The 72089-nt window shown below is 42.6% G+C and overlaps 1 protein-coding gene across 2 annotated transcripts; it reads left to right on the top strand.

Annotated features, from left to right (window-relative positions):
• The first annotated feature begins 23768 nt into the window (after positions 1-23768).
• LOC122863534 lies at positions 23769-51841 on the top strand. Of its 2 annotated transcripts, XM_044170113.1 has the most exons (3): positions 23769-25221; positions 32557-34586; positions 51108-51841. In XM_044170113.1, exons 2-3 carry the CDS (start codon positions 34571-34573, stop codon positions 51809-51811), a joined length of 720 nt encoding a protein of 239 aa, XP_044026048.1. In that variant the 5' UTR covers positions 23769-25221; positions 32557-34570; the 3' UTR covers positions 51812-51841. The 2 variants fall into 2 exon arrangements, with proteins under 2 accessions (XP_044026048.1, XP_044026047.1); XM_044170112.1 differs by lacking the exon at positions 23769-25221 and having other exon boundaries at positions 31842-34586.
• The last annotated feature ends 20248 nt before the right edge of the window (positions 51842-72089 follow it).

Consider the following 72089-nt stretch of genomic DNA (forward strand, 5'->3'; position numbering starts at 1 on the left):
TCATGTTAAAACTAGTTGGTGAGCACATCTAGCCTTAGCTTAAGTGTCCAGATAATTTTTCACTATGTTTAGAAATTACTGCAGATTTTATGTTTTAAGAGAAATTACACATTTCTGTGGCATAATAATTTTATATAAAAAGGTAAAACAAATGTCAAAAAGTCAGATTCTGGTCTTAACACAGTTTTTACCAAACATGTTTGCTAATTGCTGTGTTTTGTCTTTGTAGGGAAAGTAAGGTGTTGCCAAAGTCATATTTACTGTAGGTAATAAAAAAAATGCATAAGAGACACTGTAGGACCACATTGTCCCAACCATATCCCTCCCATGTTCTGGGGCTACTTATCTCTGTTACGGACAGACTAGGCCGGAGACACCAAGATGAGATAGGTAGTTTTTATTGCACACGGCGTAAACAGGCAAAGAGGAGATGGTACTGATACGGTTCTTGGCTAGCTCAGTGGGAGATCTGGGGGAGTAGTGACACACATTGGAGACCGGAGACACACGGGACAGGACTTGGGAACTCAGGAGAAGGAAGACACGCGCAGATGCGAGGTAGGAGTCCGCAATGTCGTGATGGCTGGATACAAAGATCTGTCCTACTACAAACGAGACCGGACACTGACTGAAGTGAGGGATGATGTTTTATAGGGGAGTGGAGTGATGATTAAGTGCAGGTGTGTAATGAGTGACAGGTGACTGGGATTAGTGCTCAGATGAGGGAGTGCGATCTGTGAGGTTATTGACAGGTGAGTGTGACTACTGGCTGGTGAGAGCATGACAGGCTGTGACAGTCTCCCTTTGAATATTGTATTATATTCATAAAATCTGTTTCACTGTTAATGTTGGACCTAGATAGAATAAAGATAATGTTACCATGAGAGCCAGTCGTACTAAAAAATAATGGTAATCAGAGACATAAAGAAACAAGCTGGTGACCCCTCTGGATCCTGAGTCATCGTTTGAGAAATGCTGCTCTATGGATGTCTTAATTAGCCACTTGCCTTTAGAAAATATTAAGACGGGTCTCCACATGGCTGCTGCTGTTGCCTCCATATCCATCCTTAATTTAGTAAAAGATTGCAGTAAAGTAAAGTACGAAGACAATGAAGTCATTTTAACGGCCACCTTGATTTAGCATGTTCACCTTTGAAGAAGTGCAATTTAAGCAAGCTTACATATCTGCCTTCTCAATTAAGTTGAAATAGAGCTCATATTTTCCAATGAGTGCCACATAATAAATCTGACCATGTCAGGCATGTAATGGCTTTGAAAAAGAAAGTGAAGACTTGGACTGGAAAGTGGATAAGGCATTGACTTTTATATCACTCTCCCATAATTTGGGAACGAGCACACCCATAATATTGTGAATAATGTGAGATGTGATTTTCCTCGCTATTAGACATTTCACATTACTCGGCCTGTTAAAGCCAATGTTTTGTGGAGGAGTAAATGTACTGTACTCCACCATGTGTCATCCATCTCCTCCAGGCTTTGTATGCCAGCTGTCCACAAATCTCCTCACATCACACTCCATCATTTGTCATTTCTCCCCAGTAAAAGGAAGGTGAATGGCACATATGCAGCCTGCAGTGTTAGCTGAGAGCGCGCTATATGAAGTGTCACTGCTCACAACAGGTCAACCACCGGAAGCATCTCATTTCCCAGAGGTGAGTTTCTGAGATATGTGCGTGGTTCCCTGCCATGGTGGGCCATTTCATATAGGCCAGACAGCATAACCTCACGGTGGATGACTGGGCGTTTTGACAAAGCCTGCAGGGGGATAAGATCTTCCCCCTCCACACTTTCCTCTCCCCGAGGCGAGTGCACATCTGTTGCAGGTCACATGACTGATCAAAGACACAGCGGGGCGGTCCGGAGCCACCGGTGTCTCCTGACTGCAGGCTGGGTGATAGGAAGCAGAGTCAACAGGTGGGCACCAGACAAAGCAGGGATAAAAGGAACTTTGTCTGAAAAACAAGATGGAGGCACGCAAAGTGGCTCGAGGGAAAACAGAGAAAGAAATTGACTTTTCTTTTTACAGAGGAAAGCACTCAAAATGACAAGCATGCATCTTAGTAAATGATACAGTAAACAGCTGTACAAGAGGCACATGGCTAGAGTAAGCCCATCCAAACAAAGCCATTAGTTGTCTCCAGAACTTCTACACACAGGCAGAAACAAAAGCCAGGTATTTTACATTGAGAAATTCTATTGTATGGTAAATTGGATAAGCAGGATAACAAGTTTAAATCACCATATGTCTGTGGGATATCAGGAGGAGGAGGAGGGGAGGCGTTGTATCAGCTTAACGGAAGAAACCCACCAAAGAGTATGTGTGAATAATTTTGCAGCGATACAAGGGTGAAATGATTTGATCTAATTGATCATATGCGCGCTGAGTCCCTGATGTGACGCACACACTAAAATATTGAGACAAATGAAGAAATGGTTCACCAATTTTTCCAATTTTCTTCATTATGGAGGTGCTGGCTGAGATGACGAAAGATCACACAGGGCACAGACAAATCAGAATGACTTCCAGTGTAAATCTTTTCTTTGGTGTTTTGGTGTGAGCTCAAAAAGTTATATTAGCTGTAAAATCAGGTAAATTTTTCATTTATTTTACTTGACATTTATGTTAATAGAGATTAACATTGAGATTCTCCTTACTCATAATACTGAGGTTATAGCTACTTTTGAGGACCCTGAGGTCATGTCTTCTTTTTTTTTTTCCTTTGGAATTTGGGGGCTGTTGCAACCTCGGGGGAGTTACAAGATACATTTATTTGTCATTCTACAACACAGGGGTGCACAATGAAGTTGTTGCCCCCTTCACACTACACACACAGAACATATATACAAATATTTAAAATTAAGATACAATAAAAATAAAAACAATATATACAGTTACTTATATACATATATACAAAGGTAGTGGTATGGTAATGTGCAAAACACACATAACAGAAAGTTCCATGTCATTTATTTATGGTAGAGTGCAAAGGATGAGGTGGAGTAGAGGAATCTCACAGCTTGAGGAAAGAAGCTGCTCTGTAGTTTGGTGGTACAACAGCGGATACATTTGTATCGCTTGCCAGACGGCAGCAGGGTGAACAGGCTGTGGCTGGGGTGGGTATTGTCTTTTAATATCCTTTGGGCTTTGCGTAGGCACCTCACCTCTCTGATATCACTGATGCTCGTTAAATGGGGTACCCATTGATGTTCTGGGCAGTTTTAATCACCAGCTGCAGAGCCGTCCGGTCCTGGGCTGTGCATAACCCACACCAGTTTGTAATGTTTCCTGTCAGGATGCCTTTCTATTGCTCCTCTGTAAAAGTTAACAAGATCTTGGCATGGGAATTTTGCCTTCTTAAGTTTCCTTAAGAAATACAGTTGTTTCTCTCAATACAATTTCACCCTTCACCTCGGCAGGATTTAAGTATCTGGGGGTGAATGTGTCTCCCAAACTTAAAGAATTGTTTCATATAAACTATACACCACTACTCAAAAAAATCAAGGAAGAATTGGAACATTGGAATCTATTTCCTATCTCATTTGTTGGATGAATTCATGTAATTAAAATGAATATATTGCCACGGTGTAGTTACCTATTTCAGTCACTGCCCTGTTATTTAGACAAAGCATTTTTTAAATCCATTGATAAGCTCCTTTTTTTGGAAGAACTCCTCACTCAGAATAGTTTTAAACTTTCACTAATTCCAAAGAGAAAGGTGGACTGGGACTCCCAGACCTTCAGTTGTACTCCTTGACCGCCCAAAAAGTAGTTGGGTACAAAAACACAGAACTGCTCACTGGACAGATATTGAAGAAGTTTGCTTTCCTACCTGTCTGACCTCTCTACTATTTATTAATAACATAAAGGCACTTCACTCAGTATCAAGAAACCTATGTAATTCACAACACTTTTCTGGCTTAGCAAGACGTAAAGAAGCTTTGTGGGTCTTCTATCTCTATAGCCCCTTTCACACTGGACAAAAAAACCCACTAACACTGACTAACATCTGGCTTTTGTCTTCAGTAAAAATGGGTACAATCTTCATTCAAGCCCGGGTCAAACAACTGTGCAGTAGTCACGGGTATTTATCGGCTCCAGCTCCGATTGGCAGTGATGGAAACATGACAACCGAGTGGACACGCTAATTTTCACACTAAGACTCTTTCATCTGTTTCTATCTGCAGATATCTATAAACATCTGGTCTCATCCATATGTTTATGTAGTATTAGCGTGCTAGGCTAACACCCTGTCAGATATGTGACTTTATATCCACACTGTGACGTCTTTCAGAGCAACAAACACACCTGTCACCTGCCCAGCACGGTCCTGTTAAACCAGAAACAAAGCAGCTAACTTATAACTTATTTTTAAACAATATATGGGCTACACACAGTAACTACCGTAACATTGTCACTGGCCTCCATGCTGCTTTCTACTGTTTACTAATCGTTTTCTGCCGTGTTTGTGACATCAAACATGACACATCAGAAAAAAAGACTGCTCACTGCAGAGCCAGTGGGTGGAGCTTGACCTAGTCCAGCTCCACCTCTAGGTCCGACCACACCCCAAGACCATCGGAGGCCAGTTTGAAGACAGGGAATGCAATGCTGTGGTGGTTTTCTTTGCCCCTGGCACCTCGGGGCTGATCAGCCTCTCAGTGAACATGGAGGGACCGTGACCGAACACAGCTTCCGAGACCGACAGGGAATACAGTACTGAGGTGATTTACAGAGTTTCCTGTTGGACAGGTAGCTTTTCTTGTTGCTAAAGTAGTTAAGTAGCTAACTGCTGCTAACTTTAGTGTGTTAGCTTGGTTAGCCTTGCTTACTCAGCTAAGGGCACTACAGTTATAAGCAGTTAAACTCCGTAAATCACCATGGCACTGTATTCCCTGTTGGTCTCTGAGGCTGTGTTTGGTTGCTCGCTAATGACAGCTACTTAGCAGCAGTTAGCGGTTAGTTACTTAAGCGACAAGTAAAGCTATTGGTCCAGTTGTAGGACATCGGAGAGAAAACTATAAAATATTTTCTCCATAAAATATGATCCAGTTTCACCGAAATCAATGAATAAAGTTATAAAGTAGTGCTTTTGTACAGTGATCAGTGATGTCCAAGCTATATCTTTTTTTCTTAGGGTGGCGAAGGCATGACCTGCCCTGCTCTGCCTCTGATTGGCTTACCCTGATATTCTTACCCTAACCTTAACCAATCTCATGGAGCTTCACTAGGTTCAGAGAGGTGGAGCTGGACTAGGTCCAGAGAGGTGGACTACGTCAAGCTCCACCTGTTTGGCTCTGCAGTGAGCACCACTTGGAAAAAAACAGAAAGGCAAACTCATCTACTGGCAATGGGAAAGGAGTCAATCGCCCCAGGTCACTCCCTGAACACGGTACAGGGACGATTGTGGTTGTCTTGAAGCAGGTGGGAACAATCTCCTGTGACAGTAATATGTTAAAATGTCAGTAATGACTAATGACTAGCTGATTGGCACATGTTCTTATTACATGGCCAGGGATGCTATCAGGTCCACTCATATTCACTCTCAGCAGGGTTCTTCTCACATCCGCTATGGATACTGACAGTGGGTGGTCTTCTGGAGGCTGACTTGATAGCTGACTCTTTGTTAAGGAGATCAAAGTGAGCATAAAATGTGTTAAGCTCATCTGGCGACGTGGCCTCACACCTGATGGGAACGCTCCTGCTTTTGTAGCCTGTGATGGTCTGGATTGCTTGCCACATATCCTTGGTGTTGTTGGTGTTGAGGTCTCTCTCCAGTCTCTGCTGATTTCTCCGCTTTGCCTCCTTGATGCTAGCTTTCAGTCTTACTCTAGTGGTGTTATATGCTTCCTTATCACCTGACTGAAAGGCAACTTTCTGGCTCTGGATAGGGATCACTTTGAGAAGAACAACTCCTACATTAAAATGTTGTTTGTTGATTTCAGCACCGCATTCAACACTATCTCCCCTATGAAACAGATTGGCAAATTTTGCAATTGGATATTGGACTTTCTCACAAATAGACCCAGACAGTTCAGATTGGCGGTCACATGTCTTTCACTCTATGTCATGGTACAGCTGTAACACTCCTAGAATCTGTCACACCTGCTACTCACCTGTTCTCCATGTAATATATATGTAAGCCCTTCTCACCAGTTTTTTTTTTTTTGTCAGATCGTCAGTTTACACTAGTGGTACAACAGCTTGGCCTCTGAGCTTGTATTGTATACTCACCACGAGCTCACCTCAGCTGCATTTCAGCCAGCTGTCCTCGCTCCGCCTGCCTGATCACACCAGCTACATTCCAGCCAGCCGTCCTTGCCCAGTCTACCTGTGCTCACGGACTGTCTCCCTCAGCCTGGGAATCATCCCATTCACGGAGCTTCCCATCAACAAAAAAAAAAAAAACAACCATTAATGGAGAATAGCATTATAATGTTTGAAACATTTTACATTGCCTCAATTAAAACATATTGTAGTGAACATGCTTACATAAAGTGGAAAAACTGAGGTGTAAATGTGTTAAAACAGGGAGTTTGCTGTCATATCATAAACTGTATATTTATTTTTTATACAGTACATTTACAATAATCTAATATTCCAAATACATGATGGAATTTAGGTCATGCTATGTGGGCATTACATGTCGGATATTATACACATAAATTGACATGACAAATGGTTAGAAATACTAAACACATGTTCAGATTTGGGTCAATAATGATTTTTTTCTGTCTATTTATCCTTCTGTCTGTGTGAATTTACATGAGCCAAGATGGAGGACAACAACACAATGTGGGATATAATTTTTATTTCTGTATTCGAAGTATTAAACAGATCAACAGCACATGATTAGGGTCAATAAAAAAAGGTGTTTTTTAAACAAGCATTTCCTCATGTCAATAGCTTGAAGCGAAAGTCTGCTTTATGGTGTTTACACATTCACACACAGTGTGAAGCGCTTTGAGTAGTCGGAAGACTAGAAAAGGGCTATACAAGTACAGTCCTTTTACCATTTACATACAGTAGAATAATGTATCAGAGATCAGGCCTAAAAGTGTTTCATGATATCTTTCCTCCGCTCAGCATTGGAAATGAAGATCTGGCTCCAGTTGTTCCGAGGGGAAAAATGTTATCCTTTCATGTGATTAATGGCTTATATCAGAGTAATCAATACTAGTAAATCAAATGTGTATTACTGCAGGGTGTCAGATTGTTCATCGCTGTGGTAGTGTATGTATCTGACTGGACCTGGACACACTGCCACTCCTAATATATCCATTTTTATTTAGAGCGGAGCTAAAACTTCTGGTGGGCAGGAGGGGGTAGAGAGCAGCTATGAGACTGCTTAGAGTAAAACACTGAAGCTGATAGGTCCTGTGTGCTGGACTCACTGTGTTAGAAAGCAAATCACTGGCTCACCGTTGTTTAGAAAAATAAATAATAACATTGCAGGACAGATTGGTTAGCACAATTTTGTTCCAAATCATTATTTTGCTGGAAGTTGTGAAAATCTTTAAAATCTGCAAATTGGTTTTCTTTGCGCCAGGGGAATGAATACAGCTCCAGCTAACTGATGCAATTGGTGGAACTGAGAGGGACAATATCCACAAATAGACTAATGAACATCTCTGCTCCCTGAAATTGGGCTTCAATCGAGCTACAGAACATGCAAAACTGCTTAGTTCTGGGTAAATCTGTGGCATTTACTTCAAAGGTGTTCCTTTAGCAAGGCCAGCCCAAGCCTTTCTGGGGCCCTGAGCAACATGCCTCCATGCACAAACTAAGTAAGTCACCTGGACCTGATTATTATTACTGTACATTGTTCCTAATAATATACACAATTCTGCATTAACGCTAGTGTCATTGGGAATGTGGTGTACTAAATAGGACCCATGACATTAAGCCAAGCCAATTTCCACCCTAGAAAGAAAAAAGCTACCACTAACTGCAGGGCCAGGTTAACCCAGTAGGGGACCGTAGATATGGGGAAAAAGGGGGGTGCTGCATTACACCCCCCTTTCTCTGTGTACTGTGTCGGTATTAGCTAGTGATCAGTAGTTTTTGATAGCTTTACTAAGGACAATTATATTTATTATATTAGATGCACCATATAAACACAATATATACTGAAACAATAAAGGCTATACTAGATTTTAAATTTAGGCCTTCCACAAGGTTTAGATTAGTTACATAAATGAATAACTACATAAACACATGACAGATTTTACTTGTCAAAGTCAATATACTTGTCAAGGGATGTACACGTAAAAAAAATAACATGCCGAACAAACTTGTGTGTTCAGGCAATATCAGGGGCAGCTGTCACTCTGAAGGACCCCCTGCCACATTCCACCTCGGCAGAGTGCATCAAGGTCAGACAGACTCTAGTAAGTTTTGTTGTTCTAGAATATTTTAAATATTTATTTGAAATATTTGGATAATTTTATTCTCCTGAAGTCATCTAGCATCAGCAGAAAAAATCAAAATGGCCACTACATGAACTTGTTTTGTGAAGGAAATGCCTAATGTGTCAACACTGTCAGATGTCAATTCCATCAGATTTTGTGTCTTGATTGTGACACAATCATGTCATTTTTAATTATAGTAAATATAAAAATAGTGCTTCGTTTTTCTAATGTATAAATACAAATTAAGTAACATGACAGCATACAGTGAACTGCTTTTGTGGATTGATAGTCATCAATGTGCATACACATTAGGGTGCATACACATTGTTCTGAGATGAGATAAAACACATATCTACATAATACAGTTCATTTGTATTCTGATCATATGTTTTCTGATATTTGTTTAATCATTTGTTAGGATGTTTAAAGGTACTATGTGGAGTATTTTACAAGTATTAATTAATTCCCGCAAAAATCCAAAGGATGTGACATTTATGCATGCTTCCAAGTGCCTTCAGCTCCCCTTACAGCGCCAACACCAGAGTGCAACACTAGCTGCAATGTTAGCTTAGAAATGGGGTGCGCTACCATCAATGACCGGCACCCACCCATGACAAAGGAGGCAATGGGCAATGGGCACCAGAACCGGAGACGGGCAAGTGGGAAACATACCCGGGCTCAGCAGCCTCCCAATGAACACAGCCGGACAGGGATCAGACACAGAGGCCAGTATGACAACAGGGAATACAGTACAGAGGTGGTTTTCTTGTCAGGTTTGGCTTCTGCCACCCTGGGTCTGACCCTGCCATAACCCTCACTGAGGCTTTCGGAGATGGCCGTTGACTGATGCCCGGCCTCCCTCGGTGTTCACTGTTTTGGCCGATGCCCTGGATGCTCACTAGCGCCTACGAAGTGCAAGCAACAGGATGCAGACTGCAGTTCAGTCAACGGCCATTGGTGTCATAAATAACAAGTATTTTCAAAAAATTCCACATAGTACCTTTTAAATATGTATATTAAAGGTTCAGTATGTAACATTTTGGAGGAGCTATTGGCAGAAATGGAATATAATACTTACAAGTATATTTCCATTAGTGTATATTTGCCTGAAAATAAGAATAGTTGTGTTTTCATGACCTTAGAATAAGCTGTTTTTATCTACAGAGGGAGCGGGTCCCCTTCCACAGAGGTCGCCATGTTGCACCGCCATGTTTCTACAGAAGCCCAGAACAGACAAACCGTCACTGGCTCTAGATAGGGTGTTTTTCACAGCCATCGTAGTTTCTCCTACATGCTTGGAATGGGAGGATGATCCGAGTGGTATTCAAATGTTTGCAAACTGCAATTACAATGCTACATGCCACTAAATTCTACATAGTGGACCTTTCCTGCTGAAGCTGAGATGCGACTCTATCGAAATATATATGTAATATATATATATATATATATGTATATATATATATATATATATATATATATATATATATATATATATATATATATATATATATATATATATAATATATATATATATATATATATATATATATATATGTAATATATATATATATATGTAATATATATATATATATTATATATATATGTGTATATATGTGTATATGTGCATATATATATGTGTGTATATGTGTAGATATATATGTGTGTATATGTGTGTGTATATATATATATATATATATATATATATATATATATATATACACATATATACACATATATATATACACATATATATACGTATATATATGTATATATATGTGTGTGTATTCATTCACCCTCCGCGGGTGGTCTCATCCTTTTGAGCTCGGGTCCTCTACCAGAGGCCTGGGAGCTTGAAGGTTCAGCGCAGTATCTTTGCTGTTCCTAGTACTGCACTGACTAGTACTGCACTTTTTAAGTGTATATGACAATAAACTTGAACCTTGAACCCTGGCCTGACTTTTCTTCTAGTGCTACAAGCAGGTTTTGAGTGAAATTTATCAACAACTAGTGGATGGATTGCCATACCATTTGGTACACACATCATCAGGATGAATTGCAATCACTTTGGTGGTTCCCTGACTTTCCTTTTAGCGTAATCATTAGGTCACAGTTTGTCAAATACTTTGGTTTATGACTAAATGCCTGAAAAACAAAGACATTCCCATCAGCATTAGCTGTACTTTGTGCTTAATGCTAATTTGCCAATGTTAGCATGCTAACACAACAGTAAATTGTTATAATCTGGGATTTTTGCAGAATAATCCAATGTGTTCTGTCTTGCGATAGGTTTGCAGCAGTATATGTATGACATTAGCGCTTAAGTAATGCAGCTGGTGTGTATTATATTTTATGTTAGAGTTATGATTCTAAACAGAAGGTATGGAAATTTAGAAGCAAAATGCACCAACAAGGTGCTAAGGAATAAAGTGGATTCCTCAAACTATCAATATCATTTCTGCATTGCCATAGTGTTTTCTAGTTGAAAAACATCATTTGGAATGCCCATTTTCATTAATGAAAGTTTAGATTCAACCTCTTCATATCTCATTTTATTAATATTAATTTAGTATTAGTCATCAGATATACACAACCCCATTCTACACCCATACATAGCTGCTATACAGCAGATATTTAGACAAGCTGAAACTAGTAACTAGAGCATTTTGAGCTATAATGACTAATAATCTAATCTAAACTAATAATGAATAATCTATAATTGATGTTTCAGTTGAAATAAATCCACACTTCTGCTGAAAACTTGATGTAAAAGATGCTTTGCTGGCTACTGCCATTTACATTTTTCAAGAGAGAAGTAGTGTGTACAAGATCCACGAGGAACACAGTAGGTCAGCTGATTTGTTCCCTACTTCTTCAAAAGCTGCTGCTATAGATTCACCTTGCATGTACCATGTTTTCCCTGAGCAACAGCTGTGTGTGGGAGTCTACACTGTCCTATCTGCAATGTTTAGCTGCTCCTCCAAAACTCCAGGATCTACAGTGTTGTCTCCTTAGCAACAATGCAAAGTGCACAACAAAAATCTATTGAATTTCTTCCAATGTAAGACAGATGGAGGGGGGTTGGAGTTGGTGTTGGTGTCCAAAGTGCACAGAACATGAAATCAATATTCTACTTGGCAGAGAACTTTAGACGTTCTGTTGTTTGCCCGTTGGCTCATCGGTCACAGGGTCAACTCTAGAGCATCCATCATGGGCGTCTGCATCCAGCCATGCCCAAGACAAGCTCGGGCCGATAGGGTCAGCCCAGGGAGATGGACGATGGGGGTGGGGGGATGTGGAAGGCAAATGAGCTCACTGGAGAGATGGGCCGCCTATGTTAAATTATCACTCTTCTTCTGCTCAGTCAGTGTGTGGAAGTACTGTTTGAATGCCTGTTTAAAGGCTTGATTTCAATGGCAGTTGAAAAAGTGTGCTTGATTTCTTTATCTTCCCTTCTCAGGCCTCCTCTCTGAGCTCTAATTGCCTGCTCTGAAACATACACCTTTTGTTGTGCACTGATGAAACTACCACTCTCCATACAAATTGTTTGTTGGGAGCAGTAACACGCATTCCAAACCATCTTATTAACTGTCTCATTCTAATTGTTGTCTCTACACAACAAACCCTTGGATATACATTTAATAATGAATTGTGTTATAATTCATTAATGTAAGGAAGGATACAGATGTTGGAAGTGTAATTTCATTAACACTGTACTAAACAGCTTGCTAAATAATTAGAGCCAAATCAGTTTCATTATATATAGGTAGTTGTATCTGCCTGATAAACACAGGAACAATCAGAAAGGCAACAGAGGCATAGCAGCATAAGTGGCAGCATTATGATGTCATGTGTGTCTTGCCACGCTTCCTCCTTTTCAAGCACGCAGGGTATATTCTTCAAAATGGTATGGCGTTGTGAGGCAATGTCGGAAGTGAGTTGGCTGAGAGTTAATCATTTAGAGATTGTGTGGAGATTGCTCTGAGGCTAATTTCTTTCTTTGCAGTTGGTGATTAATGCCTGGTCTGTGAGGTCATTGGAGATAAGGCCCCTGGCCGCTCCATTAGCTCCCACTGAAGATAATCCAGAGCAGACTTTATCAAGGGCACGGAGGCAAAGGGAGCACAGAATACCGGGGGGACTCTTCATGCATATGGCCATAACAAGATATTATCACCCATCAAGCAGCACAATCACATACCCCATCCCTGCAGAACACCTTATGGTTAGAGAGAGAACACAGCGGACATGATATGTCATAGGAAACCTTTAAGAATTTTCTTGTGCCAGTGACCTGCTTTTCCTAAGAGGTGTTTTAGTAGAAAAACATAAAAAACAATAACAGAAACATTTACTCTCCCTAAGTAAATGCCTTGGTATGCTTAAAATGCTTAAAATGAAGTGCATATCAGATCGTCTAACAGTAAGGGAGCCACAATGCAAATACCACCTAGAATTTTATTATTTATTCTTTAAATAGTAGAATAGTAATTGTAGTGTTAATATTAATAAATTAATAATAATAGGAATGACAGCCATAGGAAAAAATAAGGTCAGTATTAGTAACAGAGCCAATAACAACAACTGTAGTAGCAGTTGTCAAGCAGGAACATGGGGGCAGCAGGTGGCCCACAACCACAGATCCAGTCTCTGCAGCTCCGGAGGCAGAAATACCTACTGAAGGCGACAGAAGGAGAAATGAGAAAAATGAGAAAGCACAAAAACTATGGGAGAGAGAAGATGTCAAGTTAGTAACATGCAGTAATGGGATAAAAATGCATACAGATGGGGAGGGAGAGAAGGAGAAACAGCATTACAGCATTTGAAACCCCTTCTGCTTGGTTAAGGAACAATCGTGGTCATGGTTAAAAGAAAACAATGTTGACTGTTGGGAGGAAACAAGATGTGGTGACCGGTTTTCAAAATCAAAGTCACATACTTTGTGTGCCAATCTGCCAAGGTTTCATACGACAAAAACTTCTTGGTTAACTGTGCTGTAAGCATTTTTTTTTTTTTTGTAAAAATAAGTGTTAAATAGCTCTACATACAAATCAAACTTTTTGGCCTAAAAGCAAAATGCTACGTGTGGAGGAAAACTAACACCGCACATCACTCTGAACACACCATCCCCACAGTCAAACACGGTGGTGGCAGCATCATGCTGTGGGGGTGCTTTTCTTCTTCAGCTGGAACAGGGAAGCTGGTCAGAGTTGATGGGAAGATGGATGGAGCTAAATACAGGGCAATCTTGGAAGAAAACCTGTTGGAGTCTGCAAAAGACTTGAGACTGGGGCGGAGGTTCACCTTCCAGCAGGACAACGATCCTAAACATAAAGCCAAAGCGACAATGGAATGGTTTAAAGCAAAACATATTCATGTTAGAATGGGCCAGTCAAAGTCCGGACCTAAATCCAATTGAGAATCTGTGGCAAGATCTGAAAACTGCAGTTCACAAACAGTCTCCATCAAATCTGACAGAGCTTGAAATGTTTTGCCAGGAAGAATGGGCAAAAATTTCAGTCTGTAGGTGTGCAAAGCTGGTGGAGACATACCCCAAAAGACTTGAAGCTGTAATTGCAGCAAAAGGCGGTTCCACAAAGTATTGACTTAGGGGGGCTGAATACTTTTGCACGCTGCACTTTTCAGTTTTGTATTTTTTTTTTAAATCTGGAAATTATGTATAATTTTCTTTCTACTTCACAATTATGTACTATTTTGTGTTACTTATTCACATAAAATGCAAATTAAAAAAACAAAAGACACTTAAAGACAGCTAAAAAAGGCTAAACTTTTGAATGAATGTGCTGTTCCCCGAAATAGCCTGGGGTGAATTCCAGAAAGTGGGTTTGTGAAACTTGAGATGAGGGAAACTCTGGGTTTTTAGTTCCAGAAAGAGAGGTAACTTTACTCTGCTAACCTGCTTGCTGGCAGGTTTTCTTCAACAAACTCTGAGTTTCTCTCTGTCTCCTCCCTCTTACAGAGCCAGACACACTGTTTCATAAACTCATTGATTCGGTCTGTATCAAAGCGTGTATCAAAGCACATTAATTAGTGGAGGTGTACTGTCAGAATCAAAATACTGCTTGGACATTAGTTTGTTACTCAGGAGTATCTAAAGTTACTGCTTTTATGCGCAGTCGGTCATTTCTTTGAACACCGGTTTTTGCCTTCACATTCTGATACTACACAGCATCAAGTCACCCTCAGTGCAGTATAAAATGTCTGTATATCCTTCTTTTTGCGAGTGGAAGTACACTGTTACTCTGTGTGCACAAGACAGCTGTCAGTTTGTTAGACCAGTTCCACTAAAATGTTACCCATAATATGAGATTACACATTATGGGCAATTATGAGTTTAAACTGTAAAAATCTGTATGAAAAATATGTATGAAGCTTTAGACACATTGGCTCAATGAATAATTATCTTATAATATTGGAGATTATATGTTAATATTTCTGAGTGAGCAGGATCAAGGTGCAGCTGCAGAATGTGTTTTTTTTAAATAGGCTGATTATGGTGAATGAACATGTTCATTTAAGTGACAATTTTAAAATTACTACATTTGTTGAAGTAGCTGAAATAAAGCTGAATGCTGTTGAGTCAAAATCCAGATAGATGTCTAAAATTTTAGATCTACTGTATTATAACATCAACGCCTTTTCAAGTGCAAATCACCAAACACATTATTACTGGATCAGATTATGAGCTTACAATCGTGTCTCTATCTCGTTGATCTATATATATTTTTAATCTTCAACTATTTATTTCTTCAGTTACTGGCCCCTGTGTTTTGTCCCCGTCAGATTAAAGCTGACCAAATATATTTAAAATGAACAATAGGCTACAGTCTAATACACAATTAGATTCTACAACTGTATCATCCATTAAGAAAATGTAACTCTGGTAAATGAATTAATGGACAACACTGAATAAAACTTTGTGTTAACTTATTGACACTTATTTTCCCCGCTCTGACTCAGCCTTTTCTTTTAAGGATAAATGTGCACAGTCAGCATATACAGTACATTCATTAATATCTTTACATCCACTAAATAAAAATGGAGGCTCTGCCTTTTATTTACCTGTTGCCATGGTGAATCGTAGTGCTGGAGCTCCATTGATGATGGCTTTTTTCATTCACCACACACAAGCCTAAAGGAGCAGTATGTAAGATTTAGGGGTCTCTATTTGCAGAATATGGCAGAGATGGAATATAATATTCATAATTATGTTTTCATTAGTGTATAATCAGCTGAAAAATATAGCAGGAAATGGAAATTCTGGGGTTCAAGCCAACACAGACCGTTAGAAGTTTAAAGCTTTTTATCTGGACCTTGTCAAATGTGGTCTAGATGTGAAAAAAATAGTGACATCTCCCTTTTTTGCATTTTCACAAATAGAATGAAGAAAAACTATTTCTGATTCAATTTCAAGTTTTGTGATTCGAATGATGATCCATGCAAACTTTGGTAGCAATCAGACCAATGGTTTAGAAGGAGATGTTAAAAATGTGTTTTTCAAAAAATGGCGGAAAATTTTGTTAGGCGGACTTATATGGTCCAACAGGCTTTTTTGTAGAGCACATAGAGCTGGACTTTTGTAAGAAATTTCAAGTCAGTCAGACTTACGGTTTGAGGGGCGTAGTCTGTTAAAAATGTAATTTTTGTGCCTTAATTACAGTGCTGCATTTGCACATCATATCCATTTGCACATCATTTCCAGTTATTGGACCAAGTTTTGTGTTTCTAGCTCATTCCAGCTCACTCATGCCTCATGTTCAGAAAATAGGCCTACATGTTCATGTAGTGACAAAGGAGATGAGGACATGTTGGTTATGAGGTCATTGTGTGTGAGTGTGTGTGAATGATTAATTTCTTTCAACTGATGAGCAGTTGGCACCTGCCATCTGTGTGTGAATGGGGTGAATGTGATATGTAGTTAAAGCGCTTTGAGTAGTCAGAAAGACTAGAAAGGTGCTATATAAGTACAGTCCATTTACCATGTTGCATGATGCCTCCATCCCTGTTGAAGGCAGGGATCAACAAAATAATTCCTAAAATTCTAATCAACTCAAACTGCAATAATGAATGTATGAACTAACAAACTAACTAACAAACTTGTGTGTACTAGTTTTGCTATGGCAACAGCTGCCGTGTAGATGCAGCGGCTGGTAGCTCCTTCAAACTTGCTACGTTTTTGCTTTAAATATATATTTTTTTTTAAAGAGCAGCAGACCATGAGAAGATCCACCCAACCAGATCAACCAGACCAGAAACCACGGCGGGTGTTGTGTGATTGCCCCGGAAGGAGAGGACGAGCCAGGATAGAAGCCAAGCTGGCCCAGTTTGGACTTAAGTCTGCTTCTGGCTAACGTGGACTCAGGCTGGCCAAGCAACGGGAAATCTAAGACTGTTGTGCCCACATCTTTGCAGACCTGCTTCACCAACATCCCGGATCAAGCACTCAACGGGTGGACCGTGTTCCAAGCTGAAAGTGCACAAGACTCCGGCGGGATGAGGGGAGGAGGACTCGATGGTGCTTGGTGCTCAAGTGCAGTCAAAGTGGATGGACACTGTTTCCAGATGTGGGACATTTTATGTTAAGATAATAACCATATTATTATCTTAAACTGCATTTAATTCAATGCTGTGTCAGTGTATCAGAGGACTCCTATGCTAATTTCAGCCCCTCCCAAATTGATCATCTTGTTGATTGTGCTGCAGACTCACTGCAATGACACTCGAATCTATCGGCCCTCTAAAAAAGAAGATAATAAAACAAAGAAGGTTAGGTCCATGGTATAACCCCCAAACCCACCCAAATTAAAGCAAACATTGTAAAAACTTGAAAAGAAATGGCGTTCCAACAACCTGGAAGAATCCCGTTTAGTCTGGCAAGATAGCCTTAAAACATATAGGAAAGCCCTCCGTAATGCGAGAGCAGCCTACTACTCATCATTAATAGAGGAAAATAAAAGCAACCCCAGGTTTCTTTTCAGCACTGTAGCCAGGCTGACAAAGTCACAGCTCTATTAAGCCATGTATCTGATAGCCTTCAGTAGTAACTTCATGAACTTCTTTAATGTTATAATTTTAACTATTAGAGAAAAATTTCAGCAGGTCCTGCCCTCAACCGGCACCAATTTATCTTCAAACACAGGAACCTTAGAAACTGCTTTGCTCCTATCAGCCTTCTTCAACTAACTTCTGTCATAGTTAGCCACTATGCCCCCTGATCTGCCCACCTAGTGTTTTTTCCCTTCTTCGTGTTTCCTGGCTGTTCCCTGTCCGTTCTTGTGTGTGTGTGTGTGTGTGTGTGTGTGTGTGTGTGTGTGTGTGTGTGTGTGTGTGTGTGTGTGTGTGTGTGTGTGTCTGTGTCTATGTTCTGGTCTGGCTTCCCGGTCTCCGGTCTGCTGCTGATCACTGGCACACCTGACTCCAATCATCGCCAGTCTACTCTGCTTATCTACTGTGCTCCTCCACACTACCGACGCCAGATAGTCCGTGTCCACCGCTCAGACGGCTCAGCCCTTCCCACTACTCCCGCCAGTCCAGAACCAGCCCTCCTCGTCCTCGTCCGAGGCATCGCCAGTAAACGCCCTCGACCTGGTCCAGGCGAGTCCTCGGGGCAACCACAAACCACACCGGATTCCTTGCATGCCTAACACGATCTGCACAATAAAACTATTCCCACCTTAACTCCCTTCTGGTTCGTGTGTCCTGCATTTGGGTTCAGAAAACAGCCTTTGTAACAACTTCAATGATTAATTCATCTAAGCCATCAACCTGTCTCTTAGACCCCATTCCAACTAGGCTGCTCAAAGACATTTTACCCTTAGTTAGCACTTTGTTACTAGATATGATCAATCTGTCTTTATTAAGAAGCTATGTACCACAATCCTTTAAAGTAGCTGTAATTAAACCTCTTGTTAAAAAGCCCACTCTTGATCTAGGGATTTCAGCCAACTATAGACCTATATCTAATCTTCCGTTTCTCTCAAAGATCCTTGAGAAAGCAGTCGTCAATCAGTTGTGTGACTTTCTAAATAACAATAGTTTATTTGAGGATTTTCAGTCAGGATTTAGAGAGTGCATCATAGCACAGAGAGAGCACTGGTGAAAATTACAAATGACCTTTTAATTGCATCAGACAATGGACTTGTCTTTGTACTTGTCTTGTTAGATCTTAGTGCTGCATTCGACACCATTGACCATCACATCCTATTACACAGACTGGAACATTCAATTAGCATTAAAGGAACCGCACTAAGACGGTTTAAATCCTATCTATCAGATCGATCTCATTTGGTACATGTTAACAGTGAGAACTCTGTGCAGGCCAAAGTTAGTCACAGAGTTCCACAAGGTTCTGTGCTTGGACCGATTATATTCACAGTATATAAGCAAAATTATTAGGAAACGCTCCATAAACTTTCGTTTTCGTTTAGAATCTTGTTGTGGAAAATTCAGTGACTCTCCCAGTTGCCATATTGTGCACTTTTCCTATACAGCAGTTCCAGACCATATTCTTTATAATATTATTTACAGAGACCCAACAATCCCCACCCAGAACAAGCACTTGGCAACAGTAGCAAGGAAAAACGTCTATTTAAGAGGCAGAAACCTCAAGCACAGAGAGAGCACAAAACTTCGGGAGAGAGAATATGTCGAGTTAGTAACATGCATTAATGGGATAACAATGCGTACAGATGGGGAGGGAGAGGAGGAGAGAAGTGCATCATGGGAAGTCTCCCGGCAGTCTAGGCCTATAGCAGCATAACTAAGGGATGGTTCAGTACTCACCTGAGCCAGCTCTAACTATAAACTTTATCAAAGAGGAAAGTCTTAAGCCTACTCTTAAATGTGGAGATGGTGTCTGCCTCCTGAACCCAAACTGGGATCTGATTCCACAGGAAAGGAGCTTGATAACTGAAGGCTCTGGCTCCCATTCTACTTTTGGAGACTCTAGGAACCACAAGTAACCCTGCATTTTGGGAGCGGAGTGTTCTAGTCGGTAATAGGGAACTATGAACTCTTTAAGATATAATGGTGCCTGACTATTAAGAGCTGTGTAGGTGAGGAGAAGGACTTTAAATTCTATTCTGGATTTTACAGGGAGACAGTGCAGAGAAGCTAATACTGGAGAAATATGATCTCTTTTCCTAGTTCTTGTCAGTACACGTGCTGCAGCATTCTGGATGAACTGGAGAGTCTTCGGGCAGCCTGATAATAAGGAATTGCAATAGTCCAGCCTAGAAGTAACAAATGCATGCACTAGTTTTTCTGCATCATTTAGAGACAGGATGTTCCTGATTTTTTTTGTAATTTTACATAAGTGAACAAAGGCAGTCCTTGAAGTGTCTTTCATGTGGGAGTTAAAGGTCAAATCCTGATCAAAGATAACTCAGAGGTTCCTTTCGGTGGTGCTGGAGGCCAGAGCAATGCCATCTAGAGTAACTATATCTTTAGATAACGTGTATCGGAGATTTTTAGGGCCAAGTACATAAACGTTAATAATATTGCCTAAAGGAAGCATATATATGGTGAATAGAATTGGTCCAAGTACAAAACCTTGTGGAACTCCATGACTAACTTTGGCATGCATGAGTGATTCATCGTTAACATGTACAAACTGAGATTAGTGCGGTTGCTTTAATGTTAATTAAATGTTCCTGTTGTAGTTTGTCAAGCAGGGAAAGGACCCAAATGCAGACAGGTAGGCAGAGTAGGTGCAGATCAACCATTTAATGATAAGAAACACAAAAAAGGCTTACACAGATTTCAGGCAGTCCAACAGAAGTAAAACAATTCAGACAGGGAGCAGGCAAGCAGTCTCAAACAAAATAAACAAAATCCAACGGTGGACAGGCAAAATACAGGGAACCAACAAACCAGGTCGCTTGACAGAGATGTAACTACGAACTGACACTGAACAAAGGAAAAAACTCATATCAATCCAACAAAGAACAAAAGGAAGAACACAGACTAAATACACTCAGGTAGGGGAGACAACGAGACACAGGTGCAACTAATTAGGGTGTGGCAAACAATTAAAGCTGGAGGGAAAAGCAAACAAAGACAGGAAGTAAAACAATGAGACACACCGGGAGAGGAGAACACTACAAAATAAAACAGAAAATAACAAGACATAAACCCAAAACCATGACAGTTCAAGTCTCTGTAATAGGATGTGATGGTCAATGGTGTTGAATGCAGCTCTAAGATCTAACAAGGCAAGTACAGAGACAAGGCCATTGTCTGATGCAATTAAAAGGTCATTTGTAATTTTCACTAGTGCTGTCTCTGTGCTATTATGTTCTCTAAATCTTGTCTGAGAATTCTCAAATAAGCTATTGTTCTGTAGAACGTCACACAACTGATTAACGACTTTCTCAAGGATCTTAGAGAGAACGGGACGGTTAGATATAGTCAATGAGTCATTCTCAATGATTCTCAATGATTGAGAATGACTTCCGGATGGGAGCCAAAACGTCTTGATTCTGAAAACAGTGTCCAGATGACTACGACTGAAACCTTTTCTACGATAGAACACTCCTGGACGAATGAGGGACTACACCATCTTAGATGAAGAAATCGTTGAAGTTAGGTCGATAGGAGATAGGAGAAAAGCAGCAGGTTTTACAGCTGTTTCTAAGGTTCCTGTCTTTAAGGATAAATTGTTGCCGGTTGAGGGCAGGACGTGATGAATTTTGTCTCTAATAATTAAAATTTTATCATTAAAGAAGCTCATGAAGTCATTACTACTGAGGGCTATAGGAATACAGGGCTCAATAGAGCTGTGACTCTGTCATCCTGGCTACAGTGCTGCAAAGAAACCTGTGGTGGTTCTTATTTTCCTCTATTAATGACGAGTAGTAGGCTGCTCTGGCATTATGGAGGGCTTTCCTGTATGTTTTTTAGACTATCTTCCTAGACTAAACCAGATTCTTTCAGATTGGAGGAACGCTATTTCCTTTCAAGTTTTCAGAATCAGAATCAGAATCAGAAATACTTTATTGATCCCCGTAGGGAAACTCTTTGTTACAGTAGTTCGTCTTTACGTCAGTGCACACAGGAGAAAGTACTAGAAAACGATATGATACACTATAAACACTATAAAACAGGTCAGAAATAAATTAAGTATCATGTCGGTATAAGTATAAGATAAACTAAGTGTCAAGTACCAAGTGGGTTTACTGGTTGATGATGAAAGTACAGTCTAATACAATGTAACTCCTTATGTAATAAATAATATCAATAAGCGGGGGTGCATGTACTGTCGAAGAGTAATTGAGGTATATAGTTTCGTGATGTTTGCTTTAACTTGGGTGGATTAGGGTGTTAGACATGCAGCTAAACATGTCATCACTGGTCAGGTGTGGCAAGGGCCCAGAGAAAACTAGGGAATCCGACATTGCCTTAGCATATGCATACACCAACATTAATTTTAGTGACCTCCAAACGTGAATAACAATCTTACTGTATTTACGCTTATCCTTAGCCAGCAGTTTTAAATACAGTAGTATTCAATGTCGCCCGCTCTTGGCCCTCAGAATGTAGCCGCCAATACTCAGAGTTGGTTTCTCAGCGGGTGTGTCGCTGAGTGGGGAGAACACCTCTGGTTGGTCCGCACCGGCTACTGGCTAACTACAGCAGCTAACGAATTAGAAGAACTTCTGTTTTGTGTACCACGTCAACCCAGTGAAGCAGGATGCAATACAGAAGGAAGTTGAGTATCTCCTGGAAAATGGCTTTACTGTGCCATGTTCCAGCCCCTGGAGCTCACCTTCACTTCTGGTCCAAAAATATGACCAAACTCCTAGTTTCTGCAATGATTACCGCAAAGTGAACGCCGTTACTAAGCCAGACTCATTTCCTGCCTTTTGGGTTAAGAAATGCTCCTTCCACTTTCCAAAGGCTGATGAATACGGTTCTTTCTGGTTGAGTTGCAGGTGGCAGCTGGTGATTGGACTGAAGTTTGATGGCGCCTACTTTAAAATGGCGCCTGCCGATGCCAGTTTCGCTTTGTCTCTTTCCTGGCTCCCAACTGTGACCGTGCTGTGCTGCCAAGTGATCACCCATTTAGTGTTATTAGGCTGATCTCGGTTGTACATATTGTAAATATGTACATTCCCTGATTTCATGTGATTCTAGTTTCTATTCTGTTTAAGGGTTTTGCCATTTTTTATTGTGGTTTGTTTAGTATTTTTATTCTTTTATTGCTGTATTTTTATGTGTTCTTGGCTTGCTATGTGAAGCACTTTGTAACTTTGTTTTGATAAAGATATTATTATTAAATATCTTCTAAAAGAGCAGTCCTGGTAGCTGTGGGGGTGAGAAGCACTTTTTGTTGACCTTTTTTCTCTTGTTTATGTTATCAAGGTAGGTAAGATGCCTGTATTTTATTTTGTTTTCTTTTTCTGAAGATAGGTAAGTTAGTTATTAATATTATAGATTGTTTTGTTTATTGTTTTGGCTGTGCTCTCCTTGATGCTGATACTACCATGATTGATGAATAAATCATTTCTGTTTAGAGTGCATCTGCTGTGGCACTGGTCATCCTTGGGTTTGGGGAAAGAGGGGAATCACTTTATGCTATGCTCTGGTTTTCCCCTGGGCCGGGCATAACCTAAATTGTGACTTCATTCAAGCAAGTTCCTGCTCATTGCTGACCTCATCACAAATCACAAACTACAGTTGCAGCAGCCAGTATAACTTTCTTCTACAATGAACTGGTGCATCCTCTTGACAAAGTTTCTCACGGATGCCGTCCATCCGTGGGTTTTGGGGGCGAATCACGGCCAGTGACTCACAGCCACCTCCCTCTTACTCCTGATTTGATATGTCATCTGCATTGTTTGAGATTGTATAAGCCTGTGTCCCAATGCCAAACCAGTGCCCAGGCACTTTTCTATGTTCTGTGCTTCATTGGTATGCCACTGAAACCTGTTCAAAATCTTTAAATTAATTTATCAGATAGCGATATCTAATTTCTGATTTAGCATTTCATTCTAGTCACTATGGTGTCTTAAGCATTTAAATGTGGAGTTGCTTGCGCTGTAATCGTGGCTTGCACATATTCTCTGATACATCATGCATATAACTGGTTTATACTTGTACTTTCACAGTTATCCTGCAGCTCACTGCCCTCTTTTGATTTTATTTTATCAGGTATATCTGGTCACAACTGACATTCACGTTATCATATCATATTAATCATATATCATATGATTATATCATATCATATTAAATCATTCTGCTTCTGCTCCACCAGTCTCAAATCAACACTTAAAACACTGTCCTGTGTCGGCCAATCCTGAGCTGTGGGGGGTGTGGTCTAGTTAATCACAGCTGTTTCTTATCACTTTGATTCTCAGTCCAAACAAACATGCAATGTAACAGCAAATCCATAAAATCATGCAATAATAACTCCATAAAACCATATGTAAAACATATACAAACGCTGACAAAACCCAAACGGAATAATATGTTAGGATCAAGTGAATCAAAACTTAAAAGCTAGCTTAAAAGAATATCCCACTCTGACAATATAATGAAGACACACTGGGAAAATAGAATTGTCTCCTCCTTAAAAACAGAACAAGAACTCCTGAGTGTTACTCGTCTTCACAGTATGTGCATGATTTCAAACATATTTCTCTAAAGTGATAGAGATGCTCCGGCACATCATGGAAATTAACTTTGATTGCGGCTGTAAAACTGCCATAGGGACGTCTCTTGCAAGTGGATATGATTGGAATCAGACTGGTGTTTGATATTTGTTAGAAACCGGCAGGAATTAAAGTCGCACCATATGAAGCAATTTTAATTACTCTACCCAAACATGGTGGCAATGGGACTCCCGCATCCTCTCTGAATGGCAGTGCAGGATGGAGATTATTTCAAGCCCACAGCACATCAAATTAATGACAATATGAAGGATCTTGTGGTCAGCGCTTACACATTACATCAGTGTCTCCACCGGCCAGTGTGTGTGAGCGGTGTGTGTTTGCTTATGTGCATATGGCCAGGATGCGCAGCGAATCCCTTCAAGTATCTCCTAATTAGACCCAGCACGACCTTCCTGCTCTCACACAGTGTACTATTTCACTCTTCACCCAATTATTTTAATCCTCTGATTGCTCAGACAGCAATTGGTCTGAGAGTCTACAGAGACAGATACTGCTGGGGAGATGAGTGTGTCTGGAAATGTGGACACATCAGCCACCACAGTGGTCTGATCACCAGGTCCTCTGCCCCCAGGGCTCTGTAGTTCCGGCCTGCTGTGTGCTCCACTGGGGTTACTCCGCCTAAAATAAGATGTCCACTTATAATGTGGAAAACTTTAACATAAAATTGCCTTCATTTCAAATTAAACCCCAATGTCACCACTCAAGCAGATAGACGATCTAATTAATTACAGTAGAAACAGACATATTTCTAGGTATTATACAGCAATTACATCATACATTCGTCAGGATATGCCTGTATAATGAAATACAATGGAGTCCCTCTTGGTTAATTATGATGACCATGCTGTATACGGTAGCAGGGAAAGTCACTTTAATAAAGGTTAGGAATCTGATCTGTGCTTGAAGCGGCATATGGAGACACAAAGAAAGACATCTCACTTCTTCACTGTCACTCAAACACTGCTAGGACTGAGCACAGTTAAAGCGTCTGTCGACATTCCTTTGTTATTGTTTCTGCTGTGGACCTCAGCACAAAGGAAACCATTTTATGCATCACATTGAAGAGGATACTGTGTCATTTTTCAGCACTTCAAGTCAAAGGGTGAGTAATGTGATAAAGCTTCTTCTTTTTCAAATGTCAACGCAGTAGGGTGGGGGTGTACATCACACTCACCTAAAATTCCCACAGAGGCTCATCTAATTGATGTAGTAGCATTATATCCTGAGGTTCATAATCCATCTGCAACTGTAGTGTCATTTTCATTCCAGTGTCCCCCAACCCCATGTTTTTATTTTCTAGCTTTCCTAGCTAGTTGTGGGTGAGTCCCATTACATTTTAAACATATTTTAACTCTGCTCAATACAAAGTATAATCAATTACTTAAGTTCAATTTAAAGCTGCACTAATCAGCATTTTTATGTTAAAGACGTAAATGACTGTGTGCAATGTGAAAGGTGACCACAGTACTATCCATTGCACCTATTTATAAACAAACACACTCATTTCTATCACTCTGCTGTACTATTGGCAGCATGTAATCTTCTTTTTGTAAAAATTTCTCTGTCTTTCTGACATTCTTCATATATTCCTCAGCACCGCAAGCCTCATGGAACACAGACAGGGACCTAAATGGTAGCGTAAAGTATTGTCAATAAGTAAGTTGTGAAAAATGTATCACTGGGTTCACTTCAGCAGTTTGAGGATAAAAGGTGGGATAAATGAAAGATAGTCTGAACCTCCCAGATAGGGTGAAGAATAAGAGGTGAGGATTAAGGACTTGAGAGGGTGACATGGGACCACTGCTCTCTGTCTGTACACAAATGGAACGAGGGCTCTGCTCTTCCTCAAATATTATTACCCTACTCTGCGGCTAAAGCCATTAGCAATAAATACAATGAAAATTATGTGACCATAAACAGCATCTTGACAGCAGCAGAGAGTGTTACCACAGTGTTCTGTCTCTCGCAGGGATAGTCACATTAATCTTAAAGTTTCCACACTATGTGTGAATTCATGTGAGATTCCATTTTGCAATGGGCGATTGACAAAATAATAAACAGCTAATTTGAATCACCTGGCCTCCTTTGTGTTATGTTATGGCAGATGAAGATAAAAACATTATCATGACATGCTGATAAGATCTGAATTGCTTTTCCCCATCAGATAACATGCTACTATGATTATCAGAGACATCTTGTCATCTTGACTGAAAAGTAAGGGTGACCTTAAACATCATGTGTCCTGTGGAAGCAGGGTTACAAGTCCTCCAAACTAAAGGACAAAATATGTTATTTGACATGGGCTACCAAATCAACCCATATCAGCATTTTTTGATCTGACAACTCTATTAGCAGGACAATATCATTTGTCAGTGCCTTCCAAAATGCAATTATCACTACACAGTATGATGTGCCAAAAGTTACAAGCATGATCCACATGACTGGTATCTGATCTTAACCACTGCTGTGGTTAGGGTTTAGTTAGGTTTAGGCACATAAACTACTTGGCTAATGAACAATGGAGGTTGTAGTTCAAGACTCAAGGCCAGTGTATGCTTGAAACATACAAAGTGTCATATAGCCACATCTGAATGGCCACACTCAAAGGCTAGGGAAAAGCCTGCCATCATTGAGAGGGGCAAACGTGATGAATCATACAAATGGGGATTTTGGCGCACAATTTTAAATAGCACAGGAAAAGTAATGTGGCGACTTCGGCTTGAGTCAACTGTTCCTGTTCCAATCTGTTCCTCTCGCTCTCAGCGGCAGCAAGATGAGATTTTCCTCACAACCGCTTGGCTTGGTTGTGATTGCAATGCGGTGTTAGCGTCGTCACACACCCCTCGTCTGGTTGGGCGTGCAGGGCTCAGAGTTTCTTCAGCTCTAACTTGGGGTAGCACACAGACATCAATTCTTTTTCTTAAAATTTGGCAGGATCCTGTCCTTAAGCAAGTTCATCGGCTCCTGTGTTGCAGCTTCAGGAGCTCAGCTGGTCTGCAGTGTGTTTATCCCCACTCCTCTGGCCCACAAACCAGGGGGAGAGGAACTGAAGTTGACTAGTGAACAAAACCAGGGTCAAAACAAAAGAGCCATCCCTGGGGTCACTCTTGACTTTGTAGTCTTCTATACACGAAGCCTCACCACTCCCACTCTAACTATCTCTAACTCTATCTTGTCCTAATTATTTCTTTCCTAAAGAATTAATACAGTTTATTACATGTCTAATGCTTCTATGTTCAAAACTGGACCTCCTCAGTTGATGAAAGGATACTAAACACATTTTATTAATACAGATATCATTAACTTATCAGAAGTTAATAGACAGTGTTTAACCCACGTGTAAATGTCATAAATGCAAGTGGGGGCAGACACATCTACACCTTGAGTGTATGTGAGATTTGGCATTCCAACCTACATTTTGTCTTATTGCAAGCTATGATAAATGTTCTGGTAAGCCATGTACACATTTACAATTTTTGCATCTTTTGTTTTTTCACCTTTATTTATTCAGGGAGTTTCACTGAGAGGCCAGCAGCTCGACTGGAGCAGTTGGGGTTAAGGGTCTTGCTCAAGGGCACCTCAGTGGTGGTAACAAGGGAGGGCAAGCGCTGCTTTTTCATTTTCCTCACCCAGATTTATCCTCTCAGTCCAGGGGATTGAATAGAAGACCTTGCGGTCACAAGCTCGCTTCTCTAAACTTTAGGCCACCACTGCCCCGTCACTAGCTACTCTAAATGAGTCTAAACACACCATATAGGCTACAACTAGTGGAGTGAGGACAGAATGAAGCTATCATTACCCACCACGATAGGCTAATAAAAATGTCAAGTAACTATAGACATATATTTAAGGTTAAGAAAAACAAGAAATCAGTTTAAAATATTCTTTCAAATATGTCACTAGGGTTGAAGGCAAGGGCCTACACTAATGAAAGTATGTCCCAAATTACCAAATATGCTGCTAACAAATAGTTTTGTGTCACTACAATGAAATGGTGGGCCATGCTTTGTAAAAATTTCAAACACACTTCATTTCAGCTCAACTGGTAGAACGCGTGCCCCATGTACAAGGCTGAATCCATATCAAACTGATTTCCAGCAGCAGCAAAATGTGTGTTGAAAGCATGGCAAATCTCTGATGTCTTTTATTTATTTGGCAGTCATTAAACGTAAAATGAGAAGGAATAGATATAGAGGATTTGTTTTTGTATGTCCTGGTTCTGAACTGGGAGCCGGCTTCAGAACAGCAGAACAGGGAGCCGACGCCGGGACATCAGGACAGAGAGCCGACGACGGGACATCAGGACAGGGAGCTGGCGACGGGACAGCTGGACTGGAGGCCGTGGCGCAGGCGAGCAGCTGGGAGGCGGAGCTGGTGAGCAGCTGGGCGGCGGAGCTTCGGTGCAGGCAGGTAGTGGGTTGGTAGACTGGAGAGTGGTCGGTAGAGGTGCGGGCTGAGGACTGGCTGATGACTTGAGGGCCAATCTCCTTCCTAAGTAGTGTTGCGAATCTGCTCAAAGAGTTGAGGATGGCAGGTAGTGGGCTAGCCGGCTCAGGACAGGCAGGATCAGGACAAGAGGGTAGCAGGCTAGCTGGCTCAGGACAGGATCAGGACAGGCAGGTAACAGGCTGGCTGGCTCAAAACAGGCAGGCTGCAGGCTCACGAATCCAAGCCTAATCGACTGTAAGGCAGGCTGAGAAGCAGGCTGGAGGGCAGCAGACTGGAGGCTAGCAGGGTGAGATCCAGGGGTGTTGAGGAAGTCCTTAGCCCACCCAGATAAAAAAATCCTCAGCCAAGGCTTGTTGACACTTCTCTGCATGCCACAGACAGTGCTGCCTCTGTCCTCCCTACTAGGGACCCTCCTCCAGCTACCTTCAAGGCACAGGAGGGTGTAAGACAAATCATTAAGTTCTTCCTTGAAACATCCACCTGCTGCCATATTTGGCCAGTTCGTATTGACAGGGCTGGTGCAAGCAGGGTAACAGGAATACAGGAGAAGGACCCAAATGCAGACAACTGAGGCAGAGCTAGTGAATTTTGCAGTTTAGTGAATTTATTCACACATAAGGTAAGCTACACCTTATGGGATGGTGAGGCAGGCAAAGGTCAAATCCAAAGAGCAGTCATACACAAGCAAACAAATCCAGTAAGGAGCAGGAAGGTATCCAAAGTCCAATAAAGAGGCAACAGGTCAAACATGCAGATAAGGCAGGCAGAAAAAGGGAACCAAGACAAGAAGCACACAGCAACATAACATAACCAACTGGCAAGGAACAAAGGAAGTAAACTGATAAGGAGATAAGATGCAGGTGGGGAGATTGATTGGGAAGCCAAATTAGAGGTGTATGTGTATGATCTGTTTAGGATGACGGTGCCAAATTAGAAGGAGTTAGTTAGCATGCAAAGACTTAAACTAACATCAACTTAAAGTGTTTAAATTAACACTTTTAATTAAGGCTACCAAATTAACCTCACCTCAGTATGTGTCAGACCTCATTTGAATCTAAGACTCTCCATGCCACTCGGCATAACACCTTTATCTCCATTCTCCAAGCGATCTCCCTGTCTCCAGCTAGTTCTTCCGCCTACAGACTTACCTCTCTTAATATCCACCATATCTGGCTGTCATTCAATAAAAGAACGTTCTGTGTCCATCCCGGTGTCCCCTGCCTGTCTGTTCCATAGCAGAAGGTCGGACCTACTGAAGGGATGACAGCCTCGAGCCCCAATGGACCCTTCCTGGACCTGGAGGAGATGGTCCAACAATATCTCCTCACCCATCCTTCACCACCTCTGGCGGATAGCGAGGTGATGCAATCAGGTACCTTCTCAGGCTCAGCAGAAGAGTGCGAGGAATTTTTGGTGAGGTGTTGCCTGGTTTTCAAACTGTATGCACCCCAGTTTCCTACTGAATGATCCAAGGTGACCTTCTTGGTTCTCTGGCTAGTCGGCCCGGCACGTTGCTGGGCAGGATCCCTAAGGTCACAACACGAGACCATCCTCAACTGTCCCGTCGTCGGCTCCCTGTCCTGATGTCCTGGCGGCGGCTCCCTGTCTTGCTGTTTTGAAGCCGGCTCCCAGTCCTGAAGGCGGGAACCCCCTGGAGGTCTGCAGCAAAGGCATGGACCCTCTGGAGGCCGGAGGCGGGAACCCCCTGGAGGACTGCGGCTAAGGCGGGAACCCCCTGGAGGCTTGCCAACCAGCTCAGGAGCCAGCGACGGTGCAGGGAGCCGGTGTTTGGAGATCAGGACTGAGAGCCGGCTTTGGAACGGCTCTCAGTCCTGACGCCGGTTGGCAAGTCTCCAGGGGGTTCCCGCCTTTACCGCAGACCTCCAGGGAATTCTCATCTCTGACCTCAGGAGGGTCCACGCCTTCACGGCAGACCTCCAGGAGGTGCCAACATTCATCGCAGACCTCGAGGGGGTTCCTGCCTTCATCGCAGTCAGCCTCCTGTGATCTTCATCCTATGCCACAAGCACTCCGCCAGACCTCCAGATGGTATTGATCTTCATTGCAGATCACATGGGGTCAGCTCTTCACCTGTCAAGCCCCGGGCCATCCACCCGAGGTCCCCAGCTCCTCGCCTGTCCAATCCCCGGGCCGTCCGCCCGAGGTCCCCAGCTCCTCGCTTGTCCAATCCCGGGCCGGCCGCCCGAGGTCCCGAGCTCCGTACCAGGCCAGTCCCCGGTTCATCCGCCCGGGATCCTCCGTAACACCCAGGACCGGGTTCATGGTCGTCAACACAGGACTACCTGCTCCACATCTGTCCAAGCTCCTGGTTGTCAGTCCGACATTCCCTGCTCCACACCTGTCCAAGCTTCTGGTTGTCAGCCTGAGACTCCCCGATCCACACCGGTCCAAACTCCTGGTCGTCCATCCGAGGCTTCCCAGTTCCACACCTGCTCAGGCTCCGGCTGGCCACACGGATCAACCCGCTCCCCATGGTGGAGGACGACCACCACGTTGGCAGGGTTTTTTGACCCTCAGGTGCTGGCCGTGGAGGGGGGGGGGTACTGTAAGGGATACTCCAGGCTCCACTACCCACTAATTATCCACACCTGTTCCCAATCACACTCCTGCTCCACATTAGCTCCCAATCAGTGTCACCATAAAAGCCCTGCACTCACCTCAGTATGTGCCCGACCTCGTTTGACTCTAGGACTCCATGCCACTCGGCATAACGCCTATATCTCCCTTCTCCAAGCGATCTCCCTGTCTCCAGCTAGTTCTTCCGCCTACAGACTTCCCTCTCTTAATATCCACCATATCTGGCTGTTATTCAATAAAAGAACGTTCTGTGTCCATCCCGGTGTCCGGCGTGTGAACGCAGCCTGAGATCCTTGGGCAAGACCCTTTTGGCTGTTAAGTACAGACTCAAAACTTGTGTGCTTTTTCTATTGGGGTGCCTGTACTTTGGAATGGCCTGCCTGAGGAACTTAGGCTAGCAAAATCAGTTTCCTCTTTTAAATCCCTTCTAAAAACACACTTCTATAAACTGGCTTTTATGTGATCTTGTATGTATAGTTTGATCTGTTCTTAATAGTATCTCTGTTTGTTGGTGTATTTTTAGCTGTATCTGTTTACCTCATATTACCTTTATTCTTATGTATTGCTACTGTTTTGGTTTTTACTGTAGGTAAAGCACTTTGTAAACATTGTTTTTAGAAAAGTGCTAAAGAAATAAAGTTAGAATTATTATTATATGCCTTCGAGTAGAGCCTATCCCAAAGTGTGCACACTTATTCCCTTTACTACAAAGACATGCCAAACACACTAAATTCTTGAAGAGAGATCACAGAGCCAGTCTGATGAGACTATGATAGCACTGTGGCCTTCCAGAACAGGTATAACCACTTTTGCTTTGAGACATGGTCGTATGACATGTTGTACGAACTAGATAGTTTGAGGCCCCAAGAGGCTTTGTGGCATTATGACAATATCCAACTATTTCTGCCTGTGCTTCTTAGAGATAGTAGTCAAAAATGCTTATGACCACAAGAGATCCTTGTCAGTTAGTCATAAACATAGTTTGTTTTAGGCATTTAAACAAACTACCCATGCTGTCATTTTGTCATGTCTTAGAAATAACATTTTTACTATTCAGGCTAACAAGTTCTGTTCATCACCTTAAAACTTGAGAAAAATGGCATGATCCTGCCAGTCTCCTCTGTCTCTCTGTTATCTGTCTTTGTCTATGTGTCTGTATGTGTGTCTGTCTGTCTGGGCGCAACTACGCCGGTTCCTCCTATCACCTGCCACACACCTGAAGCCCATCTACAATCAAGATGCTGCAGTACTTATACCCCAGCTCTTCACTCCAGTCTTCGCCAGATCATCAGTTTACCTTTGCAGTAACCGAATGGCTCACGCCAAGTATCTTGCTTTGTATTCCTTGCTTCATGTGTTTTGACCCAACTCACTGTCTTCCTGTGTTCAGGTCCACCTTGACTCTGTAAGTTTCCTGCCTGCCTGACTCGCTCTCAGCCTCGCCTAGATGAACCCCGGAAATCCACGTGTCATCATCTACAACTGCTCTGTTCCTTCCACACCAGTTACTCCTGTCTGCTCACAGAACCATCATCACTGATCACGCTGAACTGAAATAAAACTGTGTTCACTTCCTACTAATCTCTTTGAGTCTGTATTCTGGGTCCAGCTCTGTCTGTGTATCGTAACAAAGAGTTTTCTCTTCAGTTTGACTTAGAGTGAACCCCATATAACCTTCTATTAAGCCATTTTTATTTGCAAAGTGATCCAGTTGTGGATTGAGAAGGCAATTCATGCAGCAAATTAATATATTCTAATCCCTTAAACTGTTTGACACTTCTCACAGAATGAATTTTTTTAGAATCATCTTAATTTCAAAGATTTCAAACCACTCAGGGAATTCATCCTACTGGCCTTGAATGGAAGGGTTAGAAAGTTGTCAACATGGCATGTCTCTGTCCCCTCTTTTTTCTGTCCCTCCAGCCTAAGGTAAAGCTGCCCCCTCCAAATAAACCCAATAAAGCTGTACAATACACGTGTGCCTTTGAAGAGCGTGTAAGGGTTATAGTGTTTTTTTTTTTTAGCTTTTTTCCCCCAAGACTGTGACGTGTGCCTATGGGCCCTTGCTAGTAGAGGAGTGATTGTGGAGCCAGCCCCACTCAATAATTTCCTAATGTCAGTGCATAGGACTGGGGACCCACTGACCGTTCTCTTAAATCGAGTCTGATGTGACCTCGATTTAACTCAGAGGCCCATCAGTGTCGGCACCCAAGGTGGTGTCCGATCTTGTGACACTGAGGATGTCAAGTAGCTGGGAACTGTCAGAAATAAGGTCTGAGAGTGCACAACTGACACAGGGAAAGAAAAAATATAACACACACACACACACCTATAGCAGTCTAGCCTTTACTAGACTAAAAAGGCAGGCGTGTCAGCAGGAGCTAGGCATGCATGTGTCGTATTTCACCTTAGTGTCATGAACATTGCCATAGGTGTATTAGAGAGAGTAAGCTGTTTTCATGATGTGAGCGGGTCTATGTTTATATGAATACATAAAATATGTGAAAACCATCAGACTACAGTGTGAGTGTGACAATAGGATTTCCTTTCAACGAAACCCAATAGCTCATTTAACAAAATAATCAGCTTATACATGGAGAGCAATGCCTCTCCTCTCGGGTTCAAAATTATGATAATATGAGTGTGTGTGTGTGTGTGTTTGTGTTTGAATACTGTATTTATGTATTCAGGCATGTGCATACCGATTAGCATGTACAATCACACATGCATAAACAAAGTCTATGGACACCCAAACATTATACCCATATGTGATTTTTGAACATGTCACTTCAAAACCATGAGCATCAATGTATTGCTGTAACAGCCTCAACCTGCAGCCAGGATTTGCTCCCATTCAGCAACAAGAATATTAGTGAGGTCCAACACTGATGTTGGGCGATAAGGTCTGTCTCGCAGTCAGCTTTCCAGTTCATCCCAAAGGTGTTGGATGGGGTTGAACTCAGAACTTTGTGCAGCCCAGTCAAGTTCTTCCACACCAAACTGGGAAAAACTATTTCTTTATGGAGCTGGCTTTGTGCACAGGGGCATTGTCAAGTTGAAACCGTTATGGTTTTGGGTTTTAGTTTAGTTATTTCCTGTTTTATTTTGAAATACTTCTCATTGTTTCTTAGTTAACTTCACTTCTTGTCTTTATGCGTTTTACCGCCTGTGTAATTGTCTGCCCTGATTAGTTTCACCTGTCTCTCATTATCCTTCCTCCTCTAGTGTATTTAGTCTGTGTGTTCCCTTGTTTCAGTGCCAGTTCGTCTTTGCATTGCAGCCTTTTCCCTAGTGTGTTCCTGATGTTTGGACTTTTGCTTTGGTTTACCTAGTTTGTGGCTTTTTGGATTTGACCTGCTTCCTATCGGATTTGTTTGGACTGCTTCTCTTGTCTTGACTTTAGCATGTTTCATCATCCATGTAAGCCTTTTGTTCATATTCATTGTGCCATTAAGTCATTTAACTGTACCAGATCCGCCTCTGAGTCTGCGTTTGGGTCCTACTCCTCGTGTTACCCTACTCACCCAAACCGTGACAGAAAAAGAAAAGGGACAAACAGTTGACACAAAGTTGGAACAACACTATTTTCTAAAATATTAATGATGTAACATTAAGTCTTCCTTAATTGGAACCAAGGGACCAATCCCAAACCATTAAGAACCAGCTCCAGACCAAAAGTATGTTGTCATTAGCTGGCCATATAGTGTATTAACAATGGCTCAAATGTAAAAAGGGTTGCTTGCAGTGACAAACCCACAGAGAATAATCACCAACTCTGCAATACCCCCAAGCTTGGTGGAACCTTTTTGCTTCTTAACTCATTGTTTCGGTTTTCCGGCCTTCAAACTCTGCTCTTTTCAATCTGTGGACATACAGTACATGTATCTCACCCTAATAACCTATTGAAGTTTAGCTTTAAGATAGAATATTAGCATATTTTGTGTAGTCAGTTATAGGACCTCTTTCTTGGCATACCACTATTCTCATGTATCTAGTATGCTTACCTCACAAGATAGGAGTGTGTAAAATCATGATGGGCACCTTGGGGGAAATGAATACGCTGAGGATTTAAGGTGACCCACATCTGGGAAGATGATCCCAACCCCCAGCCCCTGAGGCACGGCTCTTTCCCCTTAAGGTCATAAATTATGCATTAGCTGGTAACCATAAGTTCAAACCTCAACAGGGACATAAAAGTAGAAATGGTATAGTTTCCATTCCAATGATGATGCTTTAGATGCAGAGATGGTATGTGTTGAAGGAATATTGCTTCTGAGCTGGATGCATTGTTTTGTTCATTTTTTTTATTTTCATTTGGGTTGGGTTTTGATCCAAGCAGGGAAAGCACTCCTGTGGGAAAACACTGTTTCTCTGGCTAGAGAAAATAGACAATAAGGCAGCATGTGAAGAATCAGCCGTCGGGCACCAGATGGGGTCTGGACATACAGTGTGCTCAGTGAGAGGGAGTGGGAGGAGGTGGTTCTGAGGAGTGCTGGGCACACAGACAACCTGCTAACGAAAGTGAAAGTTGATGGCTTATTTCCTCTCCATCCTGCTCGCCCAGCAGGCTTTTGAATCCAATGGTTTGTGCTCCAACTCGCCCCCATCAACATCTGTCTTTAGGGCTCAGAGGAGAAATCATCTCCTGATGCAGCTGGCATCGGGCTGCTTCCAAACTTCACATGTTAGTGATTATTCCTCAACTAGTTGTGTCAAAAGCAGGAAAATGATGGTCTTCAAGGGGGCAAGGATTAGTCCATGGTGAAATAAACTGTGTAGTGAACCTTAGCAATGTATCAGTGACTGCACCTGGCAGACACATGTAGCCCTCAGCTCGCCTTCTATTTAATGTGAATGCCACGTTCCTGATGAGTTTATTTTACCAATTTATCTCTGTATAAACTCTGTAATCTGGATCTCTGGGGACTATGTTAACCAGTTTGTTTGTAGTCCTGTGAACCTTATAAGACATGCTGGTATCAATCAGACACATTTTCATAATCATTATTCACTGGTCCCCAGGGAGAGCTAAGGTATAGTAAGTGTATGGCTGCAAACAGGCCTGTTTAATTTAATTTAAAAAATCAAGACTAAAAAAGTTAAAGGTTGGAGATACATGGTTTTAACAGTGGCATATTACATTTACACATCACCACACCAATGGACAAATCTAATTTTGAATTAACATGCAATTGGTACCCAGCAGAAAGTAATGAAAATTATATCTTTTCTCCTTTTCTTTCTATGCACAGCTAACGTTTTAAAATGGGAAATCTTAGCTCAGTGCTTCAAGCTTAAAACAGAACTAGCTAATTTGGTACAGTACAGAGTATTTGTCTCATTACCCATGCACCTGTGGGCTAAATGTTGCTAATCAAGAATCATGGTTTACAGTTAGGATTGGGATCATGAGAACTCAAACAAGACTAAAGGCGAAGGTGCTTTCAGGTTACTGGCGCAACCTCCAATGTAAACACAGCGACAGTGGCAAGGAGAGCAGCCGCTCTCGTTAACACACACACCTCTTTACTGCTGTATTCAGAGTTATGATGGTTCAACTTGCTGTCGCAGCTCTTCATGTGCAACTACAGCAATACAGGAGCTGATTTTACTGGTATCTGAGTTGCCTGAATGATGCACCTCTTCACAGCAGAGACAGATCAATGAAGAGAAATGGTCTGAGCAACATCAACTTAAAAGTCTGATTATCCTGTCTGGGACAATAAACAATGTTTATGATAATAGTTATCAAAACTTGCAACTCTGTTTAGCTGCGTGATGAGATTATACTAGCTGGATAGCAGCAGCCTGTGGTATACAGGCTGGTAGGATCAGAGGTAGCTGGGCACCGCCAGGAGCCACATTTGCACACATTAACATTTTGACCTAATGATTGGACCAGATGAAAAATCAAAAGATCACCAAAGTATTACAATCAACATATGTGCTATGGGGGACATCTGTTCCAAATTTCACAACTATCCATCCAATAGTTGGAAGTCAGTTGGCTTTAGTTTTTAGGAAACATAGATTCCTGTGCAAACTTCCATGGCAATCCATTTAATAGTTGTTGCAATATTTCAGTGACTAAAAATTCATAAAAACGTGCACATTCCTTGACACGTCCTGTGGTTATGTAACAATACTGTAGCCATTTGGAAGATAAGCTAATGGTTTTTGGGAAGCTCAAACAACTTTGGTTAGGATTAGATTGAACAATTTAGTTTAGTGTTTTAGTAAGGTTTAAGGTTAGGATGAGAAATGACACCATTTCATTTTCTTTCTATTCAACTTGTTGAGGTTGGTGAGCTGTTGTCGGTGCTTTACTAATCAACAACCCACACGCAGTTGTTCTACACAACTTAGGCATGTGTAGAATTTGGAAACATATTACTTTGGTGCCTCCCAGTGGCAGTATCAATAAGGTAAATCTGACAATGAGATGAATGGGCAGATAACAATACAAAGACCAATGCAATTTTCATTGGGATTGTGAAGTTTTAAGCAAAAAAAACATATGCCGTCAGAATAATTTGAAATTGCTGAAATCCACACATAATGGCTTAAATGTTAAATGTACTGTAAATATCCTAGACCAAGCTTTGAATTTCTTTAGCACGTTTTAAAATGTCATTTGATTTTATATCACTGTGCCTCCCTGCCAGCACACCTCACCTTGCATTGAATTAGGGATGCAGAATGCAAATGAACACAAATGCTGTAAAAATCAATGAACTGTAAAAAAAAAAAAAATAGCACCACATCATCTGCATGACAAATGTTCATCCCTCTGTCAAGGTAAAGGTGGCATAGCTCTTTACCTCTAAATAAAGTGGTTTAGATAATCTGGCTGAACTGTTGGCTTGTTTACAACCTGTTTGACCACTCATGTTTCTGGCCCTGATGGAGCTATTTTTTGCAATGTTGCCTCACCCCGAGATCTCAGCAGTTACTTTGGTGTGTACAATGCCATCATAACCACTACAACCAATGGTTGGAACTATGAAAATAAAACCCAAGTTGTAATAAACTGTAGTTTTCCTGTAATGTTATGAGTATGCCCTTTAATGGTTGGGTTAGTATATCAGGATGGGAGGTAAGGTCTGGCTCATTGACACTTTTTAAATCAACTGTGGTCAAAATATGTTACATTTAGAATGTAAACCAGACCAATCTGAGACACATTCTAACTTGTTAGATTAAAGAGCCAGCAAATTTGATGTTGGGAACCATCCAGACCTGCCAGTTTGCCATGATCAAATGCTTAAAGAAAACAAATGCCACTGAAACAAATAGTGTAATCATAACCAGCTGCCTCAAGTTTGCTGCTTTTTGAGTTCAATCAATTAATATTGGAGATCAGATATACATCAAAGATATAAGCAATTAACAAATCTGCCCTGTCAAAAGCTGCTATATTTGGCATCAGATGTGGTCTGATCAGACCTTTAGGATTCTGTTTGACAGTGTAATTCTGTACTCCCTCAAGACTGAAGCAACCACAGCCTTTGTACAATTCAAAGCTATCAATATTTACTTTGGTAGTTGTTCCATATTGGATTTCTGAGGGACATTGATGGAGCCCGCATGTTAAAATGTAATCTTACAAAAAGAGTGTTAGAAGTGACTGGGAGTCACTTAACAGTGTAAGTGCACTATCTCAAGTTCTCTGCTCCATCAACTCTGTAGAAGAGTATTGATGTGATGCCCTTACACTAAATGAGTGTGTGTTCTACACACTGGCAGTTGATAGAGGACATGTGCAGGACTGGTAGCAAACAGTTCAGGTAACCAAATATATTAGTGTACCACTTTCTAATAAGGCACCGTTTACAAATCACTGACTGCTACTGGCTTGATCTGAGACACGTGGAAAGTGGGGTGAACTTTCATTGACCTGGGTAACCTTAGCCTCACGGCGGCGGGGTTGATGATACGCTCAATGGTGAACGGACCGATATAACGGGCGGCTAGCTTCCTGAATTCTGTATGCACCGGAATGTTTCTGGAAGATAACCAGACCTGTTGACCAGGCTCATACGTCGGGGCAGGAATCCTCCGCCGATCCGAGATCCGCCGGTCCCCCGATCGACACAGTGCTGCTCGGGTCTCTCTCCAGATCTTATGACAACGGCGAAGATGGTGCTGCACCGAGGGAACCGCCAGTTCCCTCTCCTGGGACGGGAACAGAGGAGGCTGGTAGCCTAAGGATGCCTCAAAGGGAGAGAGACCCGAAGCGGAGCTAGTCAGTGAGTTGTGCGCATATTCGACCCAGGCGAGTTGGGAGCTCCAGGTAGATGGGTTGCTGGCCACCACACAGCGTAAAGCAGCCTCGAGGTCTTGATTGGCCCTTTCCGTCTGTCCGTTGGACTGTGGATGGAAACCCGAGAGACTGACGATGGCCCCCAGCGCCTGGCAGAAAGCCCTCCAGACTTGGGAAATGAATTGGGGCCCCCGGTCGGAGACTATATCCAATGGTATACCATGGAGACGGAAAACGTGCTGTATCATTAGGTTGGCTGTCTCCTGGGCTGACGGAAGTTTAGCCAGAGGCACGAAGTGCTGCCATCGAAAACCGGTCCACGATGGTGAAGATGGTGGTATGACCCTGGGACCGGGGCAGTCCGGTGACAAAGTCTAGGGCTGGGTGCGACCAGGGGCGACTAGAGATGGGGAGAGGCTGGAGCAATCCTGCCGGGGGTCAGTGAGACGACTTCCCTCTAGCGCACACACAGCACGCAGCGACGAAGGCTCGGGTATCTGCCTCCATTGTGGCCCACCAGAAATGTCTCCTTAGCAGCGAAAGGGTCCGGGTCACCCGGGATGACAGGCGAAGCGTGAGTTGTGTCCCCATTGAAGGACCTGGGAATGGGCCGCGTCCGGGACAAACAATCGATTAGGGGGCCCGTTCCCGGGGTCTGGTTGGTCACGCTGAGCCGTCCTAACAATTTGCTCGACCTCCCAGGAGACGGCAGCCACCACACAAGCAGACGGGAGGATAGAGTCAGGTTCGGGAGGAACATCCAAGGTAGCGTGCTGCCGGGAGAGAGCGTCAGGTTTCGTATTCTTCGACCTGGGACGATGGCACTCTGGATGTACTCAAGATTTTTGTGATCCATCCACACGACAAACGGTTGCTCAGCTGCCTCCAACCAGTGCCGGCATTCCTCCAGGGCCAACTTGACAGCCAGGAGCTCTCTATTACCCATCCATCCATCCATCCATTTTCTTCCGCTTATCCGGGGCTGGGTCGCGGGGGCAGCAGTCTAAGCAGGGACTCCCAGACTTCCTTCGCTCCAGACACTTCCTCCAGCTCCTCCGGGGGGATCCCGAGGCGTTCCCAGGCCAGCCGAGAGACATAGTCCCTCCAGCGTGTCCTGGGTCTTCCCCGGGGCCGCCTCCCGGTGGGACATGCCCAGAACACCTCCCGAGGGAGGCGTCCAGGAGGCATCCAGATCAGATGCCCTAGCCACCTCAGCTTGCTCCTCTCGACGTGGAGGAGCAGCGGCTCTACTCCGAGCTCCCCCCGTGTGACTGAGCTCCTCACCCTATCTCTAAGGGAGCGCCCAGCCACTCGGCGGAGGAAGCCCATTTCGGGCCGCTTGTATCCGCGATCTTGTCCTTTCGGTCACTACCCAGAGCTCATGACCATAGGTGATGGCAGGAGCGTAGATTGACCGGTAAATCGAGAGCTTTGTCTTTCGACTCAGCTCCTTCTTCACCACAACGGTCCGATACAGCGCCCGCATCACTGCAGGCGCTGTACCGATCCGCCTGTCAATCTCACGCTCCATCCGTCCCTCACTCGTGAACAAGACCCCGAGATACTTGAACTCCTCCACTTGAGGCAAGGACTCCCCACCTACCCGAAGAGAGCAAACCACCTTTTTCGGTCAAGAACCATGGCCTCAGATTTGGAAGAGCTGATTCTCATCCCAGCTGCTTCACACTCGGCTGCAAACCGTCCCAGTGCATGCTGCAGGTCCTGGTTTGAAGAAGCCATCAGAACGACATCATCTGCAAACAGCAGAGATGAGATCCTGTGGTTCCCAAACCGACACTCTCCGGCCCCCTGACTGCGCCTAGAAATTCTGTCCATATAAATTATGAACAGAACCGGTGACAAAGGGCAGCCCTGGCGGAGTCCAACATGCACCGGGAACAGGTCTGACTTACTGCCGGCAATGCGAACACAGCTCCTGCTCCGGTTATACAGGGACCGGACAGCCCTTAGCAAAGGGCCCCGGACCCCATACTCCCAGAGCACTCCCCACAAAGCGCCCGGGGCACACGGTCGAATGCCTTCTCCAGATCCACAAAGCACATGTGGACTGGTTGGGCAAACTCCCATGAACCCTCGAGCACCCGATGGAGAGTATAGAGCTGGTCCAGTGTTCCACGACCGGGACGAAAACCACTCTGCTCCTCCTGAATCCGAGGTTCGACTATCGGACGAATTCTCCTCTCCAGTACCCTGGAGTAGACCTTACCGGGGAGGCTGAGAAGTGTGATCCCTCTGTGGTTGGAACACACCCTCCGGTCCCCCTTCTTATACAGAGGGACCACCACCCCGGTCTGCCAGTCCAGAGGCACTGTCCCAGACCGCCACGCGATGTTGCAGAGACGTGTCAGCCAAGACAGTCCCACAACATCCAGAGACTTAAGATACTCAGGGCGGATCTCATCCACCCCTGAAGCCTTGCCACCAAGGAGCTTGCCAACAACCTCAGTGACTTCGGCCAGGGTGATGGATGAGTCCGCCTCCGGGTCCCCAGCCTCCGCTTCCTCTTCGGAAGACGTGACAGCGGGATTGAGGAGATCCTCAAAGTATTCCTTCCACCGTCCGACAACATCCCCAGTCGAGGTCAACAGCTCTCCACCCGCACCGTACACGGTGTTGGTGAAGCACTGCTTCCCCCCCTGAGCCGTCGGACGGTTTGCCAGAATTTCTTTGAGGCCGACCGATAGTCCTCCTCCATGGCCTCTCCGAACCTCTCCCAGTCCTGAGTTTTTGCCTCTGTGACCGCACGGGCTGCAGCACGCTTAGCCTGCCGGTACCTGTCAGCTGCCTCGGGAGTCCCACGAGCCAACAAGGCCCGATAGGACTCCTTCCTCAGCCTGACGGCATCCCTTACTTCCGGCGTCCACCACCGGGTTCGGGATTGCCGCGCGACAGGCACCAGAAACCTTGCGACCACAGCTACGAGCCGCCGCATCGACAATGGAGGTGGAAAACATGGTCCACTCGGACTCAATGTCCCCAGCCTCCCCCGGGATCTGGGAGAAGCTCTCCCGGAGGTGTGAGTTGTAGACCCTGCTGACAGCGGGCTCCGCCAGACGCTTCCCAGCAGACCCTCACGATACGCTTGGGCCTGCCAAGTCTGTCCGGCTTCCTCCCCTGCCAGCGGATCCAACTCACCACCAGGTGGTGATCGGTTGACAGCTCCGCCCCTCTTTCACCCGAGTGTCCAAGACACGCGGCGGAGGTCAGATGATACGACAACAAAGTCGATCATCGACCTCCGCCTAGGTGTCCTGGTGCCACGTGCACTGATGGACACCCTTGTGCTTGAACATGGTGTTAGTTATGGACAAACTGCAACTAGCACAGAAGTCCAACAACTGGACACCACTTGGGTTCAGATCAGGGGGGCCGTTCCTTCCGATTACCCCTCTCCAGGTGGCACTGTCGTTGCCCACGTGGGCGTTGAAGTCCCCCAGTAGAACAACGGAGTCCCCGGGCGGTGCACTGTCTAGTACCCCTCCCAGGGACCCCAAGAAGGCCTGGTACTCTACACTGCCGTTCGGCCCATAGGCCGCCACAACAGTGAGAGACCTGTCCCCCACCCGAAGGCGGAGGGACGCGACCCTCTCGTTCACCGGGGTAAACTCCAACACGTGACGGCTGAGCTGTGGGGCTATGAGCAGGCCCACACCAGCCCGCCGCCTCTCCCCGCAGGCAACGCCAGAGAAATGGAGCGTCCAGCCCTCTCGAGGAGACGGGTTCCAGAGCCCAGGCTGTGCGTGGAGGCGAGGCCGACTATATCTAGCCGGTAACGCTCAACCTCCCGCACAAGCTCAGGCTCCTTCCCCCCCAGCGAAGTGACATTCCATGTCCCTAGAGCCAGTTTCTGTGTCCGGAGATCTGGTCGCCGAAGCCCCTGCCTTCGACTGCCGCCCAGATCTCTCTGCACCGGCCCCTTACGGATCCTCCTGCGGGTGGTGGGTCCACGGGAGGACGGCCCCACGTCGCTCCTTCGGGCTGTGCCCGGCCGGGCCCCGTGGGGAAAGGCCCGGCCACCAGGCGCTCGCCGTCGAGCACCCACCCCAGGCCTGGCTCCAGGGTGGGGCCCCGGTAGCGCCAATCCGGGCGACGTAACTGGCCTTGGTTGACAATTCATAGGGGGCTTCTGAACCGCTCTTAGTCTGACCCGTCGCCCTGGACCTGTTTGCCATGGGTGACCCTACCAGGGGCATAAAGCCCCAGACAACATAGCTCCCAGGGTCATTCGGGTACTCAAACCCCTCCACCACGTTAAGGTGGCGGTACAACGTCTCTATTACCGACGTTGTAATTGCGCTCAGCTGGGGAGAGTCGCCGGGAGAAGAAGGTGCACGGGTGGAGCTTCTGATCGGTGGGGGAATGCTGAGAAAGGACCGCCGCGATGCCGACGTCCGAGGCATCCACCTCTACGGTGAATTGTCGTGTGGCATCTGGTTGGATGAGGATTGGGGCCGAGGTAAAGAGGGCCTTCAGTTGGGTCCAAGCCTCCTCAGCCTCCGGGTCCCAAATGAAGGGGATCTTGGGAGAGGTGAGCTTGGTTAGTGGAGCTGCAACCCGACTATAGTCGCGGATGAACCGGCGGTAGAAGTTAGCAATCCCAAGAAAATGCTGTAGCTGTTTCCGAGTGGTGGGCATTGGCCAATCTGCCACTGCTTGTGTCTTGGCTGGGTCTGTCCTCATCCGGCCGTCCTCAAGGATGTAACCAAGGAAGCTCACGGAGCTGACATGGAATTCGCACTTCTCGGCTTTTACAAAGAACCGGTTCTCCAGAAGCCTCCGCAATACCTGCCAGACATGGTGGACATGGTTAGACAGATCCGGAGAGAAGATCAAGATGTCATCCAGGTAGACGAAGACGAAGTGGTTAAGGAAGTCCCTCAATACGTCATTAACTAACGCTTGGAAGATGGCTGGTGCGTTGGTAAGTCCGAATGGCATTACCAGGTGGTGTTAAAGGCAGTCTTCCACTCGTCTCCCTCTCTGATGCGAACCAGGTGATATGCATTCCGGAGATCTAGTTTTGTGAAGACTTTTGCTCCCTGGAGTGGTTCAAAGGCGGCGTTGATCAGAGGCAGCGGGTATTTGTTCTTGATGGTAATTATATTGAGTCCTCGATAGTCTATGCAGGGGCATAGGGTCTTGTCCTTCTTGGAGACAAAGAAGAATCCTGCCCTTGCTGGCGAGGAGGATGAACGAATGAGTCCAGCACGAATCCCCAATGTATTTTTCCATGGCCTCTATCTCTGGTCGCGAAAGATTGTAGAGTAGGGTCACTGGCAGGGGAGCCCCAGGGAGAAGATCAATGGCACAGTCATACAGGCGATGCGGTGGCAGGGATAGTGCTAGGTCTTTGCTAAAGACCTCACGGAGGTTGTGGTATTCTTGGGGGACTAAAGACAAATCTGGAGGCAGGTGGCCAGACAAAAGGAACTCCAGCCCATTACTGTCCCTTTTGCCCAGTCGATGTGGGGATTATGCAACTGCAGCCAAGGCTAACCCAGCACCAGTGGTGTGTTCGGGGATGAGATTAGTTGAAACTGTAAGCTTTCCCTGTGATTTCCGGAAAGCACCAGGCACACCGGAACCGTACTGTGGGTGACTCGGGCCAGGATACGGCCATCTAGTGCCTCCGCATTGCGTGGAGTATCCAATGGTTCGGTGCGGAGACCAGCCTGCCGGGCCAACTCAACGTCTAGGAAGTTACCTTCTGCTCCGGAGTCGACTAGCGCCTGCAGTGGGAGAGCCTCATTCTGATAGTAGAGAGTGGCTGGAATCTGCAGCTCGCGCTGACTTGGGTCACGGGGGTTGTTGCGGCTCACCCGAACCCCCACTGCGACGGGTGAGCCTAGTCTTTTGGTTGTCTGAAGCATTTTGCCAGGAAGTGACCTTTGTCACCACAGTAGAGGCACTCCCCAGCAGCGAGTCGGCAGCGACGGCGTTCGGATGGAGTCAAAGGGGTGCAGCCTAGTTGCATCGGCTCTTCCACGAGGCTGGCAGAGGCGGATGTCGGCAGTGTCGCCGATGCAGCGGTCAGGCTGGCCATCCGGGTTACGGAGCGGGAGGAGGGGACTGCGTGGCGAGATGAATGGGAGTTAGCACGGTCAGCATGCTCCTGGCGCCGCTCGCACAGGCGGTTGTCTAGCCTGATGCACAGCGAGACCAGCGCATCCAGCTCGAGCGCGTGGCTAGCTCATCCTTGAGTGGTTCATTGAGACCGGCTACAAACGCACTCACGAGCGCCTCCCCATTCCAGCCTGAGGCTGCAGCCAAGGTGTGGAATTCGACTGCGTAGTCTGCAACGCTCCGATTTCCCTGATGGATCCGCAGTAGCCGCTTACCCACGTTGCCTCCGTCGTCAGGATGGTCGAAAACCTTTCTCAGTCCATCCAGAAATTCGGCCAGAGACATCGATGAGAGAGGGCGCTGGGCGTGTGTAGCCTCCGCCCAGGCTAGCGCTCTGCTTCTCAATAACCCTACTATATCATTTACCTTGGACTGGTCCGAGGCGAAGGTGACAGGGCGCTGGCAAAAAACCAATGAGCATTGCAACAAGAAGCTCCCACATCCCGTGACGTCCCCAAGAGAATGGGACTGGGTCGGAGGAATGGGATTCCCGGATGGGTGGAGGAGGGAGCGTCGCCGGAGGTTCCGCCGAAGTCGAGGGTGACGCTGACGGGGCTGTGGTGGAAAGTTGAGCTGTGAGGAAACTTGCTGGGTCAATTGAGTGAGCTGAGTAACCATGGCCTGATTACTCTCGGCGAGAGCCTGTATGAGTTGCTCATGCTGGCCAAGACGAATCCCCTGGCTGGTGATCGTCTGATGGAGCGGAACTGTTCCCGGGTTTGCACGTGCTGGGTCCATGCTGGCCAGATCGTTCTGTCGTAAGACTGGTTTTTAGGGCCCAAATGCAGAACACACAGGACAGAGCACAGTAAGTTGACAGGGGGGCATAGTGGCTAGTTATGACAGTGTGTGTAAGGATATGGGGGAAGAGAGAGAGACAGAAGAAAGGAAGGAAAAAGGGGCATTTACAATAATAACAATTATAACAATAATGGGGAGAAAGAGAGTAGAGAAAAAAAGGCTCCTACGGGGCATTTCTAGTCAGGCCCCAGACAGTAATAATAACAATAATAATAATAATGTAACACATTTTAAACAAAAGTAATAAATAATAATACTCATTACATAATAATCATCACCATAACCACCAAAACCCCTTATTATTATTATTATGATTATTATTATTATGATTAGTATTATTATTTTTATTATTAAAAATAAAAAAATAACAATTGAGATTTTTTGAGTTAATGGATAATTCAATTTTATTTATACAGAAGTTATCTCATTGCACTTTTCCTATAGAGCAGGTCTAGACCGTACACTTTATAATATTATTTACAGAGACCCAAGAAATCCCACCATGAGCAAGCACTTGGCGACAATGGCAAGAAAAAACTTCCTTTAAGAGGGCAGAAACCTTGGACAGAACCAGACTCAATGGTGGGTGAGAGAGAGAGAGAGAGAGAAAGGAGAGGGAAGGGGGAAGGGGGGAGGGAAGCACAATGCAAATCCCACCTAGAATTTAAAAATAGTGGTAATGCAATGGTAGTGGTAATATTAATAAATTAATTATAATAGGAATGACAGTTATAGGAATAATTAGAAACAGCAGCAGGAACACGGGGGCAGCAAGCAGCCCACAACCACATATCCAGTCTCTACAGCTCCAGAGGTATAAATACCTGCTGAAAGCAACAGGAGAGAAGAGAGAAATTAGGAAGCACAGAACTACGGGAGAGAGATGTTGAGTTAGGAACATACAGTAATGGGATCAAAATGCATACAGATGGAGAGGGAGAGGAAAGTGGTGCATCGTGGGAAGTCTACCGGCAGTCTAGGCCTATAGCAGCATAACTAAGAGATGGTTCGGGACTCACCCAAGCCAGCCCTAACTATAAGCTTTATCAAAGAGGAAAGACTTAAGCCTACTCTTAAATGTGGAGATGGTGTCTGCCTCCTGAACCCAAATTGGGACCTGATTCCACAGGAGAGGAGCTTGATAACTGAGGGCTCTGGCTCTCCCATTCTACTTTTGGAGACTCTAGGAACCACAAGTAACTCTGCATTCTGGGAGTGCAGTCTTCTAGTCAGCTAATACGGTATTATGAGCTCTTTAAGATACGATGGTGCCTGTCCATTAAGAGCTGTGTAGGTGAGGAGAAGGATTTTAAATTCTATTCTGGATTTTACAGGGAGCCAGTGCAGAGAAGCTACTATTTGAGAAATATGATCTATTTTCTTAGTTCTTGTCAGTACACGTGCCGCAGCATTCTGGATCAACTGGAAAATCTTAAGGGACTTATTGGGGCAGCCTGATAATGTTAATGATAATGAAATTGCAGTAGTCCAACCTAGAAGTAACTAATGCATGCACTAATGTTTCGGCTTCATCTTGAGACAGTATGTGCCTGATTTTTGCAGTGTTGCATAGGTGAAAGAAGGCGGTCTTTGAAGTTTGTTTCATGTGGGAATTAAAGGATAAATCCTGATCAAAGATAACTCCGAGGTTCCTTACGGTGGTGCTAGAGGCCATGGCAATGCCATCTAGAGCAACTATGTCTTGAGATAATGTGTCTCGGAGGTGTTTGGGGCACAATAACTTCAGTTTTATCAGAGTTTAACGTCAGAAAATTGGAGGTCATCCAGGTTTTTATGTCCTTTAGATCTTAGATCTAGTTCTATTGGACAACCCAGCAACCACAAAGAACCTCAGAAATATAGGCACCTCAGACCAGAACCTTTTCAGAGACAAGACATACAAGCGGAGAGTGTGGAGATATGACAAAGCATAGTTCTGGTAAATGAGAGGGTACCTATCCTCCATTAATCCAGTGTCTCCAGTGTCTTCGAGGAAGAAGATCCAGAAATAATCTGAACTAATATTACCATCATACTGCAAGATGACATGGAGGCATTTATACCAAACAATCGCCAGAAAGCATGGTGATAAAGCTTGGTTTAATGAACAGTGCAGAAGAGTGCCATGAAAAAGTGCTGACTCTATCTTAAGATGCAGACATCAAAGACCTTGGCTGCTCAACAAAAGTTTCTTGAAGTAAGAGCAAATTTCAACAAAGTAGAAAAAGTTCAAAGAGACAGTACAACAACAAACTGAAAAAAAGACCCATTACTGTAATTTTCTATTGGTAATGTCCATTTCAAACCAAATGTTGTCAGGAACATTTTGCACAACCTGGATCCAGGAAAAACATCTGGGCCTGATGAAATCCCAACACAAGTTCTCAAAGAGAATTATCAAATTGATTAGTCAACATAACCTTATGTATTTTTTCATGTCAATTCTTGCTGGTCATTTCTAGAGTCTGTGCGTCACACTTATGTCACAGTTGAAATCACTGCTCAGAAACCTACCTATCAGTGTGACTGCCCTGGCGCAGGTCTTTGAGCTTTTGGGTCATGCACGCTTTTATATCTACGTTACTCACACGTGGAAATCTGTTCTTAATTTGGTCTGTCAGATGAATACGCCTAACAAAACAAATATCAATATCTACAAGGGTTGTGCAAATAATCAGCTGAAATGAGTATCTGGTACAGATAATGTACGTTTTACGAGTAACATCAGAGTAAAATGTGTCAATATCTGTACTCGTAATAGTAGCAACTTTTATTAAAAAAAAATTATTCTGTAAATAGTTCTCTTACTCTTGTGATCAGAAACATTGCTCTTAAGCTCAATTCTGAGGCTGTTTAGCCCCACCCACATCCGGTTTAAGCCCCACCCATTCAGAGTACGGCTACAAATACAGATAATTTAGTTGGTTGAACAGATACAGATACAGATAATGGTGTGCTCGCGTATCCCTAATATCTACTTTAAAATATAAGGCAAATACATATCTATAAGATAGTTCATGTCGGGTGCCTTAAACTCCTAGGTCACCTGGGGTCCTTACACAAAGATTCAATTTCATACTAAAATGACTTATGACTTAAAATACCTTTGGAAAGTGCCCACTTGATTTGTCTAACTCAGTCCTCATTCCAAAGTTTAGTCAAAGCTAATATGAGGGTTCAGTAGTTTGCTTTTGTCCTCCATCGCTTACATTTACACACAAAAAAATATCATTTGTGAACTGCAAGGTTGATTTGTACTAAATGTAAGGGCGCTAAACAGTTATTCACAGTCAAGTGATGTTCTCTGTTAGTCTTGTCTTGTGTCTCTCTCTCTCGCTCTCACTCTCTCTCTCTCTCTCTCTCTCTCTCTCTCTCTGTGTGTGTGTTAGACAGCTGGCAACATTTTGCTCAATCCAAGCTGTACTAAGTATCACTTTTTTTTACCCATAAGTGGCCAAGAATGAACATAAACTCTGTAAATACTTCAATTCTGCACAGTTGAGTGCACACACACACACACACACACACACACACACCATAAGTAAAAGTTCACATATAACTAACAATTTTGACAGAATACAGCTATCAGCTTACAAATGTCAGTTACACACACTGCCCAGTATATAATTAATATATTGCAGAAAGACAGTTATATTTACCTAACCTGGCTTAATGCTGGCTAAGCCAGACAGGGGCAATGGACTCAGGATTAATGCCTTTAAAACATATTCTTATTATGAAGATATGAAGATTAGCTAGTATATAGGTGGTTGCTGTTAACAACATGACAAGTATACTTTTTACATTTTCCAGCTTTACAATGATGTTAGGGCAACTGAGTGAGAGAGTGAATAAGACAACATTTCTTATTTAGTGGAGAAAAAACGTTACAGCTCTTTTTTTGGTCAGTTAACATAGCTCAAGTTAGCATTAGCGACTATATGGCCGTTAACATTGTTGCTAATGTTAGGTAACACTATAGGAATAATACTACGTAGAGGCTATATATCCTGTAATTTGTAAATTTGCAATCACTTATCACGCCAATTTAAACCACTTAACCTGTGTTTTACTGTTAAAGAGTTAGCATGTTTTCATGTATTCCAAACCCTGAAGCTTCTCTGCTGGGTTGAAGGTGGCTGGTAGTCGGTAGGAAAATAGATCAACGTATCAGGTATATTAAAGTTTAGTAATGTAGTTTTAACATGTAATCAGTATGTCTTTTAGTGTTTGTGTAATAAAGTGTTTTAACCCTACCGCAGCCTCGGGGGGGTCAAAGGGACCCGGGGTGTTTGTCATTGTCCTACGATGATGGCAGCAGTGCTGCCCGGGGGCGGCGGTCAAAGAGACCCATGGCGGTGTCTTTGTCTTGCGTCGCACTCTCTCGCCTTGCAGGCCCAGTGCTGCCCCGGGGCGCCGGGTCAAAGAGACCCAGGTGGCCCCCTGTCACTTCCCTTTCCGTCCCTTTCCGTCCCTTTCCTTTCCTTTCCTGCGCTCTTCTGTCTTTGTATTCTCATTCTCTTTCCCTTCTTTCTCTTCTCTTCCTACCACCTCACCAAATGCCCCAGCACTGCCCAGAGCAGTTAGGAGACCCCTGCGAGCCGTCCTGGCGTTTGTTCCCTTATAATAATAATAATACTAATAATAATAATGATGATAATGATAAAAAGCACAACTACCCACCCCAATAATGAGCGCCAGACCTCATCTGCTTCTGCTCCTGCCACTTCTAGATCGTCTTCTAGATCTTCTTCTAGGCCTTCTTCTCATTCTGACGACCTCCCGGAAGACGAATACATGTCAGAAGGAGGAGAAGAAGAAGGAGAAGGTGGAAGAGAAAAAGATAATAAAGAAGGAGCCTGAGAAGAAGGGGCCCACAGGCGGCGGGGTTCATGTCCAAAGACGGCAAAGACAAATGGTACCCCGTGGCATTTCACCTGCAAACGGGGGACACTCGAACGGCGAGAGGACCTCCACCTCCTCATCATCCTCATCCCCCTCATCCACCTTGGCCACCACCGCCCGTGGACCCACGCCGTACACGGTGTCCCTAGCACACAACATCGGGGCCGTGTTCTGCCTGCTGTTCACGTCGGCCATAGAGCAGCTCGTCCTGGAGATGACCAACCTTAAGCCCAGCAAGCCGGCCAAGTATGGAATCAAATCCTGGGTGGCCTGTGATGCACAGTCCAGCTACACCTGGAAGATGCAGATCTACACTGGGAAACCCGCAGCCAGCGGAGCCCCGGCCGCTGCTCCCAAAAGGAATCAGGGGATGCGCGTCATGCTCGACCTGACCGAGGGCCTGAGGGGTCCCCACAACGTCACCTGCGACAACTTCTATGAGCTCGGACGGCAGCTCCTCCCCCGGAACCTCACCATGGTCGGCACAGTCAGGAAGAACAAGCCTGAGCTCCCACCCGTGCTACTCGCCTGAATACTCCATTCTAACTGGAAGGAGGGGTGATGATTAATGAGTTATTAGCTCTCCAGATCAAGGAACATATAGTCTTGTGGCATGGTCATTACATTTCCTGTCAGAGTTAATAGTCCTAATGTGAAAATATCATATTCACATCTCCAGAATCCAAAGAAGGCCTACAGATGTTTCTCGTTCCATTTGACATGAAGTAATGCCGTCATGGCAGTTTAGGAGGGGTGGAATGATTTTTCCAGGAGTAGTTGCATCAGCACCAACAACCACCAGGTGGCACATGTGAGCAGACCAAATGTAGTCTCTCTCTGTCCCTATTGTGGGGTAGTCACCATGTTGGGCAAGCAGGCCTGTCCAGTATACTTACATTACACAGTCTTAATTTCATAATGGATATTTGTGTTATTATATTTAAACCAACCATCCGTCAACACAGTTGTCGAAGTGTTTTTCAGCATAGGATTTTCTGCTATACTAAAATGAGGTTTTTAAATATGAAAAAAATAATGTGGGTTAGGGTTATCAAACTTTGATTTGAAGTGTCATTACTTGCATTATTTCAGCATAGATTATTACTGTAAATGTATGAAATTCACACTGTCCAGCCAAAACGGCCTAAAATATGTGCTGGTAAAGCCATTTGATTCATAGATCTCCAGAAATATAGTTACAGTGTAGATGCATTATTCGCCAGAGTATTACGATATTTTCAGAAGATAGATAGATAGAGACACTTTGCAACTCATCTGTCCTGTTGCCACCAGTTGGACATCCCAGTAGCTCACCTCACAGTGTTTACCATTCAAGCTGCGTTATTAACACAGTGGCTGGGGTTTGATTCCAAACCTGGGGCCATTTTCTCCTAAAAATGATCTTTTTTTTTAATCTGAAAACAGTCCCAGTTAACAACATGCTTAGTTTAACATCTGTAATTAATCCAAACATCAATTGTTGAAATTAGTGGGAGAAATATTTAGCCCACCTTAAACTCTAATCTCACTGAAGATTACTTAATGTTATTCACTCAACTAATCAAGGCAGACAATAGGCAGATTCAATACATTTATAGGGCCATCAGGTACATTGTGAGACAAACGTCCCAGAGAGGATAATTTACATGAAAAATTACCATTCTCTCTGGGATGTTTGTATTACAGTATATCTGATGGCCACCTCCATTTATGTCCTTAGCACATTGATGGTTGTAATCCTGTTACAGAGCTGGGGGCTGAGGCTGCAGTCTGACCAGAGGAGGGATGTATAGATGTTAATTTACATGAAATATTATCACTCTCTTTTTTTGTGATTTGTGACACCAGAATAAAAATATCAGGTTTGGTGTGTCACAACCAACTGGGAAGGATCGAGGGGAAAGTGGCAACTCCCCAAAAATCTGAAGGAGTTCATCATAAACATGCTGCACCAGAGATCGGTCTGCAGATTTTTAATAAACCCAAAGGAAGTAATCTGACGCACAACCTCTGGGCAACAACCAGAACATCAGTACTGATATTGATGTTGGTACTTGAAATTGTGAGATTCAGACATTAATAGTAGCATAAATAGTAACATAATAACAAACATTTTGGTAAAAACAAGTGTGATATGAGTGACATCTGTAATCACTTCAAACAATCTGAAATTAGTGGAGAAATATTTTGCCTACTATTTAATGCCATCTCTCCCCTTTCCCATGAGTGGGTTAGGTTGAATGAAAATTCTGCACATCCCCGATGTGTGGCCATCATCTATTGTTTTGTTAATGGCCCTCCTGCTGTTGCTGTCTGGTTCAAGTAGGAAGCTAAAAGCTTATACAAAGACCTCTCACAAAAGCTCAAGACAAGATAAATTACAGAAGAATATACAAAAAATAAGAATTTTGTTTTATTTGAATTTCTTTATTTTGGGAAAGAGATGTGAATGAGTTTGACAAGGCATGCTGACCGGCACGTAGTGGCAGCGTGCACTCAACTCTTTCCCTTTCTACACTTCGTAGTCCGTCCCCTAGTCATCACCAGGCACAGGTGCAGCTACTTATTCTAATCAGTGTTCGCAGCAGCTCCTTTCATACAGTAGCTATAAAGCAACTGTGGACAGCAAATAAATAAGCAAATAAATCATCAATACAGCAATGGGTTCCTTCATGTTGGCTTGGTTTCACGTTGCACAAAGTCCTTTAGGGCATGCCAGTTCAATCAGGTTCAGATCAGGCGACCTATAATATTAAATGGAAAAGTCAAATAAAACCAGACGCATCCAGCTGTAGTGATGTAGCCAAAATGATATAGGCCAATGAAAAAACGTTTTATTTAAGCATGCTGTTACAGTAGTCTACTGGATGTTTTGAAAAGTAAGCTACTAGGCCTATAAAGGCTAAATACAGATTATTATTGCTAAATTATAATGCCCGTTTCTACAAAAATACACAGTCTCCTTACCCATAATATTTTAGTGTATTTTGACGTGCAAATGCAAAGATACCATTTACAAAGTGCTTGCTTTTTAGTGTGATAAATTGGGCAGCCCCCAAATACACAGGTAGGCTACACATAAATAAACATAAATGCACACAGATACACATTGTCTTTTCTTACCGTTCATCTGGTTCCACAGCAGAGAAACAGCTGAATAAATGTCATATGTTGGCTGAAGTTGTCAGTGAAGTTACAATTTAAATCATTGCTTCTGCAGTTGCTCCACTTCCAGTTGAGTCAACAAGCGGAAATACGTACAGCGCCACCCTGCCATTACAACCCACATTGTGGTCGGAGGGTGTATTATCCTAAAGTCGTGTCAACACGATTCAAGCACTCTGCTGCCACCTAGCGTCTACAGCTATCAAGTGCAATGCACACTTAACCCCTTTCAGTGCGCCAAATGAAACAAGGAACATCTGTATATAGGCCACATATAACTACTGTATATTTTCACATGTGAACTACAAGTTTCACAGCCACCATGAGAAATCATGGAATTAATGTGAAGATGCAAATCTAACGTGATTTCATGTATTGTGTATTTCCACATGTAAAAGTTGTTGTTCACTTGAAGAAGCCAGTCACCTGTCAAAATGTGGAATTCACATGGGAAGATGCAAATCTCACATGTGATTTCATATGACTTGTTTTATTTACATGTGAAAAATGTGTTTCACATTTGTGAATTTTCAATCACGTGGAAAAAGTCCAGTTCACATGTGAAATTTTATTTTCACACATATTTAGTTCATATGTTAAAATAGCAGATCACGTGAAAATTTGTGAAAATGCGTTCTCATTCCTAGGGCATCAAATACTGACGTTTTGTCACGCCCCTCTGCGTCGTATAAACACACACAAGGTGCCCTTTGGTGTTAGTAGGAAATGCCTTCAGAAATAATGCAACTTAATTTAAAAGTGTGGTTAGGTTTAGAGAAAAAAACCACATAGGCCACACATACCACATAGAAGTCACGTGACATAAAAGTTTCAACTTTAAAGTCAGCGTTAACTTTTTGTTTCACACAGGACATAAACCCTGGTCTCCTGGGTGAAAGTCCTGTGTTTATTTGACCCATCCAACCACCCCATCTCCTCACCTCCTCTTCTTTCTCGCTCTTTGTCACTCTTTACGTTACGTCACCTGAATTCATGAAGGCTTTCTGGCAGCCCTGTGTGTCTAATACAGATGCTAAAGGGTGCCTTGTCCATGTTTATATGACGCTGAGGGGCATGACAAAAACGTCAGTATTTGACGCCCTTGGTAATGAGAACGGGCTGGCTGTACAGGTGGACAGAGCCATAAAGAGTGAAGGTAGTGTTTATTATTACAGATTAATTAGTAACTTCTGCTGCTGGCTTATTAGAGAGTGAACGTATTTTGTTTACTGCCCTTTATTAATGATTTAATTCTTATAGCTGCAGATTTGATGGTTTGTTGCCCTTTATTAATGTATAACATTTATAATTGTAAATATGATGTTTTATTACCTTTATTGATGACTTATTGACATTTATAAAAGCAGACTTGTTGGCCTATCAGAAAGTGAGAAACTCTTGACCCTTTATTAATGCTTATTAATGACTCAACTGACAGTTTTCACAAACAAAAAGTTGTTCTTATTAATGGATTATAACTGATCTAAAGTGATAATATTAAAGTGTAAATTATTAATAAGGTTTTTTTTAACAATTAATGAAGCCATTAGTTACAACTAATAAACCTAATAATAAAGGGTGAATCATCAGAGAGTGGTACTGATATTAGTTGTACAACTGAAATTTCGGAATCAGAGGAATAAAGTAATCTGTGATGAATCCACATAGCAAACATCATAGCTCAACATTGCTAAAGAATATGGAAATGAGCCGACCAGGGGAGAAAAGGCATACAATGTATACACATGAGATTCACACCAATCCTATTAGTGTAAACACACACTGCTCTTTAGTCCTTCCACACAGGGAGAAATAGATTAAAAACATGTATCACTGAATGTGTTTCACATTCAATGGGCTAAAAGCAGCTGTTTTGGGCAATGGGGGCTTGCTCTACACAAAATACCCCATTGTAACAGCTTGTGCTGCTGGAGATGCAAATTCCCACCTACATACTGTACACTCATGCACTCCCATATCAGCACATGTTCATGTCCATACAGCATTGCTGAGTTTAAATCTGTTTAAGCCTGCTTAATGCCTGGATGACCTGCAAATTTCTGATGTTAAACTCTGACAAAACTGAAGTTATTGTACTTGGCCTCAAACATCTCCGAGACATGATATCTAAAGATATAATTACTCTAGATGGCATTGCCCTGGCCTCCAGCACCACCGTGAGGAACCTCAGAGTTATCTTTGATCAGGATTTGTCCTTTAACTCCCACATGAAACAAACATCAAGGACTACCTTTTTTCGCCTATGTAACATTGCAAAAATCAGGACATCCTGCAAAAAAATCCTTAAAAAGATGCCGAAAAACTAATCCATGCATTTGTTACTAGGTTGGATTATTGCAATTCCTTATTATCCGGCTGCCCCAATAAGTCCCTTAAGACTCTCCAGTTGATCCAGAATGCTGTGGCACGTGTACTGACAAGGACTTGGAAAAGAGATGATATTTCTCCAATATTAGCTTCTCTGCACTTGCTCCCTGTAAAATCCAGAATAGAATTTAAAATCCTTCTCCTCACCTACAAAGCTCTTAATGGTCATGCACCATTGTATCTGTCAAGAGCTAACAGTACCCTATTACCCGACAAGAACACTTGTGGTTCCTAGAGTCTCCAAAAGTAGAATGGGAGCCAGAATCTTCAGCTATCAAGCTCCTCTCTTGTGGAATCAGAACCCAATTTGGGTTCGGGAGGCAGACAACCATCTACACATTTAAGAGTAGGCTTAAGACTTTCCTCTTTGGTAAAGCTTATAATTAGGGCTGGCTCAGGTGAGTCCTGAACCATCCCTTAGTTATGCTGCTATAGGCCTAGACTGCCGGGAGACTTCCCATGATGCACTTCTCTCCTCCTCTCCCTCTCCATCTGTATGCATTGGTATCCCATTAATGCATGTTACTAACGCAACATCTTCTCTCTCCCGTAGTTTTGTGCTTTCTCGTCTCTCTCCTTCTGTCGCTTTCAGAAGGTATTTACGCCTCCGGAGCTGCAGAGTCTGGATCTATGATTGCAAGCCAACTTCTGTTCCTGCTCGACAACTGCTACTACAATTATTATTATTAGTCTTATTACTATTGATTATCATTACTATTCCTATCATTATTATTACAATTATTATTATTTTATTAATATTAATATTACCACTACAATTACATTATTATTATTTTAAAATTCTATGTGGAATTTGCATTGTACTACTGTATGTTCTCTGACCTCCTGCCCTCTCTCTCTCTCTCAACCCAACCGGCAGCGGCAGATGGCCACCCACCCTGAGTCTGGTTCTGCTCGAGGTTTCTGCCTCATAAAAGGAAGTTTTTCCTTGCCACTGTTTCCAAGTGCATGCTCATGGTGGGTATTGTTGGGTCTCTGTAAATCATATTAAAGAGTACGGTCTAGACCTGCTTTATAGGACAAGTGTAATGAGATAACTTCTGTTATGAATGGGCGCTATATAAATAAAATTGAATTGAATGAGGCTCTAGTGTTGTCTTGTGAAAGCCCTCATAGATGCCAAGCTAGGATGTATTGCTGAATATGTTAACTTAAACAGATGGAGCTCTATGTGCTTTCACCAGTAAGAAGTGAAATGAGAAGAGAAAAGCTGAGAGACCCGCAGAGAGGCTGAATAAATTAGTCTCTGCTTCTAAATGAACAGGAGAGGAGAGAAGAAAAGAAACATGATTTAGTGTCTTTTACCCTCACCTCTTCGGGGCAGACAAGCTGGTCGGAGCTATTATGCTCTCTATCATGCTGAGTCCCTTTGGACAATGCAGAATGAGCTGCACAGAGCTCCACTGCTCCTCTAACTGATCATAAATGTGTCGCATTAGAGCTGCTTATGTATCACAACTGGATAGCAACGATACAATCAGTTATCATTATTTTACTACAAGCTTCAGTAATCCTCTAAATTATACTCAGCCAGGTAGGGAGCAGGAGCTACACATACAGCCATGACTGAGCCATTTGTTTACACGCCACTGTAAATTAAATCTAACTCTTAAATAATCACATAATCATGTCAATCTGGATCATTTGTAAAAGGGATTTTACAGTGGTAGAATATGTTCCTCTATTGTGCCCAGCTATCAAAATACAGGGTTTTGCTGTTGCCACATGTGGTTTTCTTGTTGTCAAGCTCAGTATGCACACAGTCAAAAAAAGTATGTGCAGTATACATCTAATTTTTTCTGTTTGCTCAGAGTTTCTTGAATTCATGATCTAAACATTCATATCTAACTATTGCAAAGCATGTGACACATTCTGAATGTGATTAAATGCAATCATTAGGCTATAATTCAGTTTTATCATGTACTTATGTCTGCAGCAAAATCACACGGATGGTGAGTTAATACTCAAGAAGGAAAAAATATAAGCTGAGTTTGTTTGCAGCAGACTTGGTGTGAAGTGTAAAAAAGAGAACAATCAGGTTTGATGGTGGGGAAACCCCTCCTGGCAGCCATGACACAAAAATTCTTCAATTGCTTATGACTACTGTAACATGGTTATGTGAGAGAGGAGGGGATTTTTTAGGGGTATGAGCTGTGGGTGGATGCAGTCCACTCTCTTCCCATACAAACAGTACAATGCTTTTGTACATCAAAGACTGAAAATATGTGGTGGAACGTTACTGATGACAGCGATGACTTTGACGTAATTTGTGGCCAAGTATAAATAGACAGATGCTGTATACATTCCTTTAAAGGATAAGGCTGGTGTTATTATATATTCTCCTATTGTCAACAAATCTCATAAAAAGACCAAAACCAACAATGTGTTAGTTTAATACTTTCTGACTTCCTTACCCAACACTCAGCCCCAAAGCCCATTGGCTCCTGCTGAAGACATGAATCTTTAAAAACAGATCACAAATATATAGTTTTGTTTTTTACTGTAAAAGGCAAATTTCCTAAAACAGCTGGTGACTGTAGGTTTTAATAAATGTAACTCATACAGGAGGAAATAGTGCATTTGTTGGGGACTACTTTCAGCGGCGGATTAATCCACATTTGCTGCTCCAGTGAGTGTTTGGGGCAGTAGGACGATGTATGTGGGATTGATTGAGTGTGTGTAAGAATACCACCAAAGTTAAGTGATGAGATCTGAGAGCACAGCAAAATGGAAAAATGTGAATTTTTTAAACAAACAAACATATACTTCAATAAATTTGAAGAATAGTTTCCAGTAATAAATGAATAATGAATACAGATTTACTTGAGTTGAAATTTTCTCTCAAGGAAAGTCCTATTTTCCCCACAATTACTACCAAATTACTAAGTTCTTTCTAGGAAACTTATTTAGAATTTTTTTGAAAATTACGGATACAAAAAATAAAGAGTTACTGATGAATTCTTACAATGGTCTCACAGCTATTACTTGTCCTGCTTGACTTTGTTGTAGCATTGTCACCACATTCCTAGATCTCAGATCTCAATTAACTTATACAAAGTACAAAGTTATTAGAATTGACAGCGAAGCCTACAAAAATGAGATGAAAGATGTAATTAAATGGCAGTTTTCATCTGCACTGTAATTAAATCCTAATTCCAGTTTGTAGGTCTAAGCGACTCAGAGATATTTGTTTGCTTGTTGGGGTTTGAAATGAAGGGTGATGCTAGTTTGCTCTTCCCCGTAGTCTGCCCTCCGAATATGAGATAGCATGTCGGTCGTCTCTCAGCCCATCCCTCACAGTTAATAAAGACATCAGTCAGAGCCCCAGCTGAAACTAGTGTCCAGGAATTCCCTTATGGCAGACAGCTGCTTCTGAATACAATAGAAGGAGGGAAGGACCTGAACACTGTTTTGTTTTCTTTTGGTCCTATATGGAACCCTATTTATGGCATGAAGCTGAGCCTAGTGATTTAGTATTGACACCTGTGTTTCAGCAACAAGAAAGTGCTCTGACACCATTATTTTCTATTTTAACTTCCTGTCTACACTGGAAGTGAGGATGTGCCGTGTTGTCGATTTAGTGCTGCTGCATGATTACCTTTTGCCTATATTTTAGCAAATATCTGACCAGTTTTATGATATAACGCACAGTGTGAAGGACTGACAGAGCTGTTTCCCACACAGCACTGGGATCAGCTGAATGTGTCAGAATGTGTTAGTATTTGTTTATAACAATATCATATGAAAACAAAAATTATCTGAGTGGCCATTCAACACATGCACAGTGAATACTTATTTGGTTTTAGGTGCACTATTACACACAGTCTAGTCTTCCATTACATGGGATTATCATTGTGTATCAAGCTGAACAATGAATGAATGAATTTATTTGATGACTAAAAAACACATAACATTGCATTCAATTCAATTCAATTTTTCAATTAAAATTTATTTATATAGCGCCAATTCATGACAGAAGTTATCTCATTGCGCTTTTCCTATAGAGCAAGTCAAGACTGTACTCTTTATAATATTAATTACAGAGACTCAACAAATCCCACCATGACCAAGCATTTGGCGACAGTGGCACGAAACTACTTCCTTTTAACAGGCAGCAACCTTGGACAGAACCAGACTCAATATTGGGCGGCCATCTGCCACTGCCGTGTTAGGTTTTGAGAGAGAGAGAGGGGAGGGGTTTGGGGGAAGGGGATAGGGTTAGGGAGGCACAATGCAAATACCACCTAGAATTTTTTATATATATATATATATATATATATATATATATATATATATATATATATAGTAGAATAGTAATTATAGTGTTAATATTAATAAATTAGTAATAATAGGAATTACAGCTATAGGAAGAATAATGTCAGCATCAGTAACAGAGCCAATAACAACAACTGTAGTAGCAGTTGTTGAGCAGGAACATGAGGGTAACAGGCGGCCCACAACCACAGACCCAGACCCCGCAGCTCTGGAGGCAGAAATACCTGCTGAAAGCGACAGAAGGAGAGAGGAGAGAAACAAGAAAGCACAGAACTACGAGAGAGAGAAGATGTTGAGTTAGTAAGGAAAAACTTCCTTTTATGAGGCAGAAACCTCGAGCAGAACCAGACTCAGGGTGGGTGGCCATCTGCCGCTGCCGGTTGGGTTGAGAGAGAGAGAGAGGGCAGGAGGTCAGAGAACATACAGTAGTACAATGCAAATTCCACATAGAATTTTAAAATAATAATAATGTAATTGTAGTGGTAATATTAATATTAATAAAATAATAATAATTGTAATAATAATGATAGGAATAATAATGATAATCAATAGTAATAAGACTAATAATAATAATAATTGTAGTAGCAGTTGTCGAGCAGGAACAGAAGTTGGCTTGCAATCATAGATCCAGACTCTGCAGCTCCGGAGGCGAAAATACCTTCTGAAAGCGACAGAAGGAGAGAGACGAGAAAGCACAAAACTACGGGAGAGAGAAGATGTTGCGTTAGTAACATGCAGTAATGGGATAAAAATGCATACAGATGGAGAGGGAGAGGAAAGAGGTGCATCGTGGGAAGTCTCCCGGCAGTCTAGGCCTATAGCAGCATAACTAAGGGATGGTTTAGGACTCACCCAAACCAGCCCTAATTATAAGCTTTATCAAAGAGGAAAGTCTTTAGCCTACTCTTAAATGTGGAGATGGTGTCTGCCTCCCGAACCCAAACTGAGACACATTCTTTGTATGCTTGCATTGCTTAATAAAATAGATTCTAATTGAATGGGCTATGTCATGCTGACATGAAATTCCCAAACCAAGAATGATTATGACAAAAATTGTCCAGGGTTGTGTAAATAGTAGCCCATGTATGCCTCGGTATTGGATAACCTGTGAATGATAAAAAGTTGGTCTTTTCAGCCCTAATAACCCAAGCACTTCAGGTCTTCCTCCACACCTGTAGTAATGCCCTAGATTGTCAGCAATATTGTCCAAAATTAAGAGCTTTTATCCCTGTACACACACCTGTAATTTATACAGATATACACTGGATAAAAAAATAAAATAGAAACTACTACTATACATTTTGCCTTGAGAGATGGATGAATTGCACAAAGACTTGATTGCACAGGATACAGCAGGAGGTAGTTGCACAGCTCTATATCTATACAGCTAAAGATAGAGACATATCTACAGGCAGACATCTATACACACACACACACCCCTTTGGAGTCGCCTGCCACAAAAGCTTGATTTGGTACACTCGGATGGCTGAGAGGAATACTCTATTTTTGAATGGTCTTTCATACTTTTACATTGTAGAAAATCCTCTTTACAAAACGCTGTACAATGGTTCAACCAGAGTGACAACTCAAAGTATTATAGTTAGTCGAGCCGGGAAACAGGGAGTAGGACCCAAACGCACACTAGCAGGTAAAACTGGTGCAGATGAATAATTTATTAACAAAACAAAAAAAAGTTTACACTGAATTGGTGGGCAAAAGCAACTCTCAGCAGGTTAAGCAGTTGAAAACAGAAAAACAAGTCCAACGGTAAGCAGGTAAAATCCAAAATCCACAGACAGGCAAGGTACAAAGGAACAAAGAATCCAGGGTAACAACAAACCAGGGTGCTTGACAGCGATACAACGTACAACAACAATCCAATACAGAACGAAATGAAAGAACACAGACTAAATACAACGAGAGAATAGGGGAGACAACGAGAGATAGGTGCAACTAGCAAAATGCATACAGATGGAGAGGGATAGGAGGAGAGAGGAAAGAGGTGCATCATGGGAAGTCTCCCAGCCTATAGGACTCACATAAACCAGCCCTAACTATAAACTTTATCAAAGAGGAAAGTCTTAGGCCTAATCTTAAATGTGGAGATGGTGTCTGCCACCCGAACTCAAACTGGGACCGGATTCCACAGGAAAGGAGCTTGATAAGTGAAGGCTCTTGCTCCAAATTCTACTTTTGGAGACTCTAGGAACCACAAGTAACCCTGCATTCAGGGAGTGCAGTGTTCTAGTAGGGTAATAATTAGTATTATGAGCTCTTTAAGATATAATGGTGCCTGACCATTAAGAGCTTTGTAGGTGAGGAGAAGGATTTTAAATTCTATTCTAGATTTTACAGGAAGCCAGTGCATATTGGCTTTATGAAAACTTTTCATTTGGAACCATGGCACTATTTATCAAGGTCCTGCCATTGAAATCAGTGCTACAAAGGCAACAGTATGCATTGTTGATGTCTGTATAGGTTCTGTGTGGTTTCCCGGCATGTATTCCATTCCTTCTAATAAATAAATATTCTGGTGGTGTTACTCGCTGGTGCTAATCATAGCTCGGAGGAGCATGGGATTCTGAGCCGGAGCCTGGTTCACACACTGCCAGAGTCATGAGAGCTGCACCACTAATATCTCATTATCATGGATCTGCTGATTACTTTGCCAGAGTCCCACCCTGCTTCAGCCTTTTCCTCCTCATTTGAATACATTTAAATACCCTGAGTGGAGGAGGAGGAAGGCAAAATGCTAATTTGATAGCAGAGGAGACAGGTTAAAGATGGTCCCGTGAATCCTAGCACTTTTTTTCCTTGTAACATTGGGCTCTCAGTTATCTCCTGGTTCAGTAAAAAGGGATGAGGTATGACCCATCACATAGCCCAAGCTCCATCAGCCAGTACTCAGCTCCCATGCAGACTCTTCCCTCCTTACTGATGTTTGCAAAGGTTTGGTTTTGCAGAGGGAGAATTGATTACTGATTACAGCTGACCCGTTTTGCAGATGTAAGCTTTTTTGTGTGTGTTATTTTGCCTGTGATGTAGTGTTCCTCTGTATAGATTGGCAGTGGAAAGACTGGCAACATGGCGCAGATGGTGCGTTATGCAGGATGATTCCTCAATTCAGTTCAATTCACTTTTATTTATGTAGTGCCAATTCATAACAGAAGTTATCTCATTGCACTTTTCCTATAGAGCAGGTTTAGACTGTACTCTATATAATATTATTAAAGATCCAACAAATCCCACCATGAGCAAGCACTTGGCGACAGTGGCAAGTAAAAACTTACTTTAAGAGGCAGAAACCTTGGGCAGAACCAGACTCAAAGGTCGGTGGCCATCCACCGCTGCCGTGTTGGGTTGGGGGGGGGGTCATGGTAGTGGTAATATTAATATTACTAAAGTAATAATAATAGGAATGATAGTCACAGGAATAATAATGACAACAATATTAAAAAGACCAATTACAGCAACTGTAGTAGCAGTTATCGAGCAGGAACTCAGGGGCAGCAGGTGGCCCACAATCACAGGTCCAGTCTCTGCAGCTCTGGAGGCAGAAATACCTGCTGAAAGCGACAGAAGAAGAGAGGTGAAAGAGGAAAAAGCACAAAACTACGGGAGAGAGAAGATGTTGCGTTAGTAACATGTATTAATGGGATAACAATGCATACAGATGGAGAGGGAGACGAGGAGAGAGGTGCTTCTAGGGAAGTCTCCTGGCAGTCTAGGCCTATAGCAGCATAACTAAAAGATGGTTCAGGACTCACCCAAAGGAGAGGAAAGAGGTGCATCATGGGAAGTCTCCCGGCCTATAGGACTCACATAAACCAGCCCTAACTATAAGCTTTATCAAAGAGGAAATTCTTAAGTCGACTCTAAAATGTGGAGATGGTGTCTGCTTCCCAAACCGGGACCTGATTACACAGGAGAGGAGCTTGATAACTGAAGGCTCTGGCTGCCACTCTACTTTGGAGAATCTAGGAACCACAAGAAACCCTGCATTCTGGGAGTGCAGTGTTCTAGTGGGGTAATAAGATATTATGAGCGCTTGCGATGGTGCCTGACCATTAAGAGCTTTGTAGGTGAGGAGAAGGATTTTAAATTCTATTCTGGATTTTTCAGGAAGCCAGTACAGAGAAGCTAATATTGGAGAGATATGATCTCTTTTCCTAGTTCTTGTCAGTACACGTGCCGCAGCATTCTGGATCAACTGGAGAGTCTTAAGGGACTTATTCAGGCAGCCTGATAATAAGGAATTGTAATAGTCCAGCCTAGAAGTAACAAATGCATGGATTAGTTTTTCTGCATCATTTTAAGACAGGATGTGCCTGAAGTGCCTCAACACACGTTATTTGAATGGTTATTCAATGTTAAATGTGATAAGTGCCCACTTCCTCCGATAATACTTCAATTAAATTGTATATACTAATACAGCATATGATGCAGTAGGCCACCAAAAAAGAGAATGTGTTATACTGTGTCAGTGTGATCCAGTCTACCAGTGTTTGATACAAGATGTAGCAGTGATGCGCTGGTGAAATATTGTCTTGCTTTAACATTGGAGACAGGGCATTTTCTTAATAATAAAGAAATAATACTGGAGAGGAAGTTCACTTCCTCAAATATGGCTCCATGTTTGATGGAATATGTATAGGTAGGTGTCAAGAAGCCCCTATTGCAGCTGAATATTTGGTATAACACATCTTCTTCTCTAAAATATGTTTACATCCCTCGAACCAAAGTGAAACTGGAACTTCAATGTTCTGTTCCAGAAGCAATAAAACTTTCAAAATCACATTAATATTTATAACAACTCCAGCCTTGGATCAAAGCTGTGGTCAACAGTATGTCATGCAGTTTGTTCAATTTGTCTAGACAAAGGGATGCTAATTTATTTCTTGAATGTAATGTCACTGTTAATATTTCTGTTTTTAGCTGCCTTTTAATGAACACCATTTCCCATGAACTCAGCATTTAGATGTGTTCAGGAGTGTCTGTAGCAGCAGGACGGAGAGGACAGAACAATGTATATATGTTTGTAGAGAGCAGAGATTGCAGCTAAAAAGTTGGAAAAATTGGAGGAGAGCTTTAGTGGATATTATGGTCATGGAAGAAACTAATAAAGTGTTATTTTATGGGAGCTGTAGTTTTTTGTCTCCTAACAAATTAATTGTTGCTTAACATATTTAATGTCATGAAGGTTTCAACTTCTAATAGTAGGCGCTGTAGTAGATACTGTTGAAAATGGATAGTAAACCCCAGAAACATTTTCGGGAAGACCAATGAGCGAAACCTTCATTGAGAGATTGCAGAGTTACAGAAGCTAGTGGAACAGAGACTAACCCCGACATCAGGACTTTGGCTTTTTATTGCACCAATTACTCAACTGCATCAAAGGATAATTCTTGTTAATAACAACTGTAGTCTTATTTTCGTAATTTTTGCCATTATTATCGGTTATGATAACATTTTACTTAACCAAAGTAAGAGATCTGGGAACACAGCAAATGATAACTGGACTGTACTTATATAGCGCCTTTCTAGTCTTTCTGACTACTCAAGCAACATTGCTACATGTCAACGCTGCAGAAAGGACAAGTCAGTCAGACAAGGCAAGAAACACGAGCAGTCAGATGATCAGACTGGTTTTAAGTAAACAATTTAGCCAGATTATCTAAACAACTTTACCAATAAGTAATAATCTGACCCTCCACACTTGTTTTCTCTTCCAAATGACTTTGACTAATCTGGGATTTAATTCAAAACTTCTTGCCCAACTGGGTTTCTTAACCAGTTGGGTTTCCTTTTCTCGATGTCGCCTCATTCCCAGATTTCAGCAATTATATTAGAGAATAAGAAGAATAATGTTGTTGAGTAATATTGTTATTATTATTGATAAAAATGACCAAACTAAGAAAATATGACCAATGTTGTGATAAACTGGAATCATCCTTTTCTTCAAAAGGCATTATGCTGTCAAAGCTAATAAAGCTAATGAAGCTAAAGCAATAATTCTAATTTATGTCTTGGTGGCCATATTGAAAACGGTTGTTCCATTAAGAAGATATAAAGGCTTAGGAGTACAATTTGGGATTTGTGGACCTTGATTGACAGGTCCTTTGACAGTCGGCTCCAATCAAACACGTTAAAATAAAATCTTCATTTGTGTCTCTTCTAATTTCAAGCTTGCACAGAATATGACATGGGAATGATTTCCCTGCTAAGTACTTTGGGACTTGCCTTTGATAAAGGGTTCCATATAAATAAATGACCTTGAACTTAATGTTGAATTATTATGGTACATAAAACCCCATTGCATCCCTCATAAATAAAATGAATGCCATAACCATTAAAACAAAACAAAAGCTGCCTGGTTGTTGACAATTCCAGTTACAGGAATTAGTATAAATTATCTCAGTAAAATCTGACTGAGCTGCACTGGGTAAACTTTTTTTTATGAAAGAGCTGATTTATAAAAAGCTCTTTGGATTTGCATTTATTCTGTGAATGATATGATCCTCTTAAATTACATAAATGTCACACCAATTCAAGAGAAAAGGCAATGACTCTCAGTTTCTATCAATCCACCAGTGTGGATGGATATACTGTATAATTGCTTTGTAAAGCAAAATTTGTGATATTATAATTTGAAATAATAATAAAAATAAGAACTATTTTAATTACTGTGACACAAATTATGGCTTAAAATAACTATGCTGATTTTCTTGTGTCTCATTTCTGGCCCTTTTTAATCAAACTCAGACAAGGGAAAATCATGGTGGGCAACTCAAAGAAGCTGCATCCCATCACAGATGTTAAAACACCAGAAAGCATGTGGAATCGCAACAGGAGTCGCTAGCATGATCATAGTTGTCACTCAGACTTGTGTGTCCCAAAAGATTCCATGTTGTGTAGGCAGGATGTTTCACTGGATGCCTCTTAGATGTTTCGAAATGTGACATTTGCTTGTGAAGATAATAAATGGCCGCATTCAAAATTATTGCAGGCCATAGCTAAAATTAAAATAGGCCCAATAAAGAGTGTAGTATGTCTTTGAGCTCTCAAAAGACTTGAAGCTCTTAGCTGAGATGCACAGCACTTGAAACAGTGTGTTGAACGGGATCAAATTCTGGATACCTGCATACGTGCGACAACTTACATACACACACATTTTAATGTTTAGCATAACAACTGTATAACAAAGGACACTTAGTTACTAGTGACCAACGGCTTTGGCCTCGTAAATACTGTATAACCATATTTTGCACTTTATTAGCAAAATTTGCACAGAACATTTTGCACATTGCAAATTTGCACATTTTGTATCAAGTATTTATTGACTCTATTTATTGAATATTTATAGCTTACATGTTGAACATTTTTAACCGTGATTGATTGTGTTGTCTTCTGGCAGGTCCTGGAGTGGGCACTCGGCTCTGCCTGAAAGAGAGTTGAGTTAGGTTAGGCTACGACAACACTGTTTGTGCATCTGTCTGGTCATAATTGATGAACTACGGTTAAATTAAGTTCTGTTGTGCAGTAACATATATGTGCTAAAATGTCGTGATAAAGTGTGTGCTAGCGCATTAGTTTGCCGAACATTGTTTAAGATGTTTGCATAAACACTTACCTGTCCTGTGCCTGCTCCAGGGTGTTCGGACAAAAGAGTCCCCACGGGTACAAATACCAACATAAACGTTCCAGGAGAGACCAAGTGGTAGGATAGAAGAGTGGGGGGTTGGTAGTTTGGTGTTGCTGTGGTGGTCAGGAACAAGGTCAGGGTGATTAGGTCTGGACTCCCTTCCACCAGGTTTACCAATATCAAGTCTCAAAGCACCCAAACAGAATCGCTGGAGATTCTTTTACAAGAATCAAACTCTGGAGTTTCTCTGGAACCAACCGAATCTCAAGCATTGTGTGGCATCTTATATAGTCCACAAGTCAAACCTACTTTTCTTAAAAATTTAACAGATTACCCTCAGAAACAATGGTGTCTCGTCTTCCTTATTTGGGCATTGGGGAAAACCCAACTCTTTCTTGTGCCAACTTTAATGGTGTCTGGAAATTCCCTAACCCCTCCTTCCTGAGTCTGTTTAGACTAGACTAGGCCAGTTTTCCCCCACCATTGCCCCCAGGAGTCTCCGATCAGCCTTTTTTTTTACTTTATTACTTACTCACACATAACATACTTTTATATGTCTTTAACATGAGTCAGTTGTACTTAACATCACATTTTGTCTAGGCATGTAACATTAGTTTTCTATGTAGATTCAAACAATATAATGAGTGCACAGGTTAGCTGTATGGAAGGTAAATCAGAATCAGAAATACTTTATTGATCCCCGAGGGGAAACTCTTTAGTTACAGAAGCTCACTATCACGTCAGTGCACACAGGAATAGAAGTACTACGCAAAAAATATAATACACTATAATACAGGTCATACAATAAATTAAGTACCAAGTGGGTAAAAGTATAAAATTAAAATAAGTGTGAAATACAAAGTAGGTTGACTGGTTGATGATTATAATATGGTACAAAGTAATAGTGTATGAACTGTCAAGTTAAGTTTAGATATTATTATAATGAGATGGAGGATATTGCACAGCAGTAATAGAAGTATGAACAAATATCAAATAATGTCATAAATGCATTTTACTATGTCAGTGTAAATGCATATTTAATGTAATTGTTTTATGTGTTTAATTTGGGGGTAATTATAGCAGTAAGGAGATAATTCTAAATAGTATGTGTTAAATTATATTCTTAATATTGTCTATGGTAAGTTAGCCATGTGATAGTACTTTGAAAACACCTGTTAATGGAAGCATCTGATGTAGTCAACCAGGGACACAATATAAAAGGCGTCAGTTTCTATCTCTCTGTGTTGCTGGTTAGGTCTCACTACCGGCGTTGCTGCCATGTTTGTACTGCTGTAAGTTGTTTTGTTAATAAACCTCACATGGTTTGGTACTCTTCACCATCGCCTTGGTATCTCTGTTTACTGCATAATCCAGCTGCTAACTGGTCATTCAAACAAAATGACAGATGTAGTGTTACATTTTCTATAGTTAAATCTTACAGCAGGATTTTATTTGTCATCACAGTGAGCCATACAATAACTATTCTACTTTAGTATAATGAAAGTAGACTTTAATAGGTGGTCTAGTGTTTTGAATGTTGTTTTTCTGAAATAATTTACAAGTACCCCCCACTCAAAAAAACAAACGAACTAGTTTTTCTTATGTTTATGCCCCCTAAAATGTCAGACCTTGACTTTACCTACTTCTGTGTGCAAGATTTGTCACTAGAGAGGTGTTTTCACATTCCTCTACTGAAGAGGGAGATATCTATACACTTCTGTAAAATTATTCAGAGATTCAAACATAATTCAGGCAAGCTAGATTTGGGATGTCACAAATTCGAAAGCCAATCGCAATGTCACCGGCAAAGAAACCTGAAACCTCCAGCACAGAGCGGACTTGTCAGTACAGAGAGTGAGAGTTTGCAATATGTTAGCGTAGTTAAAATTTTGACAGCAAACATGATAGAGTGTGCAGTTTTTAGATGTAAACCTGACCCTGGAGCTTCCTTCCACTATCTATTAACGTTTCATAATAACAATGTAAACATACTGTAACATTGTAGCAGATATTATTGCATGTTTCACAACCACTAATGCTGTGTCAGCCACTGCCAGTTACAAGCTAACAAACAACATAAACAAATAAAAAGATGCTAACACTAAACAATCTAGTCACCGATTTTGGTGCACAATTGACTCCTCATCTGGGTGTGACTGAGGCTCAAACATGTATGGCTGAAACTCTCCGAAGTTTCCTCTAACTCTAGCCATATTGATGTGCACCGCACTCTCACTATGGTTGTATGTCTCTCACCCACATCTATGCTCTCACCAGCACCTGTCAACCTAACATGCAGTGGGCAGGGCATTCAAAGATCCAGAATTTCTCAATGAGGGAGAAAGAGTAGATGTGCTTCCAGCCCATTTTTAGGAGGTTTTTTTTTTTTTTTTTTTTTTTTTATGTGGGATAACCATGCTAAACAACATATTAATCATAGCAGAGCATTTTTTACATACTTTAAAACATGTCTGGAGGAGAACTTTAATTCAGTTAGATTAGTTAGTTTTACTTTTGCTAGTAAGTGACATGCAGGCTCTGAATGCACAGCAAACTATTCATTTGTCTCAGAGCTGCCAGTGTTTTTTGGTCAGTGGAGGAGAGATATACCAATTTTACCTTGGCATCAGATCACATTGTAAAGTCTGTGTCACTGTAACCAACTCGTGGTAAAACATAAGACTTGTCTCAGGGGGTGTGTGTCTGGATGAGGAATAATCCAGTGGGTGTGTGTATTTCCCAGTCTGAGTTTCCCCAAGAGTTGTCGATGTAACACGGTGCAACAGGTCTAGGCGGAACTAAGGCAGACGCTGCAAACCTGACTGACTAGCCTACTGACTGACTGATCGACGGTACCATGAGTGTACATATTGTAAATAATCTTACTGCACTGCAAATTGTTACGGACAGACAAAGATATGGAATATAGAATGGAAACAGAGGGTTCTTTATTAGGTTTTAGTAGGTGAAGACAGGTGTGCCGATATGGAGATGGGGAAGTCCGCTGGAGGGAGGACTTGGTGGCGTGGGGATTGCTGGAGAAGGGGATCGCTGGAGAGGGCGATCGCTGAAGAAGGGACATAGGGAATATGCTGTGTAGCATGGGGAGTCCTTGCACCAAACAAGGTCAGACAAATGAAGGCAGAGAAAAGAAACAACTGCGATCCAGCAGGGAGTCCAGCGAGCTGCTGCAAGCTAGCCGGGAAAGGAGGCGACTGCGATCCAGCAGGGAGTCCAGGGCCAGGTTGCTGCTGCGAGCCGGCCGGTAGTCCAGGAGCGAGGAGCAGCTGCGGGCCTGCAGAAAGTCCGGGAGCAAGGAGTT

The sequence above is a fragment of the Siniperca chuatsi genome, linkage group LG16, assembly GCF_020085105.1.
Source record: "Siniperca chuatsi isolate FFG_IHB_CAS linkage group LG16, ASM2008510v1, whole genome shotgun sequence".
NCBI lineage: Eukaryota > Metazoa > Chordata > Actinopteri > Centrarchiformes > Sinipercidae > Siniperca > Siniperca chuatsi.